At 40.0% G+C, this 72,089-nt stretch overlaps 1 protein-coding gene across 1 annotated transcript; it reads left to right on the forward strand.

The window, feature by feature from the left end:
• Positions 1-3,298: 3,298 nt before the first annotated feature.
• Positions 3,299-54,799, forward strand: SI (sucrase-isomaltase). The gene is made up of 48 exons (XM_051626269.1): positions 3,299-3,314; positions 5,050-5,173; positions 6,260-6,333; positions 9,951-10,071; positions 10,157-10,266; positions 10,881-11,032; positions 14,167-14,338; positions 15,731-15,830; positions 16,402-16,514; positions 17,295-17,420; positions 18,253-18,384; positions 18,507-18,626; positions 19,790-19,903; positions 21,457-21,541; positions 22,172-22,289; positions 22,679-22,850; positions 23,659-23,775; positions 24,407-24,561; positions 25,105-25,189; positions 26,473-26,529; positions 27,150-27,274; positions 27,647-27,735; positions 30,316-30,365; positions 31,684-31,854; positions 32,758-32,907; positions 34,430-34,639; positions 35,594-35,748; positions 37,003-37,171; positions 38,025-38,121; positions 38,233-38,345; positions 38,437-38,562; positions 39,354-39,482; positions 39,608-39,715; positions 39,980-40,042; positions 40,296-40,430; positions 40,862-40,946; positions 41,795-41,933; positions 44,229-44,362; positions 44,747-44,781; positions 44,873-44,989; positions 46,352-46,500; positions 47,418-47,502; positions 47,587-47,643; positions 48,263-48,387; positions 48,637-48,725; positions 50,172-50,221; positions 51,383-51,553; positions 52,652-54,799. The coding sequence occupies exons 2-48, from the start codon at positions 5,050-5,052 to the stop codon at positions 52,712-52,714; spliced, it is 5,436 nt and encodes a 1,811-aa protein (XP_051482229.1). The 5' UTR covers positions 3,299-3,314; the 3' UTR covers positions 52,715-54,799.
• Positions 54,800-72,089: the final 17,290 nt, after the last annotated feature.

The following is a 72,089-nucleotide window of genomic DNA, read 5'->3' on the forward strand; positions in this document are numbered from 1 at the left end:
TTGAAAATGAACTTCAAACATGTTCTACTTTCCATGACAAGGAAATTATTCAATTAACATTATTTCTGGATCTGGTTAGTAAACAAAATCCTTAATATTTGTTTCACACTCATATTTGGATCTCTGATAAAAATATAAAGTGTAGTACAGCTGTTCCTATACTGCCAGGGAGGGACTTGTGCATGGTCCTCCTGTCCCCCTATCTGGGAGAGGAGGGTGAGGGAGCCATGGAGTGCTCCTAGCAGAGCAGGTTACTGAGGACCAGCACCTTAGGTCACAGGCCACAAGGCATTTGTTCAGCAGGGCACAGCAGCCAGAAGCCTCGTGGGTTGTAAGGCTCCCTCAGATAACAATCCAGTGACTCTTTGGAGAGCCTGGACCCTCTTCTGTTCTCTAGGTAAGAAACTCTATATCTCACCAATCAAACCATCATTCACTTAATGTGACTTCACAGTGACATCTGTGTTTCACTGAGGGCCTGCAATGTTCTGTTCACACCAGAGTAATGCCAGTCAGTTCAGACCTGAACTGCAGAAGTTGTTAAAGCAGAATCTTCTCGCAGCTCTTACTGAAGCTTTCTCCTCTTTGTCTGGTTTTATCTCATGTTGTGTCTTGGTAAGACCATTATCCTTCCTTCACACAATGCTTCTCATCTGAAGATTCAGAAGCATTCACAGAACTATTTTCATTACCCATATAGAAAAATCCTGAAGCAAGCAGATGATGCGTGCATGATTGGCAGCTGACAGTCAGTTAATGAGTAGCTGACCTGGGAGTGGAGCACAGGCCTATGACCCTGTGCACTGAACAGTCCCTTGCTCTTCTGTACACAGAAAGGTGATAAGTGCTGATATCTCCTTTCTCTGAAGGAACAAGGGCTGCATCTAGTATTTCAGAGTAGGAGGAGACCTGAGTTGGCAGGTGCCTTGTCATGTGCAGAAGGTAAATCAAGGTAGTTTCTTTTTCCCAGGCTTGAGAGCTGAGTCTTTCAACACAGGTTTCCCCATTGCTGCCTCTAAAAACTGCCCAGCCTTCTTCCTTCCTTGAATATGACCAAAGCTCTACGAAGACCTCCCAATTTGCTGAACTGTGATTGCAGAGTGGTTACAGCTATGCAGCAAACACTGCACGTGGGCAGTGGGTGTGCTCCTGTTGGATGTCCTTCCATGATAGTTAATGATTGTGTCCCTGACTGAACTGGTAATCTGCAGTCAGTTTCTTGCAGGAATTAAGGGCTCCAAACTGTCACTTAAAGTAAATGTTGGATACTGAAACAGTGGAAAAGCAAATCTCATGAAACTGTAGAAAAAGTGTAAGCTATTTCTTTTACCTAACATGGTCCCTTAGATGAAAACGCAGTTAGTACAACTGTCTGAATGAATACAACCAGGAAGCTAACTATGACAAGCTAACAAGTTTTTAAAGTTATATGTGATTTAATTAAAAGTGGACATTTTGATAAGTAAGAGATAAATGTCACTTTTTAAATTACTACCTTTTTAACACTACCTAACTTCCTAGCTTGTTTTGCTACACAATTCTCTACAGTCCAGCCTGTATTCCTGGGCTTCTAGTAATTCTTCTTACCAGCTGTCAGAAACAAATCAGCTCTTAATTCCTGGAAACCAAAGCAGTTCATAGCAGAGACCACACCATTCCAGCTCTTGATATAATAGGGTCCTTGGTTGCCTTAACGGTCTTTCAGTGTCCCTGACTGAAAAGCCTTCTCCACTTCTTCTTGGAGTTCAATATCACATCTTGACCTGAAAGCCCTGTTGTTGATATCCTTTGTAAACTAATGAAAATATACTCAGCTAGGAAACCTGTGGTTTAACCCTCTTGTGAGACCTTTTTGTTCAGTGCTTTTATGCTTTAAGTTGCATAGAAAATGTTCACCAGGTGATTGATAATATAAGTTTGTAGCACTGTGAATTCAGGAAAGCACTTAAGCAAATGGTTCTATTGATGGCAGGGTGATTGCAGGCGTGTTTGAAGGAAACACATGGCCATATGCTTTGCCAGACTGAGTACTTTCCTGTAACAGTTAAATGAAGATATAAACCTTGGAAAAAAGACATCAAACACAATCCCCAGGCTGCCCAAACCACTGATACTTTTTTAATCCATGTGAAACCGTTATTTCTCAATATGCACTCATAAAGCAGCATATTTAGCAATATTGAGAGAGAAGGTAGAATTATGTTTCCAGAGCTGAAGTGCACACATGCAGACATGCATGATGTTACAATTAAGTGGAGAGGGTAAGATAGCTAAATAAGGGGCTGCATTTCAAAAACAGTCATGGAGAATGGTGGCATTGATTTGTGTAAGGATGGATGGTTACAGGAGAGCCCCAGTGATCTATATGTATGATTGATTTTCTTTCTTTCAAGTGCTGACTAAAGAAAAAAAGAACCATTTCCTTTCTGCTCAGAGGGAACACATCTCATTCCTGCACTTCACAGTCAGAGGTGAGATACTGAGGAAATGGAATAAATTTGTGAACGGTTCAAAAAATATGTGGCACTTCTCAGCCACTTCTGTATTACTGAAAAATACCTTTATACTTTATTAAATACTTTAATAGTAGGAACTGAAAGCTTTCCTTTGGAAAATAAACATTTAATGTTAATATTTTATCTCTCTGTTGTGAGAAAAAGACAAAACTCAGTGATATATGAAGGTTTAATATTAAAATTACGATTGAAGCCTCTTCCCTATAAAATCTTTTCCATGTCATTTTTCATATTTTTCTTCTGCTTTTGACATTAATTGTTGGCATCCCATTAAATCTGTTTATATTAATTTTAAAATTAATATTTTATATTGCATTCCTTAAAAAGTTTTAATGGTCATAAATTCAGTTCCGCCCTGCAATTATTTTAATAGCTTCTTTCCTCATTTAGGAACATTTGATGACTTGTGTGCTTAAAGCAGAAATGTTAGACAAAGAATGTGAAGGTTTCATGAAGGTTCTAGTAACAAAGATGTGGAAGAAGAAGAGAATAAAAACTGTTTGGTTAGGCAACATGGATAAGCTTATTGGCATTTTATGGCTGCTTTTCTCTCATGCAGAATCTGATGTGTCATATTGAATCAAAATATTAGTAATTAACCAGACGTTCCTTGTCTGCAATAACAACTATTAGTCCAGAGAGTTTCTGCAATCTGCCTGTGATTCTGTCTGTGCCTGCCATTGGCAGGTGGCTTAGCAAACAATGTTGAGAGCTGATAACAGCACAGGATAAAGCATCAGCTTTGATTTGAGCTTTACAATCAAGGGCAGCAGATGAAGGAACCAGAGAGGCTTTAAGGTATGTCACTCGTTTTACTGAATCCAAGTTTCTGGAGATCTTTACCTCACTGCTGAGTACACATCACTTGACAGAACTTAAGTTTATAAATGATAAAGCTTTATTTTCAAAGTCTGTTCTTGGGGGAGACCATGAGAAAGAAAGAACTGGAATGCAACATTATAGTTGGAGGGATTTGGGAGGAAGGCTTGATGGCAAGAACTTTAATAAAATTCTCGTTTTCAGGAAATTTAACATAACTTTTTAGGACTCCTAGTCAACATATATTCAGGCAAAGATAGAGGGAACTCAGGGGAGGAATTGCTGGAGGATCATTCCCTCATAAAGAACAGGCCTTAAGCTGTGTGCTTTTAGACTTACAGTGTAATTGCAGGCATTAAGTACAATATTCCCTGAGGGATTACCAATAAATATAACAAAAATGCCTGCAAATCTTGATACTAATGGAAAAAAATATGAATAGTACTATCTCATTTTAAAAAGCTTGTTTCTTATTCACCTTACTGAAAAGCCCTTGATTATCTTAAGTGTGAGCTTTACCCTTCTGGGGACTGTTGATGGGGCCAGTATTGCTTTTACTCTTTGTTCTCTTCTGTGGCCACAGGGTTTCCATGAGTAGGGGTGCAGGTTGGGTGATGGGTTATACTTGGAAGAAATGGGAGGCAAGAATATACAATAGACTTAAACTGTTTTTACACACACTAAAAAAAGCTAATTCTATAGTATTTTTCAGTTTTTGGGTCATCTCTAAAACATGGGAATGTGGTTTTGATGCAGTGGTGCAATGCGCATGGATTCCCACAGTCTCTTGATTTAACTAAAAAGAACCAGTTCTCTGTATTTAAGGCTGTTTCATAAGGATAAAAGCTCTTAACCAAACAGAAAGTGCAGTAGCTGCTGCCCATGCACATTGATCTGGATGCTGGAGGTTAGTTTTAATTAGCTTTATTGCTGGGGCACAGTTCACCGTTAATGGGGCCGTGTTGTTGTTCGCACGGGGCTGAGCACACCTGGCTCTGCTGCGCCTCACAGAAAAGCAGTACTGGATAAACCAGGACTTTTGCACAGCATTTTAAGGCACTGACTCCACCTACATCCTCTCCCTCAGTTCAGTTATGATTTCAAAAGTTACCAGGTCTAACATGGGCTTATACAAGATATATTCTTCCACTTGATAAATAAGTAATTTGCCCTGTTTCTTGTGTCTCATCTTTCCCACGTCATGGGCACAATATCAGAGCTCATCAGAGGTTTTGTGAAGTATGCTTTGAACAAATTCCCATCCTCCTTTATAGAAAAGGAGATGGTTTGTTCTAAAGAAGGAAAGAAAAGGTTTGTTTAATTGATTGATTGTGGTTTTTTTGTTTTGTTTTTATTGTTTTATTTTTAAAAGGGGGGGAAGAGGATTTGTTTCTTTTCCATTTCAGGAATCCCAGTAACATAAGAAACTCAGGAGAAATTTGCTCTTTGTTTATAAAAAAAAAAAAAAGAAAATCTCAGTGATTGCCCACTAATGTAGTAGTGCAGTAATCTGTGCTGTGTGAATTACCCTGATGTATTGCACATAATCCTTAAGGAGTGTGTTATTTTAATGCTGGGACCAGGGGACATGGTTTTAAACCTGAATCAGTTCTAAATTTTTGCTTATTTATTAAGTTAATAATGGAATTTATAGAGTTTTCAAAGCTGTTACTTGTGCTTTCTTTTTATACTAAGTGTGTTACTCTGGGTCTAGATGTGCAAGAAGAATTTCAGTGGGCTGGAAGTCAGCCTCATCGGCCTCTTCTGCCTGGTGGCCATTGTGGCCTGTGTCCTCATTGGGCTTTTAGCATCAGGACAATCTGGAGTGAAACCTAAGGGTAAGTGCTTCCCATTGCTGCTGTAGGACCAGAGCAAAAAACATGCTCAGCCCTGCTTACTGAGACTATTGTAAATGTCATAGAGCTTCAGGAACTAACCGTTGGCATCATTTACTTCACTGTTTGATTTAGACTTTTCAAGAACGTGGACATTCAAGGGAGAAAAAAACTAAATCACTGTTAGGGCTGTTAAAAAAAAATAATTAAAAAGAAAAAAAGGCACTGTAAAGAGCTGACTCTTAGTGCTACTCTTTTGTTCTTATCATTACCCAAAGGTGAATTATGGTCAATCCTTCCTGCAGATAATACAAATTACCAGTTACAAATATAATAAATAGTTTGACTCGGGATTTATTGTCATTAAAAAACAAAACAAAACAAACTTTTATCCCTGCACTTGTTTTATAAACTGGGATTATTTTAAAAGTTTTGAACATAAACAAACAAACAAACAAACAAAAAACAAACAAACAAAAAAAAGGGATCAGGGAGACTATGTGGGAGCAGCCAAATTTTGTGGAACATACATTAAAACCATAAAAATCGACAGTATTTCCTGCTACCATTGGGTGCGCTTTCATCAGCTTAAGTTCCCAAGAAGCTGAAATCTAATGAAGCATCTAAATGGAGCTTTAAGGTGCTTTTACCTGATGCTGTGATTCAAGGTCTGGTATTTCAGGGGAAGGAACAGCTGGGAAAGCAGCAGCCAAGTGCCATTTAAGAAAAAGAAAAGTCCTTCCAATTTTAATTTGGCATGTATTTTCACAAGAAGCAATTTATGTTGAGCTACAGGACTCCCTGAAAACTGGATTCATGTATGCCTTAAGAAATAAAATTATCAATGTCACCCATATGCTAAAAAACTTTAAAGTGAAGTTGTCCTACCTTTATCTGCAATACTTGTGTGCAATTTTTCAAAAGTAAAAATAAATCACACTAGCAACTCCTTTGAATCTATAGTAATGGTTAGAATTTCAAGATGGTGAAAAGCAGCCAGCAGAACCAGTTATTGCATTAAGAGGTAACCAAGTTATTCCTATATTTTAAAAATCCTGTTAATAACCTATTAATTTATTTCCCTGACAGAATTTTCACCAGAATGTCCCGACATATTAATAGCAGAGAGAATTGACTGCATCCCGGATCAAGTAGCAACAAAGGTCTGAAAACATTCTAGAAAAAATTAGAAAATAAGCTTTATCTGTTAAAGTCTCATGCTTAATTGCAAAAAATTAACTTGTCTCTACTGTATCAGTTGTTTTCTTAACCTTTTTTTGATCTGTGTTTCCCTGAAGATTTTGCAGGGGAGGGTAACTCCTGTATAACCCATTTCAGCCCATTGACAGAAGGTCTGATTTTTCTAGCCACTGCAGCAGTTTGCTGTCAAAGGTTGAAGACCACTGCCAAAGTACTCCCCAGCATCTTGGCTTTGGGATAAGTGCAAACAAAATTAGACATCAAGCAGTTTATAAAGTCACTATTTAGTTTTAACAGCTTTGCCTAAACAGTTTATTTTTGTCTGATGGTCAATTATTAGCATTTGTAATAGTTCAAAAATAGCAAGTGAGGATGCATGAGACTTTTATAAGAGACATAGTCACAGTTTCATTTCACAACCAGTTTGAATCACAGTGTCTTTCTATATTAGTTGTGGTGTCTCTTACCTGGGAGGGTACAGAGTTTAGGAATTACCTTTTGGCTTAAGCATCTATGAATTAAGTTTCCCAGTGAAAAGTATCGCCTTCATGTTTCAGTGCTCTCACATTCAGACCATTTATGCAGTGGTTGGTCTTGAGAGGCTTATATTATTTTTTATTATGATTATTTATTTTTAACATTTACGGTGGATATTCTCATTTTCTGATGGAAGCTTGTGGATGCCTGGTGTCTTTCTTTGGTTTGGAGTGGCAGCTTAGGAGAAAAAATAATTAATGATGTTCATGCCATTCACAGAGGTGTGAGGTATGATTAACGACCTTTCTCAATCCTGAAGTAATTCCCAGTCTAATTCAAAAAATGACAGTTGTTAAAGCTTCTGTCGTGCCATGGGTTTTATTATGATATCTAGTTCCACACAATCCTGTGGGCAAACAGGTTAGTAATGGCTCAGCTCACAGCCTGTTCCTCTACTTGTTTGGTTCCTTCAACCCCCCAGAAGCAAGCACACCACAGTAGGAACAGTCATGCAGATCACTTTCATCTTTAATTACTACCTTTCAACCAGTCATCCCACATGAAGTGCTGTACTCATCAGATGGTGAGAGAAATAAGTTTTGCTCTGGTTGCAACTCTATTGTAAGTCTGCCCTGGTTTTTTGCCATTACCAATTTGAAAGAATTTTTAAAAATCAGGTTTTAGATACCAGCAGAAAAATAGGGCCAGATACAGGTTTGAACATCAGAGCACCTACTCTAGAATTAGAAGCAAAGTAAGTAATTCTTGAACGTATTTTTTTCTTAGTGAAGACCAGGCAGCAGATTTCACAGGACAAGAAATAAATATCAGCTTTAACTTGTGCCCTGATGAAAGCTGTTAGGTGCATGCCTGGCACAAACCGGTCTGACCCCATTGGACTGGGAGGAAGACATTCCTATATACATTTTCTCCTTTTTAGGCTGTTCTAATACAGAAATCAGCAGATCTATACAACTACAGGTGCTCAGTTAGAAAGAATATAACTCTCTGTAGTGGTTTCCTTCAGCAGTTTTCAGAATAAACAGCATCTGGGAACATTATGATTTTCCTAGGCTCACAGAGCAGATTAGTGTCTGTCTTGATTTCTTTATTCACTGAAGATGTCCTAGATGGAGCCAGAAAATGAGTGGGATTGCAGAGAATAGAAGTATGAAAAGCAAATAGATATTTATTAGCTGATCACAGGGCTGGTGAAGATAGACCTGCTGAAAGAAAGCAGATATTTTGTAACTATTCACTGCTGTGGAAAATTGCTGTGAAGTTTGATTAGACAAGAAGAACACACAAGTAAAAAATAAAATACCATGAGCATCTGTCCATCATTGGACTGATACCTTTGAAACCTTGGGGGAAGGTGTATTGCTGCTTTTATTTTGGTTTGTGTGGGTTTTTTCCCCAAATATCCTGCTGGCAGGTTTGTTTGGGTACACCTAAGAGAAACATTTTAGTTCAGCACATACACAAGCTATTCTTTTAATCCTTGGTGCTCAGTTCAGTGTTCAGAAGCCATTTCATACTCTACCCCAGCTAAGCTGTTGCCTCAAATCCAGGATTATTTCCAAATAAGCTCTAACTTTCTCTTTGGCTTCATTGGGTATTGGTATCTATTATGCTGGTTTTACAGCTGAAAGGCTGTGATCAGCTCACATCTTTATTTACACTGAACGATAGCTGTTATAACAGCCTCTCCAGTGCCTTTGGATGAACTCTGCTCCTTTCCCTGTGCCAGGCATAACCAATCTTGCACTTGTGTATTTCCTTCCTTATGCATCAAGCTCAATGTGCCATGAAAGACAGAGCTGTAGCTTACAAATCCACTAGAACCAGATCTAGCTAGAGGAATATCACTGGACTGTAAAGGGGCTGCTGCAAGTAGTCAACGAGTATTTGTGAGAAGTAGCTGAGGAAGAAGAAAAGCATGTTTATGAAGTTGGGAGTGCAGACACTTCAACTAGGAAATGCAGGAAAACCTGTCGTTCAGGGTATTTGGCGTTGCATGGGATAGTCAGTGCTCTAGGAAGGGATAAGAGGATGGTGGTAGAAACTCTGTTCTTACGCATGTAGGATACTCCCCTGCATGATTTCTGGCCTGGAGCTGGCTTCTCTTCACTCCTTTCGGAGGCTGAGAAAGGCATTTGACATGCACCAATCAGGTTGGTCTCTATAACCCAAGACCAAGGGCCACCAAGGACAGCAGCAGCAGAGATTTTTGGAACATCTCCATGTTTCAAGCTGCAGAATATTTTAAATAAGCATGACACAAACACCAAAACCATTTGAGCACAATCAGGTGAAGGCAGAATAGCTTCCTTTAGTTGGTATTGCTACTTGTATTGCTACTGCCCTTTGCCCTAAGTCATGGGTTGGGATTTTAATGTGAGAAAACTGATGTGCTGCCCAAATCTTATCTTCAAACATAAAACTCATGTTAATTTGTAACAGCAAAGCAAAAGTACTGCAGCTTATTGGGCTGCTGAAAGGTAGTGTAAAGGTTGGTGCCACTACAGTGAAATACATGCTTTGAACAATAGGCTTGTTTACTTGGGATTTTTGGAAAAAGGTTTATATATCTCAACCTGAGGTTCTGTAGAAACAATCTGAACATTTCTGATATTGGAAAATTACATTAAAATGTACATATTATACCTAATGATGAATTATGAATATGTGGATGTTTAACCAGACGTTTACCAGATGTTAAGCCAACTATAACTTTTCTCTCCAGGGTGTGACTTGTGGTCAGACTGTATTGCATCTGTCACAGCTCAAATGTTTCAATAATATATATTTTTTTTAAATGTTAATTTTTGCCTGTGGATTTTTGTGGTATTAAGGAAAAATGAATGCCTAATAAGCAAGTTTCTAGTCTGAATCCAGAAGAAAATGCTTTCAGTTTAGTGTATTCTGTATCATTGAATTCACTCAATAGAGTTTCAGAAAAGGAGTTGATCTGATTGAAGATGTTACTAAGATTTCTGTGGTTTGGGGTAAAATACACTCCATATGCATTGTAAATGTTTTAATACAGAGGATTCATTTGTGTAAAATCAACTAATTTATGCCCCTCGTGTCCTTAAATCAGAGCACCTGCAAACAGCGTGGCTGCTGCTGGAGTCCCCAGAGTGACACCAGTGTACCCTGGTGTTTTTTCTCTTCAAACCATGGGTACAAAGTGGATGGGTCAACAAGAACAACTCGGGCAGGTAAGCTGCAGGCTGAGCTCCCCAATTTATGCACATGCCCATGTCCAGTTCAACACAGTAACACTGCAACGTGTTTTTTCACAAGGATTTGAGACCACACTAACAAGGCTGCCATCACCTTCCCTCTTTGGAAATGATGTCGACACTGTCCTCCTCACAGCAGAGTATCAGACACCAAATCGCTTCCACTTCAAGGTTCATTTTTTTTTCTCTGCTGGTGGAAGGCTCATGTTCTGTGCAAGGTTTTAGGCTGGGTGTTACTGGGCAGTGAGGTTAGGAGGGCTGGATTAATCCCTCTGATGCATTCTCATGACTCCCACTGAAGTGCTTAGCCATCTATGCTGTTGCAATACATCAGGTTACTAAGGGTTTAGCACACTGGGATTTCTGCCTGAAAAATCACTGAAATATATTTACTTACTTTTTATTTATGGCCTGGCCATGTCTTTTAATCATTTTGACAGACACCATTAGCTCTTCCAATGATTTCTGTTTTCTCTGGTAATTTCAACAGTCCCATGAATATGGGGTATCAATGAGTTCTGGAGTTGAGCTGGGCTTCTTCTGGAGGAGACCTTCCTCTTGTGGTGGGTTCTGGCGAGCCAGGGAAACACAGGGTCAGGTATTATGAGGGAAATGGCTTAAATGAGTGATGAGAGTTGGAAGTGTGAGTAACAATGTAGGCAGAAGAGGAGACTGGGATAGGGATGGGAATGTCTAAGTCAGAATTACAGGTTGATGCTGGAAAATTTTTGAATTAGACACTAGTTTTTAAAGGCCCAACACTTCTGTTGTTTGAATACATGCAGATCACTGATCCTAATAAACAACGTTTTGAAGTTCCCCATGAGCATGTGCAACCTTTCACTGGATCTGCAGCCTCTGATCTAAAGTATGAAGTGGAGGTGAAGCCCAACCCCTTTGGCATCGTGGTGACCAGAGTGAGCAATGGCAGAGTGCTGTAAGTGACGTTGGTGATACTTCTGACTGACCCAGATGCTACTAACACTGAAAGCCATGTTGCCAAGCAAGCAATGTATGTTCAGGATGCCCCTTTCGACGTGTAATCTTATTCTTCTCTTCTTGTGACTCTTGTGAGGCCTTTGGAAATTCTGTGATATGGAAAGCTCTGTCTAAAAGTCTCTCAGTTCACTTTCCCTAAATACTAAAGAAATCTTTACAGCTACTTTATTCTGTCAATTCTTGGCATTTTTATTACCTGAAGGACTCCTTGCCAGTGTTTGAGATCACATGGGAACACTCTTCATTGTGTCTTTTATCTTATTTGTCATAATCATGCTGAAGCTATGAATCATCAAAACCAGGCTGCCCTTTAGACCTATGGTTATCCAAGGTTAGGTGGTACAAGCCACTGACTAGCTGGTCATGCAATGATGTAAGTAAAATATTTTACATACTTGCACATCTAATGCTTTTATACCATTTAGGTTCTAAAAATAAATAAATCAATAAAACCTATGAACATAACAACATGGTTCTAAGGCCCTTCAGTAGGGGAAAGTGTCAGGATCAACATGCTTATTAAATCAGTCCAGGAATGACTACCTGTCAGAGTGCTAGGCCAGCTGGATTCTCAGTGCTTCAGGTTTAATTAATTAGCTATTACTTTTGTGCTCTTATTAGTGTTGTTTTCTTGCTTGGAATCCTCCATAATGATTGATTTGCAATTAGAGAGAACACAAAAGATGGACTTGGTATTCAGTTGTGTGTGACTGATTAAATAGGTGTATGGAGGGGAAATAAGAAATCTAGTGCAACAGAACCATGTTGAAGGAGTGCTCTGGAAGGTTGTCTGTATTTTCCTTGGGCTTGTGTTTAATTTGATGAAAGTATCTCAGAGAAAGCTGCTGTTAGCATGGGATAAGGGCAGCCCCTCAGAGATAAATCCTTGCCAAGTTGGTTCACAGAAGGTGAGTGCTTTCCCCCAACTCTTGAGCAGCCGAACCAAAGGGAGACCTCTCGGGAAGAGTGAGGACCAGTGTGTTATTAGAGTTCATGACAAAAATCCTAATTATCCACAGGGTTCTCAAGCCTGTGACCTTCCTTCGTCCTTTGTTGCACTTGAGCCCCCAAGAGAGTCAGAGTTGTGACTGACCTTTTATCACCCTCCTTTGCAAGGCCCCCTGAAAGGCTGCCATAATTTCACTGGAAATACAGACTTTCCCTCCCCTAAGAAAGAAGGTTTCAGTACAGTTTGTGAGCAGATGGGCAAGATAGTCCTTGAATCATTAAAACTGGACGGAAATACATGAGATGAGGATAGGATAGGATTTACCTTTGAAGCCCCTCTGAAGTCTTTGCATTTTTAACTTTTTTTTGCAAAAAGAAAAGATAATTGAGCAGATTAAAACTGTAGCAAGCCCAAACTCTCCTGATTTTGTTGCTTGAAGTACTTTGCTGTCTCAAAGTAAGTGATTTTCTCCACTTTCAGGGAAAAACTGATTTTCTGCAGATCCCTCTAAGCTCTTGGTGTAATGAAGCTCAAGATAACCTTCAAATCTGAGGATCAGCCTCATCCCAATTGCTCTCTGCTTTAAATCTGGTTTAACACACAATGTCTTTCCATTTTTGATTGTTTCATGTAAAAAGGGATAACTAATGGAAAGTTAAACAGATTCTGGATAGGGGTCAATTTTGAACACATTTTCCGATTGGAAGTGTTTCACATCTTAGAGGAATGAAAATGAAAAATTAACATTATTAAATTAAAAAATAATTAAGTTTAACATTTGGATTGACTCCATGAGTTGTGGGGGATCCTTACCCAGGGTGATATTTGGTGGCGCTCAGAAAATGCAAAGCAGTTCCATGTTTCCTGTGGACTTTGCTTCTTTGGGAGACATTTAATTGTCTTGCAAAGAAAAACATCAACAAAATCCCACCATTCTTGTCACACAATAGAAAATGACCACATTTTGGCAGTGTTGTGGGCACATACCTGGCTGTAGAAAAAGATCCCTACGGATGGTCTCCTCCATTCATCAGGAGGGAGGGTACAAAGATGCAGCATGAAACTTTGTTGGACCATTGGGGACCACAGGTGGGGTCACAACCTGAAGCATTTCTGGTCAAGGGAGTCTAGAGCCTGGTTCACTGTTACAGCTGTGACAGCTCAGCAGAGCTAAAGGAAGTAGAGTGCATGAGTGAGCCCACTGCTCTGAGCAGCTCCTTGATGCTCCTCACAGCAGAAATCAGCCCATTGCCTCCTACTCTGTCTCAGCTCTGCTCGGGTTTCCAAACAGTTGCTGAGTGCTACCCATAGGAATGAGGACTGGAATTAGGTTTTGCCTAAGTATTTAAAGCTCTCATAATCTTTGTTTGAAATTGGAATTGTTTGTCTGTAATGAAATGGAGTGCTGAAGAGTACAAAATTAAGTTCACAGAAGAAATGCTATTAATGAATGTACTTTTGCTGTGTGTTTTGCAAATAGATGTAAAGGAGGAATATTGATCTCTGGCTTGTTCTATTTGTACAGATATACGCAGTAGTCTCTGTATATATGTTCAACACCACCAACTTCACATTCCTTAAAAAGCTCACCAGTTGATTAATGCAGAATTTTCCACAGGAGACATGGAAGCCATCAGACAGAAACTGAATGTCTGAACCATGCTGAGGGTCGCACTATCACTTTAAGCTGTGCTCATCTACACCCAGTTTATTTGAGAGCACGTGGCCATAGTCTGTCTTTCCTGGTAGTGACTGGCCCAGCAGCACTCGAGTGGATTTTGTTCATTTTTGTCAGCAAGCCAAAGCTGCAGTGGGTTTGCAGAATGTGATGGAGTGGATTATTATTGTGTTTCTGCCCACCCACAGAAATCTTCCTTCTGCCCCGTTGCTGTGAGTGACCACAGAGGTGGATTCAGGAGTCAGAGCAACAGCTGCACAGTGGGAAGCTGTGGTGGAAGAGGGGAGGGCAAATGTTGCTGTGCTCCAGGCCTGCACCATTCCCATCTCCTTCAGATCTCTGGGTGGAGACACCAACCTGGCACCCAGCTCTGACTGAAAGAAGTAGAAATAATTATTGCAACAATTCTTGGTAATTTTTTTTTTTTTTTAAATTGTCCCATCAGGTTTGATACTACTATTGGACCTCTGCAGTATGCTGACCAGTTTTTACAGCTGTCCATCAGACTTCCCAGCAAGAACATTTATGGTGTGGGAGAGCACGTGCATAAGCAGTACCGGCACGATGTGAACTGGAAAACCTGGCCCATGTTCAGCAGGGATATTGGCCCCTCTGGAGTAAGGACTGGTTTGATTGAGCTTCATTTTTGCAGATAACTTCTGGAATCCCAGCCAGTGGTGCAGTAGACACATTAACAAGAACCACTGAGTTTTCCCCAGAGATTTGCTAGGCACTGCATGTTATTGCTAAGAGCCAGATGGTACTGATCAGAGTTCCTTGAGGAATAGCTCTTTACAAATATTTTTATTTTTGTGTTGATGTGCAGTTGAAAACCAGTTGATAAACATTAATATATGAGTCTTCAGTTGCTACTGATAAAGAAAATAAGGAACAATATATCCTAATGCATTGCTGTGTGCAGCATTCAGTAAAGATGACACATGCTTCAGTGAACATCCTTATATCTGAGCAAATTATGGAAAAGTTCTCTTTAACAGTTATTACTTATGGTCTGTATGGCTGTCTCTTTCCAAAATGCTTCCCAGGGCATTAATTTATCAATAACTGTGAGAGTATTACTTTTACCTTAGTTTCATAAAGCAACAACCCACAGGGCTTCCTTTGACAGACTACTTCAGTGTCTTACTAAAATAGGAGCTATAGTAACAGAAACTAGGGTGTGACACCACTAGATGTAAACAGTTAATAACTTGGAATTTGTCCCTTGCCTTGAGACACCTTCTCACTATCTTCTCTGATCTGCAGATAGTTCTTACCTGAATAGCTCTATTGAGCATAGACTCATTAAACTAACAGTGAACAGAACCAAGTTAGGCTAATTTCAAACTGCTCAAGTTCTGTTTCTCCTTAATTTGTTCTCAGTTATCTTTTGCAAGGGAAGAAGCACAACTATTGTAACCATTTATTTTTTTTTAAATGTCTAAGGTTTTTGTTGCTAATAATAATGGGGGCGGGGGAACCCCACCAAACAAAAAAACCCCCACACCACACATTAGAAAGGAGATAAAAAAGAAGCAAGGCACTCTCTTATTTCCATAGATTAGACATAAAAATGATTACCTTGCAGGATTCATAGAACTACAGGTTAGATGTAAAAATCTAAATTTGTAAAATTAGATGTAAAATCTAATCTGTGGTGAAAGGTGATGAAAACACCCTTCAAGTTCTGTTGTTCCCTTGATGTGCACATGTATTAGACAGAAATAGCACTGCACTATACGCAGACTTGCCTGGAGATCCATCATAGCTGCTTGCTTCTGTTATCTATATATTTGGAGCAACATATGTCTTAATGCAAAATGTTCCCATAAAGGAGGATGCTGGGAAAGAGCAAACGGAGCTGTAGGAAAGTGTCAGGATTTTCATTGTTGTTGTTGCTCTATTTTGAGAAGATTCAGGTTCTTCTTGTGATGTATTTTGAAAGATCCCAGAACATGTAACTGCTGTTTAGATTTTCCCTAGCTTAGTTTTTTTTTTTCTCCTTTAAGGCAATGCATAACTTATATGGAGTTCAAACTTTCTTCCTGTGTTTGGAAGACAACACTGGAGCCTCCTTTGGTGTTTTCCTAATGAACAGCAATGCCATGGGTAAGAAAGCTTTTTCTGTAGCTCTGAGCACTGCAATTAAATGTCTTTTTTTAATTACTTGTGGGACTAGAATCAAAAGTGTAGTGTAGTGCACACAACCTAAGCAGTAAGTAGCTCACAGTTAACATGAAGGTTGTGCTGGAAATCTGAGGGTCAGAAACCTGTCCAAAGCCTCTCCAGATATGCAGGACACTGGAATCTGAGCCTAAGTTTGGAGTGAAAAATATTTGAAAGTAAATGCCCTTTAGTCTCTGTAGAAAAGTAGGTGTGCATGTGTGCTTTGCAGAGCTCTTCCCATCTCTTGTGGCTGCAAAGTGGTACTAAAAAAAGAGAAAAGGTTAAGCCATTGGATTTCTTCTGATTCTCTGTAGGCTGTAATGTAATGGAAATATGGACATTTAAAGGAGTCATCTGATTACATTTCCCCTTCATTACCAGTTCAATTAATGGGTTTGGGTTCCTTAGGTATTTTTATTGTGTGCTCTTTTGTCTTTTCTAATAATCATTTAGAAAATTCCACGGTTACTTTAGCATGGATTCAGAGCTTGTTTTGTGCTCTCTTGCCCGGCAGAGTTTGCAGTGCAGCCTGCTCCAGCAGTGACCTACAGAACCATTGGTGGGATCCTTGATTTCTATATCTTCTTGGGGAACACTCCAGAGGAAGTAGTCCAGGAGTACCTGAAGGTACCTTTAGCTGGAGAGATAATGTATTTTTTAAAGTGCTTGGGATTTTTGTGGTGGGTTTTTTTCTGTCTCTTCATGACAGTATGTCTTCACTATACTATCTATTAACTGAGACTATGACTCAGTATAAATTTAACTAATAATAGCTGTTAGTATGTCCCTAAAGTGACTGCTGTCATCAGTAATAGCTGATTGGAGTTCATCTGGGGTGTGGATGTTCTTAGCTGGCCTGTTAGGAGTAGCTGAAACCTAAGCACTACTTTTGCTGGAGGTGCTGGAGCAGAGAACATGCAGCAGCTGAAGGCCCAGAAGGTCTGCAGCTGCTAAATTAATCTCTTTGTATGGCCTGACAGATTTTCACAGTGATCGTTTCAGCTAGAGATGGTCTATATATAGAATAACTTACCCTTCCTTGCTGGAGCATACTCTCGTTATAAGGACAAATTCCTGTTCATATGGCAATATTGTGGGATAATGTGCTTACAAGTATTTCATCATTCAGTCATAAGCTATGATTGGTATCTTCTGTACTTCTTGAGATCTGCTTAGGTTTCAGTGACACTTTAAGGAATGGGCATTATCCCAGAATATTTGTGTTTCTTAAATGTTAAAGATCATAGAGTAACATTTTATTGGGAGTGGGCTGCTCGTTTCACACACTCAAGCTTGGAGTCTATTATTCAAATAGATGTAAGGAGTATGGATCTAGGGAAACGGGCACTGAGGAGACACACACAGTGTCCACTGATGGTGAGTGAGATTTTTGCTCTCAACTTGCAGTTTGTGGGACTACCACTATTGCCTTCCTACTGGAGCCTGGGCTTCCAGCTCAGCCGCTGGAATTACGGGTCTCTGGAAGAGGTGAAGAGAGTTGTGGAGAGGAACAGGGCGGTTGGACTCCCTTATGTAAGTATGGGGCTTGAGGAGGGCAGCAACCCCGTGGAGGCAGAGGTCTGCAGCAGAAATGACCCAGAGATCCTGACCATGGTGTTCTGCAACTGGTTCATTTCACATCAGTTTAAATTAGTACGTTCCTAACTCACAGGCTGCTGGTGTTAAAGGTCTTTGTGCATTTTAATAGTAGACCAATTAGCAGAATGTGGGACACGGTGTAGCTTAATTACAGTAAGTTTTATTTGAGCACCTTATTGTAACATTTTTTCAGTTATACTTCCCAAATATATGCTTTTATCATGTTACTTACTCCATGAATGTATTTTTTAATTGTCCTGTAGACAGTTATGGAACCATATGTTATTCTTAATTGACAGCCAAATGTAAAGTACAATTAACATTTAAAATTAGATTTCAGATTACATTAGTCTGATGGCTTAAATAGAATAAAAACACTCTCATGTTAAGCTAAGAATTGAGGAAGAAATGTTTGGATTTAAGGGGATAGCTCTTGAAGTTAAGCAATAAAATAGCCACACATCTAGGGGCTATTTGAAAGGAAAATAATATACACATTAAATTAAATTCTGTTAATGTTAAATGCAACTCTTTTTAGACACAAAAGATGTGTCGGTACCATCAATTAGGGCTGTAAGCATAAGGAGTGATGCACATTGTTTGCAAGAGGTCCTGACACCAGACTTTGTGCCAGGCTGCAGTGAAGTCCCAACAGTAAATTCACTGGATGACATATGGGAATTGTCACAAGAAATTATGTTAGACTAACACACAAAATCTTTACGTATCACTTATCCTGTTAGAGCTGGACTCCCTTCTCTTTCAGGATGCTCAGGTCACTGATATTGACTATATGGAGAAAAAGAAAGATTTTACTTATGACAAAGTGATGTTTCAAGATCTCCCTAATTTTGCATCTTGTATGCATAACCACGGACAAAAATATATTATCATATTGGTAAGCATATAACTTTTTCTCTTGCAAATACTATAACTATTACTATACTTTACTTATTCTGTGTTATTATTATATTTGTTGCCTAATTTCTTTGTGGTCTTTGTTTTCTACTCTTTTCTCAGGATCCTGCTATCAGCACAGAAAAGCTGGTTGATGGTAGCCCCTATGGAAGCTACGTCAGGGGAGAGAGCAAAAAAGTCTGGGTTAATGAATCAGATGGAGTGACAACATTAGTTGGGGAGGTAATCAAGTTTTTATGAGTTTGAACTTGGTTTGTTGTCCCTGTTATGTTTTAATTTGGGTCAGGGAGCTCCTTTTAAACTCTCCTTTCTTAAGTTGCTTCTTTCAGTAAAGTTACCTACCAATGAGAACAAAGTTGATAAGGTCTAGGATGGGATACTTCTCAACCTTCCTTGATTATTTTTTTTCCTAAACTAAGGTAGTTTGAAGGCTCAGGGGACAATTCATCAGCCAACTCCTATTGATTGTCAGTATTGACTGAAAAGCCACCTCGCACATTATCCTTTCAATTTACAACTTTAACTTCAATGGAGATGTTTTTCTGTTGTGTATTGTTCCTTGTATGATGTTCCTTGTATAACTTAAAAGAAAAGCAATTGGAAACTCTGAAGTTAAGAAATTCATATTCTTTCTGCCTTCTTTCTACAGGCAAGCTATGTCACTCTATCTGTTTGTCATTCAAAAGTCATCAGAGCACTAGTTTAGCTCACTAGGAGGGTCCTGGTGGACAACAGGCTTAACATGAGTCAACAGTTTGCCACTGCAGCAACAAAGGCAAATTGGATCCTGGGCTTCACCCCCATTCACAGAGATTTAATCATTCCACTCTTTTCAGGGCTTGTCAGGCTGACCCTGGAGTACTGTGTCCAATTCTGGTCCCCACAATTCAAAAAATATGCAGACAGACTGGAGAGGATCCAAAGGAGGGCCATGAAGATGGTCAGAGGGCTGGAGAACCTGCTCTGATAGGATAGACTGAAGGAGTGAGGTCTTTTCTCCCTAGAGAAGGCTCAGGGGAGGGGGGTCGCTTCATCACAGTATTCCAGTATTTAAGGAGTAGCTACAAAGAGGACAGAGGTTCTTTCTTCACGTGGAGCCACATGGGAACTACAATAGGCACATGCAGAAGTTGCACCTGTTTTACAGTGAGAATAATCAGTCACTGGAACAACCTCTCCAGGGGCGTGGTAGAGACCCTGTCACTGGAGGTTTTCAAGATGCAATTAGAAAGAGTGCAGACTCATCTAGGTTCCCTTTCCCATGAATGGTGGGACCAGATGATCTTTCAAGGTCCCTTCCAACCTGGGCTGTTCTATGTTCCTGTGAACTCTTTTTAATATCGTTAAAAGTTTAATTTGTTAATATTTCCCTTTTAATATTGCAGGTGTGGCCAGGGGAAACTGTGTTTCCAGACTTCACCAACCCAGAGTGCACTAGCTGGTGGGTGGATGAGTGCAAACGGTTCCATGGCATAGTGCCTTATGATGGGATCTGGATTGTAAGTCATTCAGAACTTCCTTTTTTATTTTTATTTAGAAAAAACATAGGCAAGGATAGATGTTTATCAAATTCAATCTCAATTGAATTTGAAAGGGATGTTTACTATTACTAATCTGGAATCAGTGCAGGATGTGTGTGTCTTCTGGTGTTGAATTTGCAATTCAGATTTGAATTTTAAATTTTAATTTGAATAATTAATTGTGACACTTAAATGATCTACATGCTGTTTTTTGAATATTCAGTGGCACTTTAGAATGCTTCAATCGATGAACCACTGCTAGAGGCAAATGCCAGCACACTCCTGTGCTCAGAATGGCAATGTTTGGAGACCTGCATGCCTGGTCTGTGAGTGTGTGCTAAACAGAGCCTGGATTCTGAGTATAATATATATGATCTATGTGTCTGTGCTCCAAGTAGGTCATGGAATTTCCAGTTTGTGGATATGCAATTGCTATTCCAGAGAAGGATTTGGAAAAATAAGGGTCCCTTGAAAGATTCTTCCACAAAATAACTGAAACAATCTGGCACAGTGGATTTTAGGTGCAGGTCATGGAAATAAGCTGAAGTTAAGAATATTTGGGCTGACTGGATTAGTTTTTTAAAGGAATAGCCTGTAATAAAGCTGCTGAAAGTGTGTGCCTGAAGGAATTCTGTACTTAAACTTCTCAATCTCTGTCTCAATACCTTCTTCACTTTATGATTTTTGTGTTTTTTTCCCACGTCCTTTTACTTAAATAAATCTTTTGAAAGAAAACAAGAATCTACTGAATATTTTGCTATGCTTTTTAAAAAGCTGTAACAATTTTAAATTAACCTGTATGGCAAAACACAATCCTTCAGCTGCTATGTGATAGAATGACTTTTTCTCACTTATTTTTGCCAACTCTCTGGTTCCATCAAGTTAAGCTATGAAGTGTAAGATTGCACAGCTCTCTGACAGAGATTGAAGCAAATTGGCCACCAGACTGCAGTGTCCCCATGAGGAATTTGCTCTCTTCTTCCATGCATGTGTCTCCTGCAGCAGGTTCAAGGATGCACACAGAGATACATCACTACCACATAAAGTATTTGTGGAAGGGGACAGCAAAATTTTAAAATGTAGTGGCCTGGAAGGTATTATGAAGGAGATGTTTAAGAATATCTAGTCACCTTGTGTGTTTTGACAGAAGGTAACATTGTAGACTTGCTGGTTCTGCATGTCTATCCAGAGACACCCTCCACCAAAGACACTTTTCCTTGAGAGATGTGTGGAGTTGGTTATAGGTAGGGACAACGTACTCCAGCACCTCTTGCAGTTTCTTTCTGTGGAGGGATAAGATGTAGCTTTTGTGACGTGATGCTCACCTGCATATAGAGGTCTGTGCAACACTGAGACCAGTGTTCAAACAGGAATGGACTAGATCAATATTGGAAGTTATATCGTTCTTGCCCAATTGCACGATACGAGTTCTATTCACATATTCCTTACAGGGCAGGAGAACAGAACATAAGACTTTGTTAGAAAAACATAACTGAGGACATTTTATTACATTCTACATCTTATCTTTTCAGGATATGAACGAAGTATCCAACTTCATTCAAGGCTCAAAAAAGGGATGTGCAGAGAATGACTTAAACTATCCTCCTTTCACTCCCAGTAAGTCCATCTGCTTTAACCAGAAAGCGAAATATCAAAAAAATATCAAATGCATTACTGTGCATTTGGCTACAAGGATGCAAAATGATTTTAGTGTAGTTCTTATGGGTCGGGTCTGAACACTACCATTGACAGAAAATGCCAGAATACTTTAGCCCTTGTCAAAGGTATGGTGTATATAGCTGTTGTTTTTTTTTTTCCCCTTTTCAAGTTACTACTGAATGTCATCATTGCCTTTATTATGTCTGGTAATATAATGATCTTCTTTCACTATCAGTAGTTTTTGAGATTGATGCAGAACTAAAATTGACTTCATAGTTTGTATTAAGCAGTAGGTTTAAGTAAGCATTGCCAATGTGTTGTCAGTTAATTCAGAAATGTAGAGTCCAGTTCTCAGTTATTCCTCGCATGGGTGAAAAGCTTAAGAGTAGGAAAGGTCACAGAGCAAAGATTAATTGAACCGACAGCCAAGAGTAACATTTTTTTTGTAGTAGTAGCAATACTGGCCTCAGTGCAAACATTAAAGAGAAAAAAGGGCTTCAATGTCAGGAATGTGCTATAAGTTAAAAATTATAAATATTCTTAATTAAAATGTACTTTAAAAGTGATATTTTAATTTCTTTATTGAAGATATTCTCGACAGGCTCATGTTTTCCAAGACGCTTTGTATGGATGCAGAGCAGAAGTGGGGGAAACATTATGATGTCCACAGTCTTTATGGATATTCTATGGCCATATCAACACAGAAGTAAGGAATGCATCCTAAAATCTTTACAAAAAGGTTTCAGAACAGTAAATGGTCTGTATTTTCCAAAACAGCAAGAGATTTCACTTCTAAAGGAACCGAGTTCCTGGAAAATCCTGCCTTACATTTAAGCCAATGCAACTAAGGCAAAACCTACTAACTGAAGCTGGCAGTAAAAGCCACACCTTGGTTATCAAATCTATATTGAAAGACTTTTTAAAACTAATGTCTTGAACTTTGCTAAAAGACACCTGGTGAACTGTAAAGAAGTCCACATCTCTGGGATGAGAAATTATTGCATATCAGCCAGGGAAATTCTGCCTTATATAAAACTATTGATGTCAGAGTTGCTTTTTTTCCTTCACGTAATTCCAGTCTCATTTCCTTTTAAGAGCCATCCAGACAGTGTTTCCTGGAAAAAGAAGCTTCATTATTTCAAGGTCTACTTTTGTTGGATCAGGAAAGCACACAGGACACTGGCTGGGAGATAATGCAGCAACATGGGATCATCTAAGATGGGCAATACCTGGAATGCTGGAGTTTAACCTCTTTGGATTTCCTTATGTATGACATTAGTTTGTGCCATCCTTTAAAAACATGGATAATCAGTAACTCTGCCTCTGTTATAACAGATTATCTCATCAGGCCCTATCTAGATGTCTTACATTTTCAGCTCCAAATTAATCCCCTTTAGGAATTTGGATTTAACATTTTTTTTTCCCAATTATTAATTTTTCATTTAGGCCACTTATTACTGAGCCTGTGTGTGTATGGTGAGAGAACTGTGGATACATGAAATACATAGTAACTGTGAATACATATAATCTTATATGTCCCAAGTACCTGTTACTTCAAGTAACCTTCAAACACTTTGGTGTTTTCCTTATTTCAAATGACATAGAGACATCCATTTCTAAGGGAAATAGCCAAATTCCTTTCCATTATTTGTGTTTCATGTTTGAGATTTTTTTCCTAATGTATGCATGTTAGCACCAAGCAGGAAGATAAAGGTTTGGAAGAAATAGAACAATCACAGAATCAAAGAATGGTGAAGGGTGGAAGGGACCTTAAAGAGCTTTATGTTCCAACCTCCCTGCTATGAGCAGGGACACTTCCCACTACAGCAGGTTGCACAGGCCTCATCCAGCCTGGCCTTGAACACCTCCAGGGAGGGCAGTAGCTAGTAAACTGTTTGACTTTGTGTACAACATAGCTGAATTTGAAAGAAGAAAGGTACAAATACATTGACTGGCTTGGTCAATCTGGCCAGCAATTAAGGTTGAATGAATGCATCTCTGAAATATAGAAGCTTTATGTAGAGATTAGACGTGCAGCACAATAAACACCCAACACTTTCTGGTTTCATTTAAAGATTGGAGCAGATATTTGTGGTTTCTTTGACAACACCACGGAAGAACTTTGCAGACGATGGATGCAAGTAGGAGCATTTTACCCATTTTCCAGGAATCACAATGCAGAAGGTTTCGTGGTAAGTTTCACTTTCTCTTACAAAATGCTTTGTGTTACACTACCCTTTAACAGTGTCACTAGTAATCATGACTACCAATAATGATGCTCTAGCTGACCAGTTTGAAAACAGCAGAGCCTTAAGCTCTCCTTATGAAATCTTAGGTCTGAGAGGCTCAGTTTCATAAGAGTTAATTGCATCTACTTGGCACTACACTTATTTGGCAACAGTTTCATCACCTTGGTTGTGGTTGCCACCAAGGGCAAGCACTCCTTGCTGTGTGACCCATCAGACTGGCTCTTGGGAGCCTTTTGGCATACACCTGACTGCACGCCAGAGTGAAACCCAGCCTAACCCTGATGGGACCTCCTTGCAGATGGGCAAGGAGGAGTGTGCAGTGCAAAACAGGGAGCCCAGAGAAGTAGGACCTAAGGTCACGCCACCCGGAAGGCAAATGCTGTGCAGATGTGCACCACGGAATTTCTACCTCTCTGAAACAGCAGCCACTTTTCATGTTTCACATTCAGTGTTTTCTGTGTAACTATGGTCATAATGATAATAATAATAATAATAATAATAATAATAATAATAATAATAATAATAATAATCATCATCATCATCATCATCATCATCATCTGATATTTGTTTTCAGTCTCAAGATCCAGTTGCATTTGGACCTGATTCAGTCTTGGTGAAAACCTCCAAGTATTACTTGAACATTCGCTACACTTTGCTGCCCTATCTGTACACACTCTTCTATAAAGCTCATACTCAAGGGGACACAGTCGTACGGCCAGTTTTGCATGAGTAAGTTTATTCATCAGCCTTTCTGATAATTTTATAAATAGGAATAAAAAAATCAGATATATTAAATATTATTAGAGACTATAAAAAAAACCCTGATGTAGTCTGTTAAAATGTGCATTGGAATACATATAGACAACTTCCCAATTCATGGAATACCATTTTGGAGTAATCAAAAGAATAATCAGAAACCATCTGTAATTTCTGCACACACATATATATATATATGTGTGTGTGTCTGTCACTCTTATGAGTTGCTATGACATGTTATAGTCAGTTAATAAAAATTATATTGTATATATAATATACATATAATTGTATAAGAACATATGATTCCTTGCCTGGATACTCTTGAGTAAGTTGGTTTGAGAACACATGAACAGCCACATTTTTCACACATATGTAGACAATACTTGCTGAAGGAAGACTTTAGCTTCTCATCCTCAGGTTGATTCTGGACAATCAATACCCTGAAATACTGGGCTTGCTGCTGATGGCATAGTTAATTACAAAACAGCTATTGTTATCTTCTTCCCCTGTGCCCAGGTTCTACACTGATGAAGAGACTTGGGGCATTGATAGGCAATTCCTGTGGGGTCCTGGCCTGCTTATTTCCCCTGTACTTGATCCGGTAGGTTTGGTTGTTTTGGTGTCTACCTCATCACCACTTCACAGGGCAGAAAGACACATTGAGTCACCAGTTCAGCTCTTTTCTCTGGCAGGGAACCGCAGCATGAAGTCCCCAAGTTATATTATTCCTGTCGCTCCTTTATTGTTCTGATTAGAAACCACCTTCCAGTTTTGAGCCCTTATTGTTCAGTCTTGAGAAGATTATGTTCTTCAGGTTGAAGATTATAGCTCCTTTACTATAGGTGCATTTCCTACTGAAATCACAGTCCCTTCTTTTTTATGCTGAACAAGCTGAACTGCAAAAGTAAGCTCTGCCATTTCCCTGAGGATCCCAGGAAATTTGCTCTGGACCTATATTAGTTTGAACTCTTCTGTCTTGACCAGACCTGTAAAGTCTATTGGCAAAGAGATTGCAGAGGGTCATGTTTATTAGCATTAACACAGCTCTATCTCCAGTGCAAACATGGGTTTTGCTGCATCCTTAGATTGTTTCGGGTTTTTTTCTATTGGTATATCACATTACTGACTTAAGGCTGTTGATGGATTCCTTAGAAACACAGGTTTTGCTTCTTTTTTGTTGTTTTTCCCTCTTCCATTTATTGTTTCCAGTGGGAGAGCCCACAGCGTGTTTTTAACACTGTTCAAATGGAGAATCTTACACTTTCTGCTATTAAATCCTACTCCTATTTTCCAGTCCTCTAGGGAGTCAGAGTCATCTTGCCTCATATTCTGATTCACCTCAACTTTGTAACATGTCTGAATTTCCTTCCAAATCAGCTTCTCTTGCTGCATTTCAGTTTGTCTGTGATGCAACAAGAAATCAAATAGATTGTGTCTTACTCTGTGGCAGAATCTTATAAATTATGATTGTTAATGCCAGTAACACATGTGCCAGGAAGAAACACAAAACATTTTTAAAATACATAAAATGGAAGCAAGATTCTGAAAGATGCCAGCCCAAAAAAATGTGAAAATAAAGAAGATATATGGAGATACTTGTGGATAGGGGCTGAGCCACTGGATTTGAAGCATTGTGACTATGGGCTGCATGCAATGAGCTGCTGCATTGTAGAGCAGTGACTCAGTTGTCTCCCAGTGGCTTTGCAGGAATTGTACTTGGATTACTGTCTCCCTTTCTGGGCATCATCATAAAACCATTAAAGAAAACAGTGAAGAGGAGTATCAATTATTTTCTCAACGTGAACTTCAGTTTTATTGGAAGGTTTAGTTTATTTGATCAAATTGCCTTCAAATGCTAAAGTTGTTTCTTTGCTCACTTTTCAGGGTGTGAATGAAACTAGAGCATATATTCCTGATGCAGTTTGGTATGAGTATGATACAGTAAGTAAATGGGAAGATTTTTCTAAATGACTATAACAAAATGAGATTGTCAGCCTTGCTTTGGGGACAGTCCCCAAGGACTTCCCCAAGGGAAGGAAACGGAGAGATGGGGGCTGAAGGGTGGTGGGGCAAGTGCATGAATCAGTGCCTCAAGAAAATGCACAGAGGTGAGGAATATAGTGCAGAAACCAGGAAGGGATGTTAAGGGGAAACTTTAGCAAAGACCATTTTTAAAATAAAATGAAATAGAATAATTATAATCATAATACATGAGCAAGGATTCTTTACTAATCTCATTTCTGCAAATAATTTTCCTGTTGCTGTGATGATCCCTTTGATAGGTAAAAAAAGGATATTGCTCAATCAGATTCCTATATTAATGTCAAAGTCCCAACAGAACTTGCTCTTCATTGACTGAGCCCAAAGCAAATAGTGGGAGATGCAGATTTCTAGCATTTACTCATGTTGATATGGGGTTGTTTTTTCTTTATGTGCCCATTGGCACATAACTCAAGCCTTTTCTAGAAGGAAGCATTGAGATGAAACTTAGGACTTCAGAAACCATTCACAGCAGTGACTAATGCAACGTGCCTGTTCTCTTGTACATCCCTGTCAATAAGGGGGCAAAAATCTTCATCAGAAAACAGTGGACTTACCTGCACCTGCCAGCAGACAAAATGGGACTCCATTTGAGAGGAGGCTATGTTTACCCTACTCAACAGCCAGCTAGCACAACAGTTGCAAGGTAAGCTTCAAAACCAAATGCTTTTGTGGGGTTTTTTTCAAGGCTGGGCTGAGGACTTTCACCAATCAGCAGCAGCCCAGTCTATGTAGCATTTTCCCCTTTAAATATGGGTAGAACTGTGAGCCACATCTCACTTCCACAGCTGCTTATGTTGCAAGTTCAATGATTAATTACAGGTTTGTTTGCATAGCAAACAAACACAGCCATGTATTTTAGTCCACTTGCATGAAAAAGAAAGACAACCAAGGGCTAATCTAAGACAATTCTCAAAGTATTGCAACCCTGTTGAGTGTCACTTCTGTAACCTGAAGGATCTGTTAAGACTGTTTAGGTATTTGATAGACATGTGAGACAGAGTCTCTCTTTCCACAGTCGCAAGAATCCAATGGGACTTATAATTGCTCTGGATGACAACCAAGCTGCTTCTGGGAACTTGTTCTGGGATGATGGAGAATCCACAGGTAAGCAGTTATAATAGTAAAATAAGTATGATTAGCAAAGCATTCATATATACAAATTTCAATGTTCCTGATGATTTCATGGAGCTATCAAGTTGCTATTACTGCTTGACCACTTATTTTTTTCACCACTTTCAAGTGGAAACATGTGACTATCTCCTAATTAGTTTCAATGGGTGCAAGAACACATGTAATTAGTGTTTGACTCTAAGAATTGATAGAAGATGAAAAACTAGCACTGTTATTAACTCTCTGAAATTATTTAAATTGCTTGTGAAAACAACAGATTTTTTTTAACTCAAAAGTGCAGTATTGGAGCCAATGTTTTTTATGCCATCTGGTTTCCACAGCATGCTATAAGCACACGAGCAAGGGTGTCCAGGCTCAAGTTGTCATGTTGCCAACCTCACCTTTAGTGAAGCTGCTGGAGAATTTGTTTCCCTGTGGGATAGTCACTATGATTATGCCAAAGCCTGTCAACCTCACCTCTTGTCATGAACTGGCATCAACAATACTTACCTAACCAGCTTTTTTCTGTCAAACAATTTTAAAACACACAGACCTTTTGCCTAGTGTAAGACTAAGGTTGCAACTTAATACAATACAAGCAGGAAAAAAAAAAAAAAGACACAAACCTCTAATTCAAGGTTAAACCTCTAATTTAAGGTTTCGGCTTTCAGTAAAGTTAATGCTTTTGGAATACATGTCTGTCTAAGGAAGGCAGAGTTCATCCTAGAGCAATGGAAAGAACCTTTCCATGATTTATCTATACATATATTCTTCATTTTAACCTTGAGATGAAAGAAATTTTGAAAAATGAAGCATCTTGACCTGTGGGATTTTTCTGTGGGAGTTCCAAGGATTTAGTTAGGCATCTTGTTTCCATTAAACTAAAAAAGATTTGGGGTACTTAAATCCTTTAGGCTGCTTTTGTATTATATACTTTTTAGAGAAGTCAGTGAGCTGTTCAAAGGGTTATTCTGAAATGATCTTCTGAAGAACTTTTACAAAATAGTCACACTTGTATGAAAATTATTTAAGGACTTGTATTTCACTGATTTTATTTGCAATGAACCATGACATTCAGAGCTCAGGACTTTGGTTTCTCGTGTGTGTCAGCTCATACTGCTGCATTTCAAGTAGACCCAATCTTCTCTAATTCCTGTCCTACTCTATCCATAGACTGCTGTGGCAAAACTGTCAGAGCTTTCCTCAGCTGCACTGAAATAAATGTAGGTTAGAAAACAGAAAAATCTGCAATAGTAAGAATGTACAGATAATAATGAAGTCAAAGTAATATTACCATTGAGATAAAAATGAAAACTCCCACAAATTAGGCAGAGATCCTGCAGACAGTGATACCTGGGGGTATTTTATACAGAAGGTGTCTAACTATGGATGCATGTTTTCAGGAGACATCTTCAGATGTTCAGGAGATGACAGATTTTCCCATGTGAATTAATTTCACTACTGTCCTTCCACAGGTGGAATCTGAATTGCTGCCTTCTTACCTCTATCTTCTGATACAACTAACCACCTTCTTCTAGGTATTTTAGAGGTCCAGTTTCTCCAGTTTATCCTCCAGTTACCAAAAGCTACTTTTATCCTTAGTCACAATCTTTTTGTTTCATTTGTAAAAGGCCCGGAGCTCTGACTCAGCTTCCATGAAAACAAGCAACTCTTGGGCTTCCAAAGTGCATCTCCCTTTCCTAATTGCACAGCTCCCTTGTCCTCTACATTATGCATTCAACCTCTATAACTCCCCTTTGGTGTTTTAAGCATCCCAGGAAAACTTTCAACCCTCTACTTTCTTAAAATTTTGTGGTTGTTTGGGACACTTTCAAGAAATCAAGCTGTGATTTGGGGGATTACTGCTGCCATCAATATTTGAAGCCTTGGGTGGTTGCTCTGTGTGTGGGTGACAGCTGTATGGACTCCTTTGTCACAGCCTAAAATAACTGAGCTGTTATTCTACTCACTTCAGTTGAGAAACAAAACAATAAAACATCTTAGGATGTTATTTCCTGCCCCAGACTTACAGGTTGCAGCCTTTTCAGGGAAACTGTTTACACTTTGTTTCAGTGACAATATTTTTCTTTTCATACTTGGAAAACAAATGACACATTGACTCAACTTTTGCTTTTCTTTTTCCCAGTGGCCTGTTATGTCCTCTCTTATGGTTCCATGCCATAGCTTATTATTATTATTCTCATTTTTGCAGGAAAAGTGCTTATTTGGGGTATTTTAATGGATGAACTTTGAGCCATACATCTGCTTTTAAGGAAGGCTAAGAAGGAGTAACAGTAAATTAAACAATTAGTACACTTTAGAAAAGCTGACTTCAGTGAATATTTTGATAAAGTTGGAAAATTAAATGTTCTAGGAGACTGGCCTAAGGAAAAAAAAAAAAAAAAGTTCAGTTCCTCAAGGAAACATTAGTAAATATTTGAGTTGCTCAGTGCAGCCTCTGAGTGCAGTAATGATGCTAATTAGCAATTTATAGGTCTTTAGCTGTGGCACAGTCCTGGTTTTAATGCTGTTCCCCTCTGCACTGCAAATGTCACTTCTTTCTTTACCTTTTAGGTACAGTTGACAGCAAAGCCTACATTTACTATGAGTTTACAGTTTCCAATGTAAGTATTTCATTTTCATGTTTGATTTTTATCAATAGTATCTTCAAAGGACATTCTTTTCTCCCTTCTTAGTCTCCTGTATTTCCTGAGAAGCAAAAGTCAAGGTGGAGGCATGTTCAAATTACTGGAATTTAACTGGGATGAAAATCTGCTATTTGTCTTTTCTTCTCCCAGTTAATAGAAGGGTCTGAAGGATTCCTTTTTCACATAGCAAACTGCAGCAATATTTATTCAGCAAGTGAAAGACAAGGCATCATTGACAGTTAAAGCAGAGTCCAAAAGGAGTTGTATAGTGTTTGTGACCCTTGAAATCTTGGAAATTTAAAAAAATAAATCTTTTACAGTGTAAAAATATAGCTATTTCCAAAGAGTGAGAAGGAGACCTACACCTTGTCTGAACCCACTGAATCTACTTCAAGACTATGTTTTATTTTCTTCATTTTTTAAAACAGACACGGCCTTGGCAGGATCAATTTCTGGCAGAGTGAAGTCCAGATAGTCTTTCTATTTTATATTGACTGGAGCTACCATATGGCAAGGAATTCAAGCAATATGATAACAAACCATTTGCACAATAATGGAATCTAATAAAAGTATTTCTTCCCTTGCCATGGTGAAACAGCAGGGCAACAACTGAGAGAGAATGAATAGAAACATGGGAGGGGAAGCAAAGTAATAAAGGGTGGAAGCACATGCGTTCATTATTTCTTTTTATAATAATTATACAATCACATAATCATACAATCATTTGTAGGTAAGAAACCTCAGTTACTACTGGAGTTTGAAACTCTCCTAACCAAGTCATCAGTTGACTGTAATGATACTGAATTAAAAATTAACATACACTTTCACATGGGGAGTAAGAAGAAAGTTATGCACTGGCATATCTGACAGCCATGGTACAGTTCTGCTCTTTGGACTCTTAATCTACTAATAATGAATGCAATTGAATTGAACAGGAATTTTGTTATCAGAAAAACTGAATGTGAACCTTCACTTGTTAGAACCCAGAGAGATCAGAGTTGTGTAGAGGTTATCTGCCCTGCCACAGGCACGTGCCAGCCTTTTTTTATTTCCAAAAAAGCAAAAAAAGAAAAAGGAAACTGAAGTACAACTGTGAGGCATGTTATACACAAGCTAGAACAGCATTATTGTGTGAACAACTAGGGCAATAATTAATGTTATGAAAAAAGTATTTGCTTACTTTATGCTACAGTATGATGATTTGATTAGAAAAAAGTCAAATAAGGATTTTTGGCAGGTATTTTTATAAGAATGTGATCACTTTTTTCTTTTTTTTTTTCTTTTCCCCCCCCAGAACGTTCTACAAATGAATGCTATAAACAGCAAATACATCGATCCAAACAACTTGAAATTTGAAGAAATCAAGATATTGGGAGTGCCCCAGGAAGTAAAGACAGTTACTGTATCTCAGAACAATGTTGAGGAAAATTATCCACTCAAAGTCACCTATGACTCCCTAGCAAAGGTAAAACAAAAACAGGGAAAGGGGAAGTAAACATTTTTAAATTGCATCACCTTTATTTTACATATTGCTAAAGAGAGTACCCAGTATTGATGTCATTTCAACAGAATATGTCTTGTATTTTATTACAGAACAAAAGTGCAATTGCATTCAATTCAGCTGCATAGAAATTGCATCTAAGTTTTGCTGTCAGCCCCTCAGTGGAACAGAAAGTTTAATTATGCAGTTATTCATGTAGCAAAAATTAATTACTGAGATGAGGAACAGCTTTGTGATTTTGTTTTACAATGAAGGAGGACTCAAATTATTTATGGTGTGCATTTTTATTAAAAAAAAAAATAAATTCAAGCACACTGTTTAAACTTCTTTTATCACTTCATAATAGACTTTTTCACAGGGTGAACACAGGAAAGCAGTAAGACTGTTGATGTGCAAAGCAACCCAACATGCTGCTGCTAGTGGGAAGCATTCATGGAAGTGCCTTCCCACAAGAAGGATAGTGCTGACATTGCTTTGAACTTGCACTGTACACCCCCTTTCTTCTTCACAAGCACCTGAGTTACCTATTATGTTACCTCAGTTCCTTAATCACAATTAAAGGTTTTCTTACCTATCGCATTCATAGTTCAAAATGTAAAGGAGCGATGCCCTTTATTCCCCTTTGCTTCCAAGAAAGCTGTGGGATCGACTCCATGGGTTTAGATTCTTACTTTTTCAGATTTTATCTGCAAGAATATTAGTTGTGTGCATTTGTAAAATTGAGGCAGCATCAAATCATACAGGATGGGGTTTTTTGTGAGTTGCCATGTAGCAACATGGATTGTTCCAGAGAACCGGCATCTCTGCTGACTGAAGGAAATTATAGATGTGATGTGGGATGTAATAACTGTTGTTTAATATTCATAGGTCGCTCACATAGCAGGACTTAAACTTGAACTGGGAAAATCTTACACAGTGAAATGGACACAACAACAGAGTATTAATGAAAGGTTTAATTGTTATCCCAGTCCCAATCCAACACAAGAAAAATGTGAACAACTCGGCTGTGTCTGGGAAGTAAGCACAAATTATTTCTCTAAGCTAATGAGACAGACGTTTCCAAAATCAAAGCTTTCTATTTATAGTTCTTACAGTGGGAAAAGTAGCCTGATAGACTTGTCAGATTTAAATAAAATGGGGGTACCAATGTCAGCTGACCTGACTTCACTTAAACTAAGGTAGTTGGCAATTGCATGAGTTCTTCCAAAGCATAGCAGGAATTGAGGGAAAATGTGGTATTTTTTAAAAGACAGGATGATACAATGAAAAAATAGAAAAGGCTTGAGATCAACATCTTCCTCTACCTCATCTGCCTCACTGGCACCATGCCCTGCAAGACTCATCCCCTCTGCTTCACCTTCACAGTCACTGAAGCACATTTTAAGTCAAACCAATTCCTCTGGATCTCAGTTTGAGAGGAAATCCTTGACCCCCCTGAAATCTTGGTTCATATGCAAACCTTATTGTTTCTATCCATGTTGAGGAGGTATTTCCAACTCCTCCTCCCCAGCCTGCAGTTCTTTACTACATAGTTTCACTCATGACTATCCCATGGCCATAAACTCACAGAAGCCATGTGCCTTCTGCAGAGGCTTCTGACTGAACTGGTCCTCCAAATCTAAAGTCCTATCCTAGGCATGAAGGCCAACATTCCCTGTTGGCTCTTGTTGACCTAGCAATGGCTGAAGCAGGTGATGAACTGCCCTGATTTTGTTGCACTATTAGGAATACTTTTTTTGTAATTTGGGAATGACTTTTCCTGTGAACTGGAACTCTGGTGCAATTATGGATGGGGTATGTTCTGAACCCTTGCTCAGGCTGAAAGGCACTTTGATTTTGGTGACGACAGGTGAATAAATATTCATTAGCAATTAAGATGTGCAGAGCAGACGTAGTTTAATTTGAACAACTAGGCAGGATTGATGGAGAGTGTCCAGAGGTGGCAGGCTAATGCATTAACCTCCAGCAGCTCATCTAACCTCAGGATACCCAGGCTGAGTGTTTATGGTCAAGTGTAACAGGAAACTGTAAGTAATTCTGATCTTAGGAGATCTTAGATAAATAGGATGTAGTTCTCAATGGATATTTTAAGGATCATTCATATGAATAAAGCCAGTGGAAAGATCTCATCTGATGTTGCCTGAATATATAATGGGTATTGGATGCATCCTCTTGTGTGAACCAGAGAGTACTGGGATTAAAAGGGAGGAAGTCTTAGGAATTACAAGAGGTCAAGACTAAAATATGTTGTGAGACAAAGCTGAAGATCCCAGATACAGGGAAGTAACAGCCACCTCTCTTGTCTGAAGATTCAGTTTCCTGACTAAATTATTGTACAGCCTTGTCAGTGTTGTTTTCATATGGCTGATTTAGTGTAGAAAACAGTGGGTTCTTTATTAAATAGGTGCATTAAGCTTTTTCCCAAATTCTACAGTTGGCTGATATCTGATAAAAATGGGAGCTTTGGAATCCATGCTAATAACTAACAAAAGATAGAGCAGGCCAGGGTAGCTCACTAACCTGTAACTTGTGTTTGCAGCCAGAACCATCGAACCCTGATGTTCCAGCCTGCTATTACAGCTCTGCCAATGCTTACTCTGCAGACAAAGTAGAATACACCTCGTCAGGTGTTACAGCCAACCTCATCTTAAACAGCAACAAGAACAGAGCTAATGATAACTTCACTAAACCAATTAGCACACTGCGCTTGGAGGTGAAATACCACCTCAACAACATGCTGCAATTTAAGGTAATGTCATTTCAGACTTTCTATGAGTGTGTAACGTCCCATTGTTAAAGATTTATTTATGGAAATTATAAGGGCTTTTTATAGTCAATTTTATATTACATAGACAGTAGCACATTTGTCTAAATGCATTTCTACTTCTAATCAAGTAGTTTTTAGTACTCTTGGCTCACATCTTTTTTTTAATCCTATAATTCTGCATTCAGTTATACAAGCAAATGAAATTAATCGAAGGTATAATGTCAATGTATATGTGTAATGTCAATCAGAAACACTGGAACCAAGAACATTTTATTAGTATAGAGGTAAATTTATCTATAAGCATTATCATGACTGTACAATTTATTTTTGCATTAATCATTCTACTTCTGAATTTCTTAATACACCATTGTTTGGACTGTCATTTATTACTGTGCATTTAATAATGCTCAAATGTCATGCCTTGAAATGATCAGGCATCAAAAACAAACTTCTGTCAGTTTTCTGAAGACAGAAAACTTTAGAAAGAATCTCTTAAAAGTTGGCTAAAAGATTAATCAGAAGGGTATTTACCATACTTTGATGTATATGTATATATATACACACACACACATACACACATATCTATATTTTAATATAGGTATATACTTTAAATTAATACATATACATATATATACACACACATATATACATATATAAAAGATATATAAATATATACTTAAATATATATTTATATATAAACATATATATAAATCCACAAGTCATTCCTGATCCAAAATAAATCCTTCAGGTTAGGTTTGTGTTTTTTTCCCAAACCAAAAACTGTGAAAGAATTGGTTAAAGACTATTTATTGAGAGAAAGCACACAAATATTTTCAGCAATATTCTGTACTCATTGTGACTGACTCAGACTTCTACCACTATAGATAATGTTTCCAAAAGCTCATTCACTGAAGCAACCTGACTTCTGCTTGGCAGATCTATGATTATCAGAATGCCCGATATGAGGTTCCGGTGCCGCTAAACCTGCCGCGCTCCCCCGCGAGCACGGAGAAGGGGCGGCTCTACGACGTGTCCCTCCAGCTGAAACCTTTTGGGATTCAGGTTCGGCGCAGAAGCACGGGAGCAGTCATGTGAGCCACAGCCTTTTTCTTTTATTTCACTTGGTTTTGGTAGCTCTTTTCTAGCCAAACCGGGTTTTTTTGTGTAGTACGTTTTCAATACCTCAAGGCTGAGTTTTGTATCCTTCCCCCCAAATGGCTCTGACTGCCAAACGCCAGATGCTGCTCTAGAGGAGATGGTTTCACCATCACCTTGTAGGAGAGCACTGGCCAGGGGCAGGATGGAGAAGGTGCCCTGAGAAACCTCCTGTTTTTTCTTGTTTTCTAAGATTTCTCTCCTGTCACTTTATAGTCTGACCCTTGCTAAGAAGGGCAGAACATGGACAACTCCAAAGGCTGTTTCTTGTGTAGTTCCCAAGGCTCTGGGAGACAGAATCATTTTCTGCACTTTCTAAAATTTTCCTTAGGTGACCACGGCACAGATCAGTAAATTAATAACTTGATTATGTTTTGGGGAATTCTTAGGAAAATAATAAAAAAAAAAGAAAAAAGAGGAAAGTAGTGTCTCAACTGGCAGACGGATTTTGTTAACATGACACCTAGTAAGTCTGACAGGAGCTTAATTTCTTTCTGATTAAGCTTAAGTCAGAGCTAGAAAATGGAGCACTATAATGTTAGCAGTTGTCTGTGTTATTTTATTATTTTTTTTTTCCCAAAAAATCATTCCTATGGCATTTTTAAAAGTACTCAAAAGTTGATTGCAAGCTGAGTTCCCTTTTGCCAACCAGAGCAATCCTTCAGACTGCCATTCAGCCTCCTAGAATGATGAAGTTCTCTGGCACAGCATCATCTGGTTACAGCTCAGTTTCCAACTGCAGAGATGCAAATTACAGCAAATGAATATGACCTGTGAATACAGTTTCATTGTAATCTGCACAAAAATTCCAGTTAACTGTAAAAGCATCTTACTTACTATACTCCACGTGGCACTAAGGATCAGTCTTGGAAGAAAATATGATCATACTGTCCTGAAAAACATTTTCTCACTAAATTGCCAATATATGATGCGACTTGCCATGCATAATGCCTGTGCATAATGTACATCTCTGAGTGACACAGAGGACTGTGTGTCTCTAAATGGTGATTCAAATTCTCAGACATCTCCATGTCATGTGCTCAACGTTTTATTGATAACCATAGTTTTATTCCAGCTTTACTGAAGACTGAGATTTTCAGAAAAAAAAAAAAAACTAAACTAAAAAAAAAATGTCTACCAGCTCAACACAGCCCTGCAGCTGCTTTCTTATTTCCCTGTCTCCATTGCAGCTGGGATTCAGCACTGCCCACCTTCACATTCAGCGACATGTTCATCCAGATTTCTACCCGCTTAGCATCCCAGTATATCTATGGATTTGGAGAGACTGAGCACACCATGTTTAGACGGAACATGAGCTGGCACACCTGGGGAATGTTCACCAGGGACGAGGCTCCTACTGTAAGTAGAAGTAAATGTGGTTTTTGGACCAGCAAGCCTCATGTGTGGAGATGTTCAACAGGACTTCAAAGTCCAGTGGGTGTCTGCTGGTACTGGACACACCGACTGGCTTTGACTGCATTTATTGTGGCTTAGAATGTGGATGATGTCTCAGTGGCAATGGTCTTCTCTAAACCTACTCTTTAGGACCAGCAAGACCAGGCCCTGAGTTAATGTCAGAAGACAACAAATGGCTTAGAAATAACAGCACATTTCTCCTTATTCCAGCTAATTATTCTGAAAGCTAGACAGGAGTCAGGTAAAATCCTACTACCTTGAAATTAAATTAGTAATTACAGAAGTAAATCAGAAATCTTATGTCTATGCATATACTCATGTTACTTCCTACGAGACAGCACAATGCTTGCAATTTGCAGGGAATGACCAGTGAAACAGTGGTGGTTTATTGTAGCTCTAATTTCCAGTTCAGATTTTAATATATTTTTGAGTAAATGAAATATAACAGAAAGGCACCAGCATCTCCTGATCATATAGACACCTGCTACTGTTTGAAAAGGGCAAGTTTTGTCCACAGGGAGCACTTTCTCATTGGCAAGTTTTACAGGTAGAAAAACCTTTGCTTTCCTTCTTGCCTGGTCAGTCTGAACAAGTGTGACTCAAATTGTGAAGCTAGAAAGTGATCTTCTACAGGTATGTTTTGTAGGTATGTAGGGTTCAAGTAGGTAATTTTGGAGTTTATTTGCTGAATGTTTGGCAGAGTGTGTCTTGTTTTTTTATTACGTTTACTAATGAATATAAATAAGTGAATGCTTGCAGTGTTTCCCCAGTAACATGCATTTTACTTTGTGTGCAGTACAAACTGAATTCCTATGGTTATCAGCCATTTTACATGGCTCTTGAAGAAGAGGGCAATGCCCATGGAGTTCTCTTGCTTAACAGCAATGCAATGGGTAAGAAAACCTTCGCCTTACTGTCTCAGTGTGTTTTATATGTATGGCCAGTGTTTTGCAACAGTGGAGAATCCAGGCATCCTTGTCTCATTTCATCTCCTCCCTCTCCAGATGTGACATTCCAGCCGACCCCCGCCCTGACGTACCGCACCACTGGAGGAATTCTCGACTTCTACATGGTTTTGGGCCCAACACCAGAACTTGTTGTCCAGGAGTACACTGAAGTAAGATCCTTACCAGCCTAATGCTGGTTTTAGGTTGGTTGGATTGTTTCGTTTTCACCTACCCACCACAAATGCTCTGTCTCCTTTCTAGCTGATTGGACGACCTGTCATGCCACCCTACTGGGCTCTGGGATTCCAATTGTGCCGCTTTGGATACAGCAACGACTCAGAAATTGCCCAGCTGGTGGAGAGCATGAAGGCAGCCAGGATTCCCTATGTATGCTGCTAGCATTAATGTTTCAGCTCATGCCTGAACTTCTGGCTTCATAGTATTATCTAAGACCAGTTAATCACAAAATCAAAAACCAAGCAAAAAACCCCACCACCATGGTAGAGGAGCAGACTGATTTATGCCAGAGTTTAACATCTCTGCACACTCTGGGCTGTTAAATGTAGGCTCTAAGCTGCTTTGTTTTCCTTATCATTCATCACAAAGCACTCAGGTGCCTCAGTCAGTCCTGTGCTCTCACCATGCTGGCTGTGACAGAGCAGTGATGGACAAGAGCAACAAGCAGGAAAGAAAATCAGCAGCATCCTTGCAGTGACAGGTTGTTCTGTGCCAAGTCAGCTCTGATTTGGCAGAGGTTGTTGTTGGGAAAGTTGGAATAGCACATAGATCTAACAAAACTCTACTGTAAATCAAATGTGACTTCAGTTTAAATGTAATTAACATCACTGTTTAAATACAGAACACCTATTCCCTTATAGATATGGTAGCATATGTGCAGTTTCTGTGTACTTACACATGTTGAAATCCAGGACTTTTCTCTCTCTCAGATATTAATTTCTACCCTCAGACTAGATGCAGTAGTGAAAGGTTTATTTTGTATTGGACTTGCTGATAGGTTGTGTCATATTAATTTAATGACTTCAGCCTTCACTTTAGCTGCTTCCAATTTTACAGTTCAAAAGTTCAGTACTTTGCTTATTTTGGCAGATTTTCAGTAAGTATGTATTTGGGAAAAAAAAATAATAATCATATGCATGAACTGTTTTTGTGAACTGCAGGATGTCCAATATGTTGATATTGACCACATGGAAAGGCAAATGGACTTCACCATCAGCCCACACTTTGCTGGATTACCTGCTCTGATTAACAAAATAAAAGAAGAAGGAATGAGATTTATCATTATCCTGGTCAGTTTTGAATACTGGTTTTAAATGTCAATGTATCATTGCAGAATGCAGAATATATTCAACTGCATTTCTAAACTTTTTTTATTTTTTATTTAGTATTAGGGTAAAAGTGTTTGTAATTGCAGGATCCAGGCATCTCTGGAAATGAAACCAATTATCCTCCCTTCTCAAGAGGTGTGCAGGATGATGTGTTCATAAAGTGGCCCAATACCAATGACATCATATATTCCAAGGTACTGTTCTTAAAAAGCTGGTGACAGTAGAGGCTCCATCCAGCCACATGCCAGCCTGGACTTCAGTGTGAGCCATAGGGGGAAAGGCTCCTTCATGCCTGGCTGGAAATGACACATTGAATAAGCACTGCAAACTGAACTGGCTTCAGCTTGTGTTATCGTTCACACAGATATCAGGGAACAATGGGTTTATCTCTCTGTTGCTGATGCTCAGTTTCTATTCAGGGTGGTCTGATTATTTTAAAATCTTCTTTGTCCTGTCAGGTCTGGCCGTTTCTTCCCAATGTACAAATCAATGAGTCACTGCCTCTGCCCACCCAAATACAGGTAAGTATTGATTTGGTTTGGTTATGGACTCAAATATAAACAGAGCAGCACTTTAATTAAGGAAAACAACAGTGAACTGATAAATCTTGTGGGAGGAACAAACTGCTGGCCTTCCTAGCAGAGCCAAAAAAAAATTGTGAACAATTTTTAATATTTTTTTTTAAACTTTCAAATTTTTAAAACAAATGCCAACGTTTAAACAGTGAGGTGCCTTCAATCCTGCAGCTATTTAATTTTCCTGCTGTTTTTACAGCTCTATGGAGCACATACTGCTTTCCCAGACTTCTTCCGCAATTCCACAGTGAACTGGTGGAAGAGAGAAATCCTGGAGTTCTACAACAATCCCACCGACCCCTCGAGAAGCATCAAGTTTGATGGCCTGTGGATTGTAAGTGTAGTAATGCATTGGATTACTGGATTTTTTTTCTCTGCAGAAAGCACCATATTCCACTGTACTCGTTCTGCTGCTGGAGCTCTGGGGGTGTCTGGCATTAAATTGCCATGAAATAAAATGAAAAACAGCAGAGCACCAGGTAGAACCACTTTGGCTCTAGGTTTTACAGCTGCAGTGCCTTGGGGTATTGTGACATTTTTTTCCTCTGCTGTGACCCTGTTTGCAGAGGGGAAACAGAGCCCAGACTCCCTGTTCTTCCCTTGCAACACTTTGTGAATGTGTCAAGAAAACATGGAACAGCAGACTGAGACCAGAGCTGCAAGGGCTCCTGAGGACTTCTACAAGGCTGCTTGTTTGTAATTTATTATTTAGTGTGTGTTGTAGGTTTGAAGCAAACACACTCAGATTTTGCTCTCTGTTTTCAGGACATGAATGAACCAGCAGCTCTTATGAATGGTGCCATTGGTGGCTGCAGAAATGACCTCCTCAACATGCCACCATACATGCCACGTGAGTCTGATCACTCCCCAATCCAGTTTTCATTCTGGTTTCTACATAATTTCTTATGTGGCATAAATGCCTGAAGTTAGGTGTAGAAAACCACAACTCCTAACTACAAGTGCCCCTTTTCTTGCTGAGATTATGGCACATTTCAGCTTATCTGTTTCAGGGGGAGCAGTAACTGCATGGCAGCTTTTAAAAATAAAGTGCTTTTCAGCTGCTTGCCTGCATATGGACTTTGATACCTGTTTTCTAGCCAGGTGCTTTGCTTTGGGCATGGCAGAGAATGGAGTTCTCTTCTTGCAGTTTTCTCAGATGAATAATGCAATTAATTACAAATTTAGAAAATATTCTTGTGCCTCCTCTCATTACCATGTCTGTACAATCAAATACTTGAAATACTTAGCTTGGCTTCACTTAAGTACACGTGTAAAGTATCATTAGTGGTTTATTGGCATATTCCTGTTGCTTACTGTTGTCTGGAGTTACAATGACTGGTTTCTCAGGAATTGTCAGGAACTTTACACTCAGACATAGACCACACACACACCTCCCCCCCCCCCCATTTTTGTTTCTCTGGATGATGTGACAGTGTTTACAAAGATCTGCAATATCTTCTGAATTTGTATTGACTCCATTTACTCTTTCAGCTTCTCCAGCAAGAGCATCTGTAACTGAGTTATTAGCACACTGACAGCCCCAGATGCCTACAAAGGAATATTCCATTTTGGAAATGCTACTTTTATAAAGCAATAAATTGCAGTATACATGCCAATGAGATGATGAAAATGAAGAAAAAGAAACTAAAAGTATTGAATGGTCATAATTAAAAAGTATTTTTGTTCTCTTTCCATTAGATTTGGGATACAGGTCAGATGGATTAACTGTCAAAACTCCATGCATGGAAGGCCAACAGTATCTTCCAGATGGCACCCCAGTGAGACACTATGATGTCCACAGTCTTTATGGATGGTCACAAACAAAACCTACCCTAGAGTAAGTGAAGTTTACATACTTTCTCATCTCAAAAATATGTATTTTGTGTCTGCATTCTTATGGCCAAAACTTTCAACAGTTTATGTGACATGCCTGGGAAATCTTTCCTTCACCCTACTATCTTTGATTCCTTGATTCAGCTAGAACTGAAGTTTGCTATTCAAGTTTTCCCAGCAGGGCTGTACCTCTTGCAGCTGGTGTTACTCCAGTGTTGGTACTGGTCAGGTAGCACACTGATCTCACCTGTGGTGCAAGCAGGGTGCAGGGACCTGAGCTGCAGGAAAGGATGTGCAGAAGGTGAGGTGGGTGTCCCAGTGTATTCTTAGGTAGTAACTGAAGAAGCATTTGTGCAAGTAAAGTTGTAGTAATAATTTACTCTATACAAAACCATCCAGAGAAAATAGTCATTTGCATGCAAAACTCACAAAAGCCTGTAACTTAAAAATGAACATCAGTTTTCTAATGTAATGATGTAATTTTTTATTCTCCCATTGTTAAACAGAGGGAGCTTCTGCCCATTGACTTAATGCTGTTGCTTTGTGACAGGGCTTTTGCATAGATTTGAAAGCCAGAACCCTTACTAGAGAATGTAGTAACTGGAGGTAAATTTGGGCTTTGTGATGTGAGCAAGAGCCTTTCCTGGACACAGGTGGCTTGGTCCTGAAGCAGAGCTGCCACCTCAGTCAGCAAAACACTCTGTTCCTGCTCATCCTGGAGCAGTTCTGCACACAACATACACTTTCCTTACAGTTGAAATTCTAGCAGCACTTTCCAAATCACGGTTGAAGGAGAGTAAACCAAGCAGAGGTTGAAAATGTTTGAAACAACTTTACAAAGAAATAAAACATATTAGAAAACTTACTGTTTGTCTTGGAAGAAATAATTACAGCACATTAGTCTAGTTTAATTACTATGGTAATTTAAGTGACTGGTGTGTTTTTGCTGTAATTATAATGTCACTAAAGCTGCAAATCCTGTGGAGAAATAAATAAATAGTGCCTTACTGAAGCAGCTGCTTAGGCAATGCTTGTGAAGCAGTGTCATTGTCTCAGTGTAGCTTTCTCACTAGCGTTGTGGTTTAGTAGTTTGCTGGAATGATTCACAGTACATGTGCAGGGCTGCAAGGGAATTCTGCTGAGAACATGGAGCAGTGAGGAATCCACAGCAGTCACAAAGCCCAGAGACCAGCAGAGAAAGGTGCTTTGTAGCCTTGGCAGAGCCACGAGAAACCATAAATTCTCCTCAAAGCAGTTATTTCCCTAAAGCTTACTTGGCTACCTTTGCAGGTACTTTGTGGCAATGGCCAAGGCTTTATTTTATGATACATTTTTATTATTATTGCTTATTGAGGTATGGGGTAGTTGTTGGCAAGTCAGTCTGCCCTCCCAATAGCAATGATCCTGGGCAAGGCTAGAGGGTTTGAGTGCCAGAGCATCTGGAAGAGGCCATGGCAGTCCTTGCAGGTGTCCTTCTGTCTCCCAAACCAGAGCACCTGCACGTTTCCCACCCTGTAGGGTTTTGCCTCTAATTTGAGGAAGACTAGTAAGTCCCACCACCCTCAAATGGTTACCAATGGCTCGTAGAAGTGTCTGCTGCTTTGAGGAGGCCAAATGTGATCAGACCAAGAGGTCAGCTAGTGCCAAGGTGATCACACACACTGGTAGTCACTCCTCAGCTGCGAGGTCTGTAACCTTCCTCTGCCTGAAAAACTCTTGTTTTGTTTACTCTGAGACAAATCCATGCTGGTCATTTCATATTGATGGCATCTTGGTGTTTCTGAAGTGACCACAGAGCCATGACTTTTTTCTTTGTTGTTTTTTGGCAACCAGAGTCAATTATTCCTGGAACATTTATTTCCCCCCTTGCGATCCTGGCATAAGTTTTGTTAAATTTTCCATGTTGCTGGAAGGTTTCAGGTACTTTAAGAAAGGAATGATGTGCCCTGGATCACATCATGAAGCCCTTAGTAAAGGTGCAAGTTGGGCCACATACCTATTTTCCCACAAAATAGCTATCCTGAGCTGCAAATCTGTATTTTAGCACCTCCTTGTTCTGCCAGTTCTCTCCAGCTGCAGGTTGGCTGACACTGCTGAGCTTCTGTGTAGGTGTGAATCCCAGGGACCTGCTGTGCAGAGCACCTCGGGATTGGATGGAGGCACAGCCATGCACCAGTGCTGCCCTTCTCTGTGAAAACAGAAGCCCTTGTGTTTATCCTCAAAGAGGATCTTACCTAGTAAGTTCTCACCTAGTATTTCTCATGTAAAGTGGGTTTTTCCTGTGTCCTTTCACTCTCAGAGCTGTGCAAAGTGCCACCAAGGAGCGTGGGATCGTTGTCAGCCGCTCCACGTACCCCAGCAGCGGCCGGTGGGCAGGACACTGGCTGGGTGACAACACGGCAGCTTGGGATCAGCTAGCCAAGTCAGTCATTGGTGAGTAGAAGGAAAAGGACGTGTGTTCAGTTTACTGTGTCCAGTCAGGTCTTTTCCTTCATCTGCTTGCTCTCAGTATTCATGTGGTTTTGCTGAGTTAAGCCCTTCAGCAACAAGCACTGGTGGCCAATTCCTTCTTTACTTCTTTCCTTCTGCATCGGTTTTTGGAAGCTCTTTTATTTCTTTGGGATCAGTCAACCAGGACCCAGTGTCCTGCTATTTGTTTCTTTGTTTGCTCCTGAGCAACCATCTCCCTTCTCTTTCTGCAGCAGAAACACATGATACATTAGAGAAATCATGGGGTTTGTGTTTGGTTTCTTCTTCTCATTCCACATTGAGAGGGAAAACAACCAGCCAGTAACGCTGAATTATTTCTCCTTTCAGGTATGATGGAGTTCAGTCTCTTTGGAATATCTTATGTAAGCTAATGAGTTATTACTTTATATTTTATTATCTTGATGCTGTACAAGAATTTATAGCATTCCAACGGGATAATTTTTAAACTTTCAGACAGGAGCTGACATCTGTGGCTTCTCCAAAGACTCAGAGTACGAGCTGTGCGTTCGCTGGACGCTGCTGGGCGCCTTCTACCCATACTCGAGGAACCACAATGAGAAAGTAACCAGGGTGAGAGGCAACTTCTTAATGGCTGTTGGGGGCTGGGCTTTTGCCATACACACACCTAGAGACCAGCCACAACACTGCACAAGTTGGCCTGCCACAAAAAAACCAAACACCCTACATTCCAAAAACTGGATGAGAAAAAACACATTTGGCTCTTTATCAAATGTCTTTATTTATAAGCTAGCTCTGCTGGAAGCCTCCCCCTCACCCAGGAGGTTTTATGCCCACAGAGGGGCTGCTCTGGGATTTGGGCCACGTGAAGGAAGCACATGCAAAGTTTGCTTTGCCTGAATCCAACTGCTATCTCTTTTTCCCTGCCTGCCATTTTCTGTACACGACACCAGTCAGACTAAAAGAGAGCACTTCTGTGGCAAACACACTTAAAGGAGCAAAACTGACCTTAGTGCTCTCAACCTTAATTGTCCATAATTATACAAGAAAAGAGAAAATGAACCAGTGCAGTGAGATTCTGGAGCAGGACTCAGCAGTTTCTGCCACCATCAGATACTGTCTTTCTTTTAAGAGTAAAGGGAAAGAATTGCCTAAATGTAGATCTGTGCTGGCTAAGGACTACATGGTAGAAAGCTGTAAAACAAGATATCTGGAAAATTTTAAAAAAATGGAAACAGCTCTTCTATTCCACTTCAAGCTTCAGGTCCAGCAGAGCAGAGCAGTTTATATGGCATATATCTAATGGATTAAAGGCTCCTTTTCAGACCTGTGCTTTATCTTGCTGCAGCACCTTCCGATAGGACTTTGAGAGCCTTTAAAAATGCAGATTCAGGGCTATCATGTTGCTTGCAGTCTTACCCAATTTGCCAAGGTTTTGTGCAAATACATTTAATAAAAATTGGGAGTGCTCCTGACATGAGTCATGAGTGCTTTGGTCTTGTCTTGCAAGCCCTGAGTGCTGCCTGCAGAAAAGAGGCATAATGAAGTGTATCCACTCGGATGTGCCTTTGGGACACTTGGCATTCAGAATTTTTTACAGTCTTCCCTCCATGTCCTCTCACCTTCCCTCTCTCTAGCTCCCCTCTTAGGGCTGACAGTGATCCCTGCTGCTTTAGTGTCACTTAGTCCTTGACTGAAGAATAAATAAATAAATGTGCTCAAGTTCAGTGGAGAAATTTCCTCAGCTTTGTCTTGCTGTGTTGGTTTTGATGCAGGGTTGGTAACTGCTGATGCTAACAGGTTCTGTGGAGGCTGGAGAGAAAAATAACATGAAAGAGAAGAGATGCTAAATGTCTTGTAAACATTAGCAATTTCTTTTACCTGCTCTTTGGCTTTTTTGCTCTTGGGGTTGTTTTTTTTAGGTTTTCTGAACAAAACAACGCTGCTTGACTGCTGTGCTCTCTTCTCTTTCAGAGGCAAGATCCTGTTTCCTGGAACTCAACATTTGAGGATATTTCCAGGAAGGTGCTGAACATCAGATACACCCTGTTGCCCTATCTCTACACATTACTGTACGAAGCCCACGCCCACGGCACCACTGTGGTCCGCCCCATGCTCCATGAGTAAGTGGGATTCCTTTGCTCTCTGGAACAGGAATTTCCACTAAAAGTAGTTATAATTCTTCTAACAGTAAAGTTTTAGTTAAAAAAAAAAAAATACAATATTGAGAATATGATCTTTCAATAACAGCACCAGTTCTCCATTTTTCATTACACAAAATTAAACATTTGCTTCTCAAGGAGTAATATTTAAAGCTCACCAGTAACCACTTTGGGAGGAAGCAACAAAAAAGTTTCACCTGATCCTGGGAATGGGTAGAATAAAAAAAACAAATGTTGCAAAGCAAAAGCTGCACCAAAAAAATCATCAAAAAAGAGGGAATTCTGCCACAAACCATATGAGTTTTGCAGGGAAAAAATGGCCTTTTTTGTCTGTGTGCCTGAGCTGATCTAGCTGATTTTTTAAAGGAATGTTAGACACACAAAGCCACCTTTGTTCCTGGTCAGGAGGAGCAATCCTTGCAAAAGCTTCAACTCCTTCTGCTGAGGGATGTAGTCTGGTACATTCCTGGACTGGCTGAGGAACACCAAGTTGTTTGCATTTATTAACTTGTTTTTCTCAAAGTGACTCTCCAAGAAAAGAGTGGCACAAATCAGAAAGCAGTTCCCAGTCTGTCCACTACCTGCTCTTACCATTGCTAATAACTGCCAAGCACAGTGGAGCTTCTGAGTTTTGTGATCTAAATATCCTGAAATCAAATGCAAAGCAACAAAAGGAAGCTAAGCAGTAACCTGCATTTCTCTTGCATTCATCTCTGTATTCCTGACAAGCATTAATTAATCGATGACTTATTAATACTAGAATGAAGATGAGGAAATACTAGGTATAGTAGATTCAATTTATACATAAATCTTAAAGAAGGAACACTTCTGGAAAAGCTCAGCGTCCGATGCCTAATCTTAGTTCTCTTAACTTGCAGGTTTGTGGAAGACAGAACCACCTGGGACATCTATGAGCAGTTCCTCTGGGGCCCTGCACTGCTCATCAGCCCTGTGATGCAAAAGGTACTTATGAAAAATGTGAAATTCACTTTAGCTAAACTCCACTTTTTGATTTAAGGTACCTAAGCCAGGTGTGTTTCATTGCAGGGTGCTGTGGCAGTGAATGCTTACATACCCGGGGCCCGCTGGTACGATTACTACACAGTAAGTCAATTTATAAATGACATTTGATCTGTCTTCTTCACTGTGCAGTTCAGACAGCAGCAGGGTGTGCTGAGGGTGGAGGTGTGAGCCCTCCCTCTCCCTTTTACAAACTTATATTCAGGATCAGTTCTTAGCCCTGTAACATCTTCAGAGCTGATTAAAAAAATCCTTGATCCCTGTGTAATAATGGGTAACAACATGACCACACTTAAGGGAAATTAAACGGTGAAATAATCCCTTTAGTTTGAAGTCCTTCTGTTGACTTTTTTAACCCTCAAAAAACAGAATGTTTGTAAGGAATGCTGGAAAGAAGAAAGACAAAACAGGTTTAGCCACATCATCTTCACAGAAAATAAGAAGAGCTTTGGTAACAGGCACCAACCATCACTTCATTAACCAGATGTGTGTATTTCACCTGGCTGGCCCCTTTGGTCCAGCTGCTGTCACCTACAGCCCAGCTGCTCTTTCTCAGAAAAGCACTATGTAGTTACTGCTGCAGTAACAACTCCTAATTAATCTGTCCAGCAAAACATGATAATTTCACTCTAAAAAAATCCCTGTAGAGTGAGAGCAATCGAGTAGCTTACTGTTTTGTTTTGTTTGTTTGTTTTGTAACTAGGATGAAGACATTGGCTTTAGGGCACAATTCAAAGTTTTACCAACTCCTTTGGACCACATCAACCTGCATATCCGAGGGGGACACATCCTTGCTTGGCAAACACCTGCTAACACAACTTATTACAGGTAAGTTAACTGAAAATTTAAAAATGTAGTTTTGCACAATTCCATCTAAATCCTGCCAGCCCTCAGAGAAGCTTCATGACTGATTTTCTGGTTTCCTCCAGATGGTCTCCTTTAATTTAATGGCTTAGGAAGATGGGTGTGGGAGATCAACTGAGTGGCACAGAATCTCTCTTTAAAAATCTAACATTTGCTAGATATGAAATGTGATTGGCTGAGGAAAGTGAGGAAACATTCCTGTGTTTTCCATAGCCGGAAGAACCCGCTGGGCCTCACTGTGGCTTTGAATGACAACCAGTTTGCAGAAGGACAGCTGTACTGGGATGACGGGGTTCGCATCGGTATGTATGGTGCTCCTTGCCTTCATAAAGTCCTGTCTTGGCCTAGAGGATGGTCAAACACTGCAATAGGATGCCCTGAGAGGCTGCTGGGCCTTCAATATCCTTGGAGATATTCAAAGCCCAAATTAAAATAGACAAAAATTCTCCAGGGTGTGAACTGGAACTTGAAACCCCAAATAATGCTCAGGAGCTGTCTTAGGAGCTCTCCTGTCTGCAGTTGTCCACAGTGACACAGTTGTCCATGTGGGAAGTCCAAGCTGCAGGGAAGTGCATTGCTCACCATCACCCTGGACATGAAGTGCTGGGGGTTGCTTCTGCCTCAGAAGTCCTCAGTGTCATGTGGGGTGTCTTGAGAAGGAGCATTAGGAGCAGATGGAAATGATGGACTCTGGCCAAAGCAATCACGTCTCTGGAAGATGTACCTGGACAGGCCATCAGAGACAAAACTCAAATAAACCTTCAGATCAGCATTATAGCAAAATGATTTTTCCTGATGTAAACAGCACCATGCTATGATTTACAGAATTAATACGTTGTATAAAGGAAACTGTGCCCTGGACCTAAGGCAACAAAGATATCAAAGCTTTGTCCTGAAACCTATGGGAACCATAACCATAGATTATGTGGGAAGCTTTAACTCATTTCCTCAACATTACTCAATTTAAATCCTCTTCAGACAAGAGATCCTTAAATGTTGTTTATCCATTCCATCCAGGGTTTATTGCCCTTGCAGTAACAATGAGCTCTCACCCCAGGCTACTGCAGGGAGTGCAGCAAATGGTGCTGTTTTGCATAATGATGTGCAGGGAAGTTTGCAGGATGCTCTTGGTGTTTTTGAGGTGCTTCACATACAGCCCAGCACTGGAATTCAGAAATGATGGTTACATTTATGGAAATCTGATGAGAAATGAAATTAGCACAGATTGCAAGGTCCCTCTCACCAGGATGCCTGTCATCTGCCTGTGGCAGTGCAGAAAGGCAAGAGCCTACAATGCCCAAGCTTATCAGCACTACCTGGAGTGCACTTAGTGCTGAATAATTGATGAAATGAATAGTTGATAAAAATCTGCAACAGCAACTTCTGTCACAGTCACGTCACTGGACAGTGGATAGAGTTGGACGTGGGAAACAACTCCAGGGCCTTCTCCAGTGAGAAATGTTTTTCTCTGGCTAGTCTTAGCACCCTTGATCTTCCCAATGCTGTTTGGTTGCTTCTTCTGCATCCAACCTCTGAAACATTCTTATTTTGACCTCGTTTAAATAACATGCAGTCCTACAAGAAAGTATTTTATGTCTAAAAGCCTGTGTCTCCTGGAAATAAATAACTTTATGTACAGACACCAAATACTTGTATATAATGTGGACACAAATCTTGAACTGCAATGTTGATAATGTGTTAACTAAGGTGAATAATGAATATATTTTATTTTTCCTTTTCTGTAACAGATGCATATGAAGATGGTGTGTATCTGCTAACATCATTTACTGCTAATAAGGTATGTCATGCTATCTCATAGTGTCTGAATAATCACCTTAAGTGATTACTATTCTACATATAACTATAGGTATTTTAATTTGGGATTTCCTCATGTCTAGATACCTCACCCTCATAATCAAATAGATTGCAAGTAATACAATTAAACTGTGTTAAGAACAATGTTAAGAATGATTCCAAAGATACCAATATTGTTAGACAGGGTGTACATTTATGGCACTGTAATTTCTGATATAACTCTGAAGGACAAGTTTATTTCATAAATGGTTTCTATCAAGGGAAAGCCCACATCAGGGCAGAGCATCTGGAGCATGTTGATGGGTCAGAACAGCTATGCCAGGAAAATCAGCAGCTGCTGCCTCAGGGCAGGATTGCTTTTCCTTTCTTCTTCAACACAGAAACCTGGCAGGCATTCCTGGGTAACCAGGTCAATGAACAGGATTTCAATGAACTGGCATTTCTAGGATGTTGGGTTTCAGTTTTTATCATAGCCAGTTGAGTAGCTGCAATTAAATTAGACTGTAATTATATGGACTTTGGTTTAAAAGGTTTTAAAGTAATGCTTTTTCTTTTTGTAACAGAAAATACACTTTCTTATTTCATTAGTTTTCCAAGGTGCCAGAATGTCTTCTAATTTTACCCACACTGTTCTTTCTTCTCATTAATTCTGTCTTTGTCAAATAATTGGATGTTAATTGCTAAGGAAGAGAAGTATGTTTTGCTAATTCTCAGTATTTGCAGTTACAAAGAGATGATGTAAGATAAATGCACCTTTTCCTGCTCTTATAAAAGTTGGTAAGAAAAATCCTAATGAAAGGGGTTGTGAATCAAGCAACCTGCTGGACCTGGGCCCACTCTAAAGGAACCTAAAATCACAGCCACTGGAGATGGGAGAGGACCTGTGGGTGCTGAAGGAGACGCTGGGGGGGAGGAACTGTTCTGGGAGGGCATAAACCAGGGAAAGCAGAGCCTGGATCAGGCCTCAGAGAAGCCAGATGAGGCAAAACTGCTGTCCCTGTGACAGTGCAGGAAAGGTTTGTCCGTGCAGTGCTTGCTGCCTATAAATAGATACATAGGAAGAGAGGAGAGCAACTGAAAAGCACAGGAGGACTTGTACCAGTCAAATGACAATCTCCATGATTTTTTTGCCTTTTCCTTTCAGACTGTTTTAGATATCCAGGTCTCCCATCATGGCTACACTGACCCAAACAACTTGAAGTTCACTGAGATTAAAGTCCTGGGAGTTCCCACCAGTGTCAAGCAGGTGACCGTGTCACAGAACGGCGGGACCATCCCCTCCTCTCATATCATGAACTACAACACAGCCAAGAAGGTGAGCTGCCAGATGCAGGGTAATGCCTGTGTGCTCCTCAACTTCTGGAGATGCAGCTCTCAGCTGTCCTACCATCTCTATATTTCAGTGAGGCACACAAGCTGCTGTCAGGTAATGGCTACATAATAGACAGTTCATGTTGTGCAGTCAGTGTGGTAGAGCTTTTAAGCACAGAAATTCCTGTCAAGGAACCCCAAGCACCTCTGACAGTGGGAAAGTGGTGGATTTTCTTTTGTGTTTGGTTTCTACTCTGTGGGATGTGAAAGAAGAAAAGCAATGTTCATAATCTCTTCAAGACCCTGTTATTGTCAGCCTCGTCTGACAACAATTCCACTTCCCAGCCCTATTTGCCTCCCACTCTTCCTTCCCCTGCCAAGTCCCATCTTGGCTGTGGGTGTTGCAGCCCAGGGTTCTCACATGTAGGAGTGAAATCCCACTTCTTCTAAAGCTCCCAGCTTCCCTTTCCCCGAGATCAGAGCACCACGATCCACCTCTGCATGGGCTGGGCTGCCCAGGGACCACCCCCTTCTCTAGGCAATCCAGCCAAGCCCTCCTTAGGGCAGCTGGTCAGGGCGGGACTGTGCTGCCTTTCCCCAGCTTCCAAATCCAAACACAGCTGCTGAGGTTTTCAGTCTTGCCAGTTCTCTGGTAGAGGGAGACTGCCCAACCTCCTCTAGTACTGGGGTCTTACCACCCTTCCCTTGAAATCCAGTATTCTGTTAAGTCTTTGTTCTTTCACTCTTTCTTGGGAAGTCAGGACTTACATAAGTTTTGTGCATAACAAAAAAAAGATGGGTTTAAAAATGTAAAAAAGAATGGAAGGATTTCATTCTGCTGTTGACTTTCTTGATGGGAAAAAAAAAGAAACCTCAGTTCTAAAAGGCCCTCTGAATGAAGGGAAGGGCTCAGGGCCTCATCATCAGACATCCCAAATCTAAGGTGGTTAAACTGTGTTTACTGTGACACAAACATGAAAGGCAGGGGAATGAATTCTTGTAGCCTGGAAGAATGAGAAGCCACCATACTCTCTATTGCACACAGACAAAGCAGTGGATCCTCAGGACAGAGTTACTAACTGTTTGTTTGTTTGTTTCACAGCTCCTGACAATCACCAAGCTTCAGCTGGAATTAGGCAAAAACTACACTGTGCAGTGGAGATAAAATGCCTGCAAACTGACACTGGCCAAACTGCTGAATCTTCTCATTGTTTCAAGACCATCTCTCATTTTTTCAGTTTTCAGAGTGTCATCTTGAGAATACTTTTTACTAAACAACCATACCAGTTACAGTCAGTTCCTATCAAGGTATGATGTGTATAGAACAGATACGTTTCAGTGTTGCTGGAGGCCAACTACAAGGTCTCCAGGTGGTGCACAAATCTGTGTTTTTAACAGTGTAACTTCATCTTTCAAAACTGAGAACTGAATTCAAACTCTGTGTTTTCTCAGAGTAGAATTTCTGGCTGACTTAATCCTTGCCAAATTTTGTAAAAAAAGATGTTTTTGGTGTTACCTACATGGATTTGGGGCCATAATTCTGCCCAGATTTCACTTTCATCTTACTTTTAATTATGCCTATCTAAGTCACTGCAACAGAGAAGTATTTGAGGCCAGACCAAGCAGAAGTAAATGTTTTCAGAATATTGATTTAGCATGAAACTATGTTTCAAGTTGTTGATCCATAAAATACTGAGGTACTTGCAAAAGTCATTTGAAGGTGGTTTTTGTTTGTTTTTTCTTTATGACTTTAGCCAGACATTTATGTTCCCTTGTGTTTTGATCCAAAGTTGTACAATTAAACCTGAAGTGTCAAGGTTAACTAGTGAATGTTGGCCCCTGAGTGTGGATTTCACTATGGGAAATGTTGCTCTATATTTACTATAATAGTAATTCATGTTAAAGACTCTTTGTACCCCAAGAGTGCAGCATGTGATCTAAACAGATTGGTAAAGCCTGTTTAAAATTAAATTTGATGGGCAGAAACTGCTGTCAGAGGCAGCAGTAACCTTTAGTGACTGTGCTAAGGATTCATTTAAAGGATTCTTCCTGCTTCCAAATTTTGTAGTAAACCAGCTGAGTAGCCAACATCTCATGAATTGTTACGAATTTCTGATCGATGATGGATTGAAATTGAAACTTTAAAAATTAATCCAATGGGACAAAACACACCTAATTATCCTACGTGGGAAGGATGTGTTTAAATACACATCTGGTATGTGCTACACATAGACAATTAGTAAGTGCATGTGTAAGTGTAAACACATGCACACACTATATATATTCTTTAAATTATTAATATTTTAAATTCTATTATGTAAAGGTTTTTAAACTTACTATAGGGTTGTTCTCAAATTCAGAGTAATTTCAGCTGAAGTTTTAATGCATTCCAGGCATTATGCACACAATAATCATTATGTAATAAGCAATTCAGAAATGCTCTCTGACCAGTGGTTCCCTTTTAATAAACTCATGAGACCTTGCAGGTGGATATACTGCACCATTTCATCCCACGGATATAACCCCTGGAATTCAGGGTCAGGACATAAAGCAGCTGATACTAATAAATTCCAGCTCTTTTAAAAACTTGAAGCCATTTGCACTGAGCACTTGGTGCAGGAAAGGCAAAGAAAAGAGACATTCAGGCAGAACGGTCCCAAAAGTAATTTTTAGCAACATTATTTGCTATAAACTGTGCCTTAAAAATACCACAGGGATGGAGAAGAGCAAAGAACCTGGTCTAGATGAGTCCCTCCAGGTCTGTGGCTTTCTTTGCTGGCATGGGAAGAGCTGAGCTGGAGGATCTGCTGCATAACACAGAACATGTCCAGCCTCTTTGTAGAGTGAGGATCCATCACTTGGATGGATCACTTGGAAAAAAACCTTGTACCTTGTTTTGGTATTTGGATAAACGTCTAGGACTGAGGAGCACAAAGTGCTGGTTTGAATCCAGAAGAGCTGCTGCCTAAAAATTACAGAACTTGGATGGCTTGTCTTATTTCCTCATGAACAGAAATGAAGTGGGGAGTAACACACTGTGACTTGCCATGGACGTGTTTGACATGGACCCAGCAAATGGAAATTGAGAAGAATCTTTCTCAGGTCCAACCCTTTTGCTTCCTTCACTTTGTCGTTGCTTTCACTAATATATTTAATTCTGTTAATGTTTTTAATGCGTAAGAAAATAAGTAGCATTTTTAAACAATATTTACACCATCAAGTTTATCTTTAATAAATATCTGTACTGACACTTTCTGCCGCCTCTGACAAGCCAGCACAACTCAGCACAGTCATTTAAAATAACAGCTGCACCATCTTTTCTCTCCTCTCTGTTGTCTCCTGTTTGATCTACCCAGTTCCTCACAACAACCCGACACATCTCTCCTCCCCTTTGTGCTGGGACGTTTGGATTAAAACAGACAGGGGTGGAAAAAACAAAGCTCTGGGAGGATCTGTGCTGTCAGGAAACACAGCTGGGTTTGCTGTTTGAGGGTGACACTGTTCTCTGCTGCATTGGGATCACTCATGGCCACTCCCTGGAGACAAGGGATGGCCAGCAGGGGCCTGGCTGGCTTTGGCCAACCCGGCCAACCACAGGAACGGGCTGTCCCCACAGCAGGACATCAGCCACAGGCTCTCCTGATGCTTCAGAGTTGTACATTTCCCTTGTACTAAATAAGGAATGAAAACAGACTCTCCTGCACTGCACACACAAGCTCTCAGACTAGTCTGTTCCTAGCCAACATTCCCAGGTTCATTCTTGGGCAGGCAGGGACGCTTGGGAAGGATGTTTTGTTATCTTTCATACCAGGCAGCTTTTGTCTCTCTCCAAGTTTCCATCTTATTCCTTTAATGAAATACCTCTCACAACTGAGCTGATCTCTCCCTCAGCTCCTCCTTTTCTCATTTTCACTGCCAGCCTCTGCCTTCCGCTCATGGTGCTGCCATCAGGCTTGAGAAAAGGCTTTTTTGGGTCCTACCTATTCCCTCTCTAACCTTAGAAAATGAAGTGTTTCCACTCCCTCTCCACACTGCCATGTAGAATGGATCTGATCGGTTCTGCCCTCCACCTTCATAACTAGAAACATTTTCAAATGAAGATTGAGACATCCCACCCTGCAGTGACAGCCTAATCTCTCGCTCTCTGCCCACTGAACATTTCAAGCCATAAAAAATAAACTTTGCCTGACTTTGAGAACTTACCCACATCACAAAAGCCTTTTCCAAGAGTTTTAATTGAAGCAAAACATCTATTTAGGTTATGATGTCCTGCCTTTAACTTGAATAGAATAATTCCTTTTCTTGTATTTAACCTTTGATCAGCCACCTACCTTTGAACTCTTGGATGATGACTTCCTTCTTGTTCTCCTTGTCCCACTTCTCCTCTATCTCTTGTGTAACTGCACCTAGAAATCAAAATAGAATTCTTGTTGGTGAAATAACTCTTCCCCCCCCCTGCCCAGGGATAGTTTCAGTCCCTGTGTTTGTCCTTTTGTTTTTTGATATAACCACTGCAGAGATCTGGGACAGAATACTGTAGGATGTTTGTAGAGGTTTAAATTCAAGTCAGCATTGCAAAACAATTATCAATATTCCAGATTACCTCTAAAAAGTCAACTTGTCTATGATGGCCTTTGCCCATGGTCACTTACAGGACTCATCTCCCTCCTAGCCCTTGCAGAAGGACCTCCTCTGGGATGCCACCCAGCCAGGCAGGAGGAAATAAGGGTCCTGCTCCTGCTGGTGCTCCTGGGTTACTCCCTCCAGGTGACAGACACCTGGAAGGAAGCTCCACTTCCCTGCTGGGCTCCAGAAACCTCCAGAGAAAATAAATCACAGGAACAAGTACCAAGAAAAGGATGACGTGCTGTTTAATGCCATTTTTCTCAGACCTAGGCCTGCCTCTGTCTCTCTTTTCCACCTCCTTCTGGTGATGCCAATGACCCCGGGCGATGCACGAGTGAGCAGGGCTGGTCCCAGGTTGCAGCAGCCTTCCTGTGCAAAGTTGGAGCTTCTCCTACACCAGTGCCTGGTGCTTGGGGCTGCAGAGAGGGGAGGAACAGTTCTCCACTTGCTCAGACAGAACTGCTGGAGCAAGGCAACACAAAACTCAGTGTCACTTCTCACCTGGCTTTTGATGCAGGTCCCAACCCTGAACTACCCAGGTCTAGCACTTACTGAGAACTTCTGGTGGCACAATTTAAATATTTCATTTCAGAATATTTACACTTGCAAATGTTTAATCTAATTCTCCCAAGTAACTAGTGTCACTTGAAAGAACAGTTACGCAAGTAATTTTTTAACAAGTAAAGTAAATCAAAAGTTAACGTGTTAAAAACTGGGGCATGGTCTGCATTTTTTTCCTCTCAGCAGTGCACAACTTAGAATGTTCTAAACCATTAATTACCTTGTTTTAAGTGCTTGCCTTGAATGGTTCCTTGCTTCAGGACAGACACTGGTAACAATCTTCCTTATTAATCTGCAGTCATCATACACGGCCCAGGAAGCAGTTGTCAATCCCCTGTTCCCCAGATTATTTCAGAGGACACAGATCTGAGAGGTTCACAAGTCATGCAGAACTTGCAGACTTGACACACAAACAATGGGCTTTTTTTTTTTCTTTTTTCTTATTCTTCTGAAATATCTTTTTTCATCACACATCCCAACCCCACTCCCGTCACCATCGTATCCCAACGGAAGAGCAACTATTTCCTTACCTGGTGTCCACATAGAAATAAAAAGCTGATTAAATTAGTCATGAATCCTTCCACATTGGGATTGGCCTCAGAAAATCAGTCAGTAGAGTCGTACCCAAGGGGAAGATACTGGTCCTGGGGTGAGGTTCTTTGCCACCAAGGAAAAGCTGGGCTGGTTCCTCTGGTTCCTCACGGCTGGGCTCCTGGGGATGCTCAGCTTCCTGCAAGCTCTATCTCAGTATGTTCTGCAAGGCAGCACCTAGTAAATAAAGCCAAAAAGAAACGGTTTTAATAACATAATCTGAAATAAAATTATTTCTGAACCTGAAGGACATTACCAGGATGATCATAAAGAAGGATCCTCTTATTGAAACTAAAAATAAATGATAAATAATACTGCTGAGAGGGTGAGGTGGGACTCAGGAGAGCCTGGGTCTGCAAAATTCAGTTAGAACCTTTCTTTGAGCATCTTTATGCTGGTTCTGTTGTGCATGAAAACCTCGGAACACTGGTAGTTCCTGGGTCTCATTTCACAGGGCAACACCTCTGTGCCCAGGCAGCATTTTACAGCCTGCTTCACGCAGGACTCAAGTGTACCCACACTGCTCAGGGTGGCAGTGCCGGGCAACACGGGAGTCAGAAAAACCTGCCTGTACAACTGCAGGCTGGAAGAAGAGCAGGAGAGTGTGAGGGATCTTCACTTGCACTTGTACAAATATCCACAGTTAAAATATTTTACCTGAGCCAGTGATTTTTACACCTGCAGACAGGCTTTAAACATTATTTAGCCAGGCTCATTTTACACAAGTTATGTGCTAAGGTGAACCAGGCTGTGAGTCCCTGGATGGTGTTTTATAGCAGGGAACTTGGAGAACACCTCAACATTTTTTTTTACATGTGTATACTCCAAGATGAATAAGAGGCTGTTTAATGCTTTTTCTCCCAGCTAAGTGAATGCCCCAGGAAGAGGAGGTGATGTGCACCAGGAGGTGGCTCCTCCGGGACCAGTGAAGATGGAGGTGATTCTGGTGTGGATCTTCTGACCTCAAAATAAATCACAGCACAGAGAGACAGAATCAGAAAATGGTGAAGGCTGGAAGGGACCTTAAAGATCATCAGGTTCAAACCTCCCTGCCATGAGCAGGGACACCTCCCACCTCCCCATTCAACACACTAGAATAATTTAAAGCTCTGGGTATTATGTCCAGGAGAGAAAACAAACATTTGCATTCAAACTAATGAGACCATCTAAGCCCCAGTGCATTTTATTTGGTTGTGATGGCTCTATTAAAAAACTAATTTGGCCATAATTTAAAAATATGATGTGTATATACATACACACATCCCCCTCCCCATCAATATGCAAATACATCAGTATTATTACTGCACAGGAGCATCTCACACCCATGCTGACATTATGGACCTGTTGCCATGGCAAATGACTGAATATTGTGGAAATGGTTTTCCTTTCCTGGCAGAGGTGGAGGCAGAGCTGGGGGTCAGTGCTGCTTGGGAAAGGCACCACGAAGAGGGGGTGGGAAAGGCTGGTGGGCAAAGCAGCAAACAGGCACCAGAAGGGGCTCCCCTTAGTCTCAGCAAGTTGAATTTCCCCAGTGCCAATACAAGAGGAGGCACATGCACATCTTTCTTGGGATGAGTACCCATCACTCTGCATTTTCTCAGCATTTTTTGGACCTGGATTTTTCCCACAGGGTGCACGTCAGGAGGGACTTCACTGAAACCTCTGAAGTTACACTGGAAAAAAACCTACCAGAAGAAGATGCCCACGACTTCTCAAGCAGCGTCTGACTCTTTCTCAAAGTCTGCTGTTTCTCCTCTGTATCACTGCTGTTTCTCCTCTGTATCACTGCATCTTTCAGACCAGCATTCCCCTTTCTGGATGGATCTCAAGCCCCTCTTGCACCGTTGTCCAACAAGCTGCAGATTTCACTATTTCTTCAGAAAATTTTCTGCTTTTAAGACTTTCAAAAATGACCACTGCCACCAGCAGCACAGCCTGGCGCTGGCTGCACTGCAGGCGTGGCCAGAGTGATTATTTGAATACTCTCAGAGAACCTAGAAAATAGAACCATTCATTAATATCTTATGAGAAGAATTTTGGGTCAGGCTTTTTGCCTCTCATACTGCATTTTAATGCATTTCTTATTGAGCCTTCCATTACAGTTCTGGAGAGGTAATTCATACTTTCCTTCTATTCAATATTTCCTTGCAAGAGAAGAACAAAAGCTGGATTTCTCCACCTACTGCTTGATAAATCCTATAAGATTTTATTTATTACTAATAGATGTTGGATAGGGAATATACTCTCCACCATCTCATAAAACATATTTATGAGAATACAAATACATATATGGGTCAAAAAGGAAATGATTTTTCCTTAAATAAAGGGGGGGTAAAACCAAAAGTAGTTTTTTTGTAATGATTATATATTAAAAATGTCAAACTTTGAGGCTATATAATTTCCAACACAGATTGATTCAAAGTTCCTTTACATATTGAGTAATGAATCATAATATTCTTGTTGTTGTTGTGTAGAAACAACACATCAGAGAGGAAACCCATTCAGCTGCTCAAAATGTGGCTTCCACATTCATGTATAGCACATACCCATATAGAATGTGTCTGAGAAATACTTATACATACCAACACACACCTACACACTCTGCAGAAGTGATGATGTCAACATGAAAATACTTAACTTCACAAAAGATACCATTTTTCTCTTTTTAATATATAATGCACCTAGCAAAAATAGAATATATGCTAATGTTCTTTGAGCATCTTATGAAGAATATTGTTTTCATACTATGGTGGCTCTGTAAGGAGTTAAGATGCTCAGAGATCGTGGATATTTGTTTTTATGGATATTTATGCTCAGCAAACCTGCAGCTATCTATAAGCCCCCTATTCACATGCATATCTTTCCAGCTATCTGTTCAGCTGGGTAGATGTATGGATATAAGCCAGGTGCTTCCTTTGGGTTTTTTTAGGATAACCATGAAAATTAATAAACCAGTGCACCTGCAGTAGCAAGACTTAAAACACCACATCCTTAATATTTTGTTGACAAAATACTTCATTCACTACAGCCTGATATTTAATTTTTTTTAACATTTTTTATTTTTTTTAATAAAATACTAAAAAAAAGTCCTTAGTTTTGTTTCACTAAGACTAAAAAGCAGCAGCAATGCACGTGTTGCAAAATGTAGTGAGAAAATCCTCCTGGTGCTGAGGCGCTCACCAGAGGCAGTGCTGGGTCCCTGCTGGACACAGCCAGAAAATGCTGGTGGAAACCTTAAATCCCTCAGTCCCTTTACTGCAAGTATCATGCTTTTATTCTTATTTACTTTGTAGGTAATTTATGAGCATTTAATTTTAACAGGTCGCAAGGAATAAAATTATCTTTAGTGCAAGGTGCCCAAGTGGTTCTTTGGTTTAACCTTCAGGCACAACTAAAGCTTTTATCACCATCCTGCTGGAAGCACAGATGCAGTTAAATATGTGAGATGAGGAGGTTCAGCCCAGGTGGAGCATCCCAAGGGCTCCCTACATCCCTCCATACCCATGGCTCCAGGGCAGCCAGCAGGGATGGGGCTGGGAAGAGCACTCCTGAGGCCAGGGGAAGGGGAGCAGAACCACTCTGTGCCCTGAGAGATGCCAGCAGGGCTGGGGGGGAATGTGTGCATGAAGTACTGTGGAAAAACAGGAATACTTTTTTTTTATAATTTAAAATTCCAAGTCACATATTTTAACAATAGGAAAAAAAACCACATTAGTGCTGAAACGAAAGAATCTCACCTTCTCAGCTGTCTTTTTTCTTGTCAGCTTCCCAAGTTTCCAAAGCCTAACAAGTTTACTTCAAAAGCATGTAGTTTAAATGTACACCAGATAACAAAAGAACATCTTTTAAGAATATTTTCAGACACATAAAAACCCCTGGCTTGCTGTCGGGGCTGACGTTTTGATGAATGATGCACCAACAAAGATCTGGTGGCAGAAATCAAGATGGTGGCGAGAGTGACACTTTCTCTCCAGCTAATTGACAACCTGGGAAACAAACACATCAAAAGCAACACATTACGGCGTCACTCTGGTGGATCCAGCCTGTCAGAAAACACAGCCTGTTTATTAGTTTGAAGTAAACATTCCTTTTGATCCCAGGCAGGGAACAGAGGAGTTCTGGAAGCAGAAGAAATCCAGCTGTGAGGGCTCGCAGCACAACGTGCATGGAGAAGCACTGAAGGTGCGTTTGAAGGCCCATCAAGGCAGCCAGGAGAGAACCTAGAAAGGCAGCAATTTAAATATTTTTAGTGCTCTGCAGCTTCTTTCTTATTTAACAGCTTAGCAGGGCTGCATATATTACAGACAAGCTGGAAATAACTTCCCGAGATGGGAAGCTGGGAGAGGAGTATCTTAAAGGCATCACTTGAATGCCTCCAGATTCAGGATGGAATATTCAGAACAGAAACCACCTCCAGGAGTTGTGTTTTGAGAAAAGTCCAGAAATCTGGGATTTGATGTCTATTACTTCAGATCCAACCAAGTAACACAAATCTGTTTGCTCATCTGACCGTCCTGACAAACCTGTGGAAATATGGAATCTCCCAGATCATCTCCCAGGAGGAAAGAAGAGAGCTGCTCACTTGAGTAGCCCATGATATGCAAGGCCACCCCAAAGCACCAAATTCCTCTGTACTTGGAATGTCACTAGCCCCTGCCAACACAGTTACTGTTAGCAGTTTCACTGCCAGAAGATCTGCCAGCTCTGAGAGTCCTCCCACTGCACCCATTTTTACAGCTAAATTTAGGGAAAATGGAAAAGAACCTAATAAATGTGACATCCCAGAATACAACAGATAAAAGTATTGCCAGGTAGAGATGGGAAAGAAGGAAAAGAACACAGTAAGACCTATTTAAAAAGTGCAGAGAAGAAAATATGACAATTTAACTCCAAGCATGGCCTAACAAATTTATGAGGAACTTCCCACACTGAAGTCAAACACACAGATTTTGGGGCATTCAGCATCAGATCAAATTCACTCCCAAATTCAATTCCATAACTACCTGGTTTTCAGACCCCTACTACAGTGACCTATGGTGCAGAGGGAAAGGAGTGTCGGGTATAAGACTTTCTGTGAAAATGGCTTCCTGCTCCATATTTCTCTCTTGTAGCCCTAGAAATTGCATTAAATGTGAAATAACATGTTAAAATGCTAGAAATCTGAATGTATTGGTTGTTCTTACACAGCTGATTGGATCTGCATAAAAATGTGCAGGAAGAATAAACAACATTCAGATGCAACTGCCCTTTTCCATTTCTGCAAGTAGCACCACACATGGGATGGTGAAACCTTGGAATTGCTGATGTCAGACAAACCTTCTAGTGTCTGGCTCCAGAATCTTCACTCCTGTTACATGTCTCCGTTTCCAGAGCACATTTATCACTGCAGGTTCAGCTATTATGTGTTTTATTTCACATTGCAGATAATTTTGCTTGTTCTACTGCAGAAACATCATCATCAAGTATTAATAGTATTTCCCTGTTCATAGTCACATTGTGCTCTATGTTTGAGTGTTTTCAATCATTCTAATAAACTATTCTGAAAGAATTATGAATTGTCTTAGAAGATGAAGCAATATTGCACTCCCAGTCAAAAACTAAAGTTCCTCTTTGAGAGGCACAATAGAGAGCAAGAGACATGATTGATGAAGAAATGTTAGAGCTCTCCATGTACAAATGCCATTTGTCAATCTTTTTTTTTTAAAACAAACAAACAAACAAACAACAACAAACTAGAACATTTCAGATATTCTGGTACCTTCTTCACACAATTCAAAACCCACTTGAACTTCCGTGGGAGGCAATTAATGATGATGAAAGCTAACTTCAGCTTTGAGCACACTGTTTTTCAATGCCACCCTCAGAAGTTCAGGTAGATCTCGAGCACTTTGGGTGAATAAAAGCTTCTGTTTCAAAAAGGAGCTGGGCAGCCTATCACACACCCACAGCTTTTGTCTGCTTCATGCAAATTCAAAGAACTGCTCTTATAGCAGAAACGATGGTTGACATTGAGAAGGTGAACACATCAGTTACAGACTCATTTTACTGACAAAGACTAATTACAACACGGATAGGAAGGAACTCAACCCTCAGATTCACCTCAAATTCCAGGGATTTCCATCTAGATGTCATCTAGATTTCATGGCTTCTTCTCTTTTGCAAGCAGATGCATCTGAAGACAACCAGCAGCAGAGCTTTCACTTGTGAAGTTTAAAGAGATCTCATTTCTCTTGAGTGTTTCCTTCCTGAAATGCTTTTGAACAAAAGTTCCCTATGGAAAAAAAAAAGACAAAGATTTGGTTAAAATGAAGACATTCTTTGTATAATATTTTACATTAAATTCATGAGTTACTGTGACTGCTGCTGTTATTACACTTCCACAGCACTTCCAAAAAAGGAGATAGCTAGAAATAATGAAGAATTACTGCTCACAAAGACGTGGTGCAACACTCCTGCCAATGACAAAAGTAATGAGGTTGGAAGAAGATAACACCACAAACCCAACAGTTTGCTTTGCATCTTAACTAGATGATGAAGGAACTAGATGTCATGTGTCTGATATTTAGTAAACACTACATAAATAAGAGGTTACTGCAGCATTAGTTTGCTAAGAAAATGAACAGATGACCAACTTACGTCTCTTGTTCTCCCCACTGATTCCACAGGGTGATGTTCTCCCACCAAAGTTACTGGGGCTCCTCCCATTAATGAGATAACAGCAAACTCTGGACAACCAGAGCCCAGTACAAGCCCAAATGCTCTTACCCCACTTGGTGCAGAGCAGGTGGCTCTGTGCATGGGAAAGGTGGAATCTGTAGGGAGGTTGCACCAAAGGTCTCCCAGCACAACAGTGCTCAGAGGAGCCTCCCACTCCACTGGGGCAGCTCCATCCCCACCAGAGAAGACCCCAGCCACTGCTCCCTGCCCTGAGCTCTCATCCCAGCCATTGGAACCTTCCAAGGGAGAGGGAAGAGCCATGGATGGCAACATGCTCAACAAGGAGGGAGGGTGAACAGCCACCCCAGGGCAGTGGTCAGGGCTTGGGCTCCAATGAAACAAACTTCCACCTAAATGTTCTGCTTCTGTGCACACTAAGAAAATCCTCTTGACATAATTTAATTACACCTCAGAGGACACTCCACCACAACATCAGCAAGAAACTATGAGAACACTGTGTCACAGCTGATGACATTATCTGAGCCACTTTTGATGGGATTAATGTTGTTTAAGCAAGCTGAAGAGAATTTCACTGCACAAAATAGAACAGCAACAGAACAACAGGTCCAGAGGGTGAACAGTGCTGGTACAGGCAAAGGTGGGTAATTATGAAATGTAATTATACTTCCAGTTTCTCAGGGAAAAGAGCAAGACTTGAAAAACATTTCAGCACATTCTTGCTGTGAGGAAAAAAGGACATTTCAAGGACATTAAAATCACAAGCCAGTGGATTTTGCATGAAATGCTGAACCCTGGGATTATGCAGGTCATTTAAATACAAGAAAATATGAGTTATTTCATGTAACATATGACTTCACTAATAAAAGCAAACAGGAGTTAGCAGGAGTACCATACGTATGTGTTCACATATATGCAGGATGAGAATTTTAGACTGGATCTAGCCTGGGTTCCATTTGCTAAACTTTGTACAATATTCAGAACATGAAAAATCTCGTAAGAGAAAATAACAGAGGAAAGGAATCCCATTTATTCTGTTTCCTTGTGCCTTTGCACTAAGATGAGTGACACTGAGTAGTTCACACTGACGCTGCCCAACATGGATGTGCCTTTTCTGTTATAAATTGTGAAAAAGAAGAGGATAATAGGATGCCAGTGGCTGTGACAGTAACACACGTTGCTGGATAAAGCAGCAACATTTTAATTCACTCCTTACAATTCATTGTGAATTAAACTTTTCACACACAGCAAATTATACAGGAATATTAATGATCTCCCCCTCCTTTTCCACATGCACAAAAAATGGGATGTGCTTCACTGAGGACTCTGAAAGTACAAAAAAGATGTGACTGGAAATATTTGAATGGAAAGATTTTTAAATAACTCTTCTAATTAGAAAATGTAGCTCAGATTTAAAAAAATAAAAATAAAAAATGACTCCTCATTGCTGCTGCAAGATGTGGCTTTAGCTGAACTAGAATTTCTCTGCTTGGAGATACTTGTGCAAAACTGCCCTTCTACCTTATGTTTATCCAATTGAGGGCAGGTGTTTTGAGGCCAGAAATGTGTGATGGCTGCAGAAATAGATGTGCTACAAAATGGGAAAGGCTGTAGCTGCGTTAACTGGGATCCTTTGCCCTTTGTCAGTTCCAGTTTCTGTGAGCAATTAAGAATGGTTTGGCCTGTTTTGATGAATACATTTTACAAATAATTTTGCACATATAGTAAAAAATCCAGCAGATCTAATACAGTCAGTGCCAGATTAAAAATATGCTTTGTGAGCTTAACAGGGGGTGAGCAGAAGATACAGCTAAGAGTGTATTTTTGTCATGTAGTGTCCCCCTTAACCATAAAACCCCATCAGCTGCCAAAATGCCAAGGTGTGTTGACTTCACAACAAGCAAGGAAAGGAAAACCCTCATGAAATAGCACAAGAATAGAAATGCTGCAAGAGACAGGAAAACTTTGATTCAATGTACATTTTTCAACATTTACTCAGATCAAACATCTGAAAATAAAAATGTCTGCCTTTCCCACTAAATTAGTTTCAGGCAGAGCATGTTGTTGGATATGGACATTATATAAAACCAAAAGAAAAGGGTATTAAAAATAGAAGGAAATAAATTACAAAATAGGAAGCAACTAAATATCTTGCTTTGAAATAAGATAATTGCTTTCATATAAATACAAATTATTCTCTTATCATTGCATTCTTAATTAGAATTGGATGAACAGGACTTCCAAAAACTCCAGAGGCTCTGTCACTGCAGTACCCAACCCACACCTGACCAGTCATGCTGCACCAACTCCCAACACAGCAGTTCTTGTGCAGAACAACGAGGTCTGTTTTCAGTAACATGTTTAGAAATGTTGGGTTTCAAAAACAAACAAAAAAAAAGAAAAAACATCCAATTCTGCACTAAGCATTGCCTGAAGAGATCTCCTACAATGAATATGTTAGCTATCTGAGAACTTCTTTTTCACGGAATCAGGGAATCACAAAATTGTCAGAGCTGGAAGGGACCTCTAGAGATCATCTAGTCCCACTCCCCTGCTATGGCAGGATCCCCTGGATCACGTCACTCAGGACTGCACCCTGGTGGGTCTTGAATAACTCCAGAGGATACTCCACACCCTCCCTGGGCAGCCTATCCCAGGGCTCTGTCACCCTCAGAGTGAAGTTTTTCCTCATATTCCAATGGCACTTCCCATGTTCCACCTTGTGCCCATTGCCCTTCATCCTGTCCCTGGGCACTACTGAGCAGAGTCTGGCTCCATCATCCTGCACCCACCCTGAGATACTTACAGACATTAATAAGGTCTCCCCTCAGCCTTCTCTTCTCCAGGCTGAACAGTCCGAGCTCCCTCAGCCTTTCCTCATCAGGGAGATGCTCCAATCCCCCAATCTCCTTTGTTGCCCTCCACTGGCCTCTCTCCAGCAGTTCCCTGTCTCTCTTGAACTGGGGAGCCCAGAACTGGACACAATATTCCAGATGTGGCCTCACCAGGGCAGAGGAGAGGGAGAGAATGATCTGTCTCAACCTGCTGGCCACACTCTTCCTCATGCACCCCAGGTTTCAACTGTCCCTCTGGTGGCAAGGGCACACTGCTGGCTCATAAACTTATTTCTGTACTGACCTAAAATAATTCTAAAACCTATTTGACTTAGTACAGCATCTAAATGGACATCTCCAACTGGACATCCACCAACTGCTTTACAAACTCAGGATCAAACCTAATGATCATCTTATCATCAGTGACTAACACAACTATGAGCCTGTGAGGTGCTTCAGTACAACATCACACAAAATTGCCACTGGACAGAATCAGGAAGAAAGGAAATCATCAGCAGTGAGAATGAAACATCTGGGCACAAAACATGATGGGAAATTATTTTCTTGAAAGTACTGCATTAGAAATCCAGCAGTTTGCTTGTGTTAATTAAAAATAAATGGAAAACGGAATTACTTTCCAGACTGATGTTGAGAATTAAGGCATTTTTTTTGACATTCAGAAGTTTTCAGGATTCCATATGCCTACTGAGATGTCTTCAAAACAACCACTAATGTACAGCAAACAGAAATAAATGGTAGCAAACCAATTCACTAGCGGTGAACACCAATATTCAGGGGTTTAGCTGTATTTAGAACAACAAATATTAAAATATTTGATCCTTTAGCAGTAACAAGTGTGGTCTTAGAAACTTACGTGCCATTCCCTCTGTGCTTGATGATATTCTTAACACTGCTAATGATGGACAATGTGTTGGAAAAACGCAGATCCAGGTCAACAGAACTATTTATATCTAATTCAGAAGATTGTCTCATCTGAGGGGAAAAAAGTTTTAGTAGACATCAAAGTGTTTTATTTTGTTTCAACATTTCAAAGTGAAATGGTTCCTATTTTTTACTTTCAATGTTTCATTTCAAAGTCCTTCTTTTTTAAATAGTAAAACATAAAGACACTTTTAAGATTTTTGTTTAGCTAGAGAAGCTAATGAAAAGAGTTTAGATCAACATAAAACTAGCTGTCTGAGGTGGTTTTGGCTCACCTAGCAAAGCAAGTATCAGTTAACCATATAACTTCATAACTGCACAATTCAGTTGAAATAAGAAACCATGAGAAACTTTGTCATAGAATCATAGAATGGCTTGGGGTGGAAGGGACCTTCAAGATCATCTAGATCCAGCCATATAGACAAACCAATCACTTCATAATTAAAATACAGTCAAATGGTTATATCATATTACAGTATGTGTGCCACCATTCCTTTAATAAAGTATACTTTCAATAAAGTTTCATCTTCCTTTTTTTACTCTATTTTTTACAGAGTTGATTAACTCAAATCAACATGCAGGCACCAGCCTGATGGCACATTCAGGAAGTTCAGAGCTGCTGGTGTGTTTGTTTGGGGGGGGGCATTTATATGTGGTCCTTGTCTAGTGTGTATTTCTTATTATGTTCATGCACTATAATTACACGTGTATTTACATGTACTTTGTACAAACATTTTTATATAAAGACACAAGTTTTGAGAATGAATATGCATTTTTGAAGCTTCTTCTCCTCCGGCTTGTTCACAGAAATGCAGATAGCATAGTTTAAGAGCTGAAATGGTGTTTCTTGCTTTTTTTATTTCTTTTCCTTTATTTTAGGTGTTGTTTTTTTTTCTCCTTTCAAGATTCTGTGACCTATTTGCTAAGGAAAGAGCTCAGCTGGTTCCTGGGAAGGAGGCTGCCTGCCTGCCTCCAACAAAGCATCAGCTTGATCACAGGAGATGCAGCTGTTTTTCCCAGCTAGGCAGCACACAAGCAACTCTACACCCCATAATTTCTAAACATTCCCCTTGGGGGTACAAATCCCATCTACAAATCCCACTTCTAAGCCACACACCACAAACCACCAATACTTGGGAAACACCAGATTTTAGCATTATTCTTCACACAAGAGAAACAAATCAGTCCTCTCTACTAAGAGCATTTATCAAGCAATATTATAAGAATTTATCAGGTTCTACTAACAACAATTTCAACATGTGGAATTTGTTTTGAAGAGTTCACAAACCCTGTAAAGCACTGGGACAAAATCTGGAAGAAGACACCACTTTGCCTGCACCCTAGCTAGCCACCAGGAGACAAGCTACTTGGACAAAACCTGTTTTCAACAGTAAAATGTTTCAAAAATGTCATCAGCCAGATTCATCCTCGTGACTTCTGCCTCACAACAGATATAGTCCCAAACCATCTCTCCAAGCCTCAAGAAGTTAGTCCATTAGAATCCTTATTTTTTGAAAAAAGCCTGAGAACAAAACCACCCCCAAAGGATGCTCCTGTGTTTGCAGTGCTGGGTTAGGAACTCACAGCAGCTTTTTGCAACAAACTCTTCTTTTTCTGGGCCACAAGTCAAACAGGGAGAGAAAGACATTCCTGCAACTCAGAGGTAGAGACAGGATAAATGCATTAAGGAGTGAGAACTCCATCTTAGGAAAAAATTAAAGCAAACAACACAAATTATGAAACATAAGAAATAGATAAATACCTATCACCAAATCTAGGAAACAAACCAAATTCCAGAGTGCTACAATCACTTTTAAAACATAACAGGAAATTAAACCAAAATTCATAGTAGAGTGCACTAGAGAAGAAGAAATAAGCAACAGATTTTCCTTTGAGCCTCTAAGATTCCACCTAGCATGTGAACTACACCTTAACAAATAAAAGTAACTGGGTCTTTACAAGAGGTCAAAGCCTTAAACCATACTTCAGGCATTTGTGTGGAGAGTGCCTTAAGGCTCACTGGGAAAAGCAGCACTTAAACAAAAAATGAAATAAAACTGTATTTACATGGAGAAGGAGAAAAGAGGCCAACACGAGAGCTGACTGGGAAGGATGCATTTCTGTAGAGCTACTGACTTCTTAAGGTAACACAATAAATCCTCTAACAGATCATAATTGGATTTCCATAGCAGAATCTTCACGTTCTGATATTATTCTTATTCAGTTCCTCAAGCTGCTGGGACGTACTTCTCTGTGGGTCTCCCAAAGACCATTTTTCTTCCCTGCAGTGGGACTCCAGCAGACAGAGAGCACGGGGTGACAGATGGCACACTTACTGCTCTGTGACACCACAACAAGCCTTGCCAGCTTTGGTTTTCCAATTTGTTTAATTTCACAGGTCTGTGGACATACAAAATTAAATAAAACCTTCTCTCCCCTCTGCCTAATGCATAGTTATGATTTATGACCTAAATAGCCCCCCAAAACGTTTAAGGACTCTATTACAGGAGCAACTATTCAAACACATAACAAATGACAGGTTTTGTTCCAAATTGTTTGTAATTTGAACAGACAGAAAAAATCCTGATGTCTCAGTAACAGAGATTACTCCTTTGCTTAACCAGGCACCTCATCCCCCAAGACTTAAAATAGTGAGAGCACTGGACAGATCAGCTACCTAAGAAGCAACACAGTGTATAAATGAGACCAAATCTTGTGGGTGTGGGAATTCAGGACCCTGACACTCCAGGGGTGTGAACCTTCCATCAAGCACACAACAGGGAACCTTGGCTGTATCAGAGGAGGAGATCCACCAGCTTTCTGAACAGACCAGCATCAGCTCCAATGAGGAGGTTTTATTACCGTTTTATACCACATGAAGCAGATGAATAATTATAACAAAAACTGAAGAAGCTAGATTATACATACATGCACGTATGTGTGCATATATATATGTCCATATATGTGTATAAACACAGAAATACCACACTTAGCTCTCTCCTCAGGGTCATGAGAACTGAAATAATTACACTGTTCACAACTTAGATCAAACAACTCTGGTTTTGCTACTTTTCAGGAGCCTTTTCTTTTTCAAATGTTGGGGGAAAAGCACCTAATGTAATGAAGTTCTGTGACTTACCCAGTTCTGGAAATGTAAAAAATATATTGGAACTTGCTATTTATTTTCTCTGAGTTTCATGGGCAAACTTTTAATGACAATCCAGACAGTGTATTGCACAGTAGCCATGGACTGAAACCCTGCTCCTCTGCCTTGGCAGTAAATCACACTTTTTGTGCACAGCTACAAGAAATTTTTCCCTTTTCAATACCAGCCCTGGAAAGCCAGTAGATTTTTTTTTTTTTTTCCTGCAAAACTAAGCCCCTTGACTTTTAAACTTCTCTCAAAGATACACCATGATAACACGAGTTGTCCAGAAGTCTATTTGGATTTAGGAAATGAGTTTTGCTTGGACTGTCCTCAAATCCAAGCAATCCACTTTCAGCTTATGGGGTATCTGCTCTGTGGAAAGCACAGGATTGTATTTACCACACGGGTTATTCCTCTTGCAAAGCAAGTTGAAGGAAAGAGAAACCAAAAGCAGTGTCCACAACTTATTCCTACAATTAAAAAAATATTTTTAAAAAGGAGACTCTTATAGTAACAGTGTTCATGCTTTCCTGACTGTCACATTCTTTATGCATCAGTGCATATTTGCAAAGGAAATAGCAAATTTCTCACCAGGATTCACCTGCTGCCAGCCTCACTGTGAGAACACACCAGTGACTGTCAAGCACGTGTCAAATGAAATTGTGCAATGGGCATAGTCAATGCAGGGAACAATCATTTGGGAGACATTATCAATCATGTTAAATACACGTAGCAACTCTAAAAGCCTGAATTTAAAGGCCTCAAGGTGCCTAATCCAATTTTTAAAACCACCTTTTTAGCAGCACTGAAACATGGCAGGAAATGCCTCCTGCCCTGACCAGCCTTTGCCATCTTTGTTTCATGTTTCTGTCTTCAAACAAAAAAATAACCTTCTGAAGGGGCAGATTCCATGAGGCAACATCATCTCCACTTATCTGAGATTAAAGCAGCATTTAAATGAGACCTTCTGTGACTTCAGCTGCCTCCAGACCAGGCCTGAGAAGAGGCAGAACTGGAATTTCTACAAATCCACCCACATCCCCACTTCATGCTGGCTCCTGGCACACATGTTCCCTGGCCTGAGATAACACACTTATCTGCAGGATTCATGCCAGATCATCCATTTATTACCTTCTTTCACATTTAAAATATGAAGAGTGAAA

The sequence above is a fragment of the Apus apus genome, chromosome 8, assembly GCF_020740795.1.
Source record: "Apus apus isolate bApuApu2 chromosome 8, bApuApu2.pri.cur, whole genome shotgun sequence".
NCBI classification, from domain to species: domain Eukaryota; kingdom Metazoa; phylum Chordata; class Aves; order Apodiformes; family Apodidae; genus Apus; species Apus apus.

Coding starts and splice junctions, on each gene's coding strand:
- SI (XM_051626269.1), top strand. CDS start 5,050: ATGTGCAAGAAGAATTTCAGTGGGCTGGAAGTCAGCCTCATCGGCCTC. Junction 26,530..27,149: donor TTTGGTATGAGTATGATACA/GTAAGTAAATGG, acceptor CCTGTCAATAAG/GGGGCAAAAATCTTCATCAG. Junction 44,363..44,746: donor GCTAGCCAAGTCAGTCATTG/GTGAGTAGAAGG, acceptor TTCTCCTTTCAG/GTATGATGGAGTTCAGTCTC.